Source organism: Macrotis lagotis, chromosome 2 (genome assembly GCF_037893015.1).
Source record: "Macrotis lagotis isolate mMagLag1 chromosome 2, bilby.v1.9.chrom.fasta, whole genome shotgun sequence".
Classification (NCBI taxonomy): Eukaryota; Metazoa; Chordata; class Mammalia; order Peramelemorphia; family Peramelidae; genus Macrotis; species Macrotis lagotis.
This window is the reverse complement of record NC_133659.1, coordinates 49,538,394-49,610,482: the sequence shown is the minus strand read 5'-3', so window position 1 is coordinate 49,610,482 and position 72,089 is coordinate 49,538,394. Positions and strand designations below refer to the sequence as shown.

Below are 72,089 nucleotides of genomic sequence, written 5' to 3'. Positions count from 1 at the left end.
TTCAGTGGAATCTTGGGTCCAAACCCTATCTATACCTTTTTGTGAAACAAACTGTAAGTACTAAATGGACTTGGCCATTGAAGAGGTCAGTCCATTAGTGTAATTTGGGAAACAAACAGGGTGAAAGTTCAAGTAATAGACCAAAACTTTTGCTGTAACTGCCCAGAAGTCATAATAAAACATGATTCTGCATAAAAAAGGAAAAACATTTATAGTCTATTAAATAAAATGAACATCAGTCTCCAAATACATAAGACCACAAAAAAAGTTTCCCTTCAATTGCTCATTTGAATGTATGTAATTTTAAAGACTCAAAGGCTGGCAAGAGAAGATTCTTCATCCACAGATAGCATCCTTCTAAAACAGAGGAATCTAGAAATTATAGGCAGTGATAGACATGTACTGGTACATCATGCTTCTTTTAATCATATTTAAAAATTGTGAATATAGCATGAGATATACAGAAGATATAAGTTCATCATATCAATTATGAAAATCTGGGTTCAGGTCTTGCCTCTATAACATACTAACAGTGGGACTGTGGGTTAGATATTTCAATTTTCTGTGCCCAAAGAAAAGCTCCAATTCTGTAACTTAGAAACAAGTTAATGATTTGCCTTGGTGGAAAGGGTTGACACATTGGGATTTTTGCCATCAAAAGACAAACACATGCTTGATTAGGCACACCATCTGAAAAAAAATTCATGATTTGCTTTTCATAATAAATAAGTAGAATCTGGCCAACCTTAAGCTTCTCTATATAAAGTCCATCCCCCAAATGTTTGTTAAATGACTCCTATGCTCTGGGATATATTATAGTCATCATTATTAAAAATGAATTTAGATTCAGGGGTAAGAAATTATGATGAAATTTCCTTTAAAAAATTCTCTCTCCTGGAATCAAAAGATCATCAAGGAGAAATATGAAAAGAAACTGCATTTTGCTTTACATATATTTTCAATTTGTTCACATTTTCACTTTCAAATACAACAGATGTCACCAAACAACATTTTTTTTTTTCTGGGAAGTTTAATTACTAAGAAATACATGAGCTATTTGAAAAGCCCCTTTACACTTGAGTGTTAGCTACAGGACATTTTCCCAATGGTACCAGCATGTTTATGTTCTAGTAGGTGTGAATAAGCTCACATGTTTATGTTTAGGTTCCAGGAGGTGTGAATAAGCCTTCTTGATTCTCCTTGCCAAGAGCCTTAGACACTAGTCTTAGAAACAATTGAAGCAGGCATTGAACTTCCTTTCTCTTATAAACAAGGTCTTTAGACTGCTCACCCACATTTACAACAAGAAAAAAAAAAATTATGTGTGGGTTTTTGTTTAGTTGAGTGTAAGCCTTCTTGTATGTGCTCCTGAAAGAGCATTTTATGAGTTGTTTAATGTTACCAGTTTACTAAATTTGGCAGCCCAACACAAGGACTTCCATTAGATAATTCTTTACCATGCCCATGTGATGAAAAGAACCCCTGTCCTTCAACTGGAAGAAAGGGAATGAAAAGAATAGTAAACCAATGATAGCTTTCAGCAAGGAAAATAGTTTAATAGCCTCTGATGTCTCTTGTCTTCCCCCCCCCCCCTTGAGACATTGCAGAAAGAAAAGGAATAAGAAATAGCTTAAATATGATATAGATTCTAATTATCCTGATGGAAGAGGCCATGGAGTCAAGAAATAGGTCACAAAGAATAATGTTAAGAAGGCATTTTTAACATGTGAGGAGGGAAAAGGCTTGGGCAAGCAGGACTTTGCTATGTTTGCAAACTTTATTAAAGCTTGATGTTTCTGAGGAAACTGAAATATTTATCTGGAGTCCAGACTAGAAAAGGGAGGAGCCTTTGTATGGGGGGAGGAGAGAAGAATAATAAAACCACAGACTCACAGCCAAATTTTGAAGAAGATCCTAAAAGCTGTTTGGGGAAAAGATTACTGAATGAATTACCAGTGGCTGTTTGTCACCTCTCCTAGCTCCCAGAGGAGAAAAGCAGGCCTGAATAGCTGCTATAATCTTTTTTTTCTTATCCCCTTCTTTCAGATCAAGCCAAGCAGAATAGAGTTAAAGGCTTAATTTCCATTGAAATCTTGGTTGTGAAAATAGACCTCCTGAATTCAGACTTTCCTAGCAGTCTTTTTTTTTCTTTTTTTTTATAGTAAGTAATCAGTGTTTAATTACTTGACTTTTATATGGTACAACCTTTGAGATCTCACTGTCTTGTTGAGGTTTCAAGGTATATTGTTTGGAATAGTCAACAGCCCAACAAAGGGAAAACTAAGGGAGAAATTTGAGAATGACTTTGAAAAAATAAATTTTAATGGTATTTTTTTGTTTCTATGTTACTCTACTTTGGAATATCCACACTGACTTGAATTGGACCTCCTCCCCACACTTACACAATGAATCTAGCACATCTGGCAATGTATTCAGTATTCTGTTGCTGTAGTTCTCTACATCTCAGCCAAGGGGAGAGCATGAATTTCTATCACATGATTGAAGTATTAGGTTTGTTCTATATCTATATGAGTATGTATTATAAAATATAGTTGATTTGTTCATTTCAGAGCAGACCAGTCATCAATACAGAAAGGAAATACAGTTTGATATTTATTCTACTTATAACCCCTGTCTATAACTGCATTGCTAACATGGTTGCCCAGATCTTTGAGGCCTTTAAAGGAAAGATTAAATTCAATTTGACATATTTATGAAACCCTTGTTACACTCAAAGAGACAAGCAATGTGGCATGGGGGATAGAAGGCAGAGTAAAGAAGATATGATTACAAATTCTGCCATTGATATATGTTCACTGTATGACCTTGGGCGTATTAATTAAATTTTCAGGGCCTCCAACAAATTTCTGTGCCTACAAATTGAAGACATTGTTGATTAGCATCTGAGGAAGAAGTTTCTATTGGAGGCATTCTCACCAAGAGGGGACTCACAAATCGAGATTCCACCTTCCACTACCTTGCCAGCACTCCAAAAGAAAAATTCTAGGCATTATGATAGTACTAGGGAATGAAAAGATGAATAATACATAATCTCTTCTCTGGCAGACATTTAATCTCATTCAGGAGATAAACCTGCTACAAAGATAGCTATTTGAATTAGAATATGACTGCTAAGAAGTTCAAGAAAAGAGTTGATAATGATCTTAGTAATTGTTAATTTGCAATGAGTTTGCCAAGTCTAAAAGATCTAAAGTCAGGAATACTCTTCTTCCTAGTTCAGTTCTAGCCTCAGAGACTTACTAGGATGTGACCCTGGGCAAGTCCCTTAACCCTGTTTGCCTCAGTTTCCTCATTTGTAAAGTGAACTGGAGAAAGTGACGGCAAAACACTCCAATATCTTTGCCAAGGAAACCCTAAATGGGGTCACAAAGAGTCAGACACAACTGAAAAATGATTGAACAAGAGTAACAAGACCACTAGAAGGTATAGGACAAGTGGGAGTGCAACAAGGAGAGAGTAATCAAATTGGGGAGAAAATTATAGAAAATGATACAGAAGGAATTGGTTGAAGGAACTAGTGATTTTCCAGTTTTTCTGATAAATGTGAGGGTTGTTTTCGTTACATATTTCCCAAGCATGCTGCCTGGACAAAATGCAAACTCTCTGAATGCAAGGATTCGACATGGTTGTTCTTCCTTTGCATCTTGCATATAGAAAAGTATGCGTTATAGGTAGTAATAACAATAGTCAGCATCTATATAATAATTTTTGATTTGCAAAGTACTTTGAATAGTTTAATCTCATTTTTATCTTAACTCTGGGAGGTAAGTGCTATAAACGCTATTTAATAAATGAAGAAATAAAGTTGAATATAAATAAAAAACTGGTCCAGAGTCACACAATTAATTAAGAAATAGGATTTGATCTTAGGTCATCATGATTATGGCACCTAAAATGATGGACTTAAGATTTTGGAAGATCTGAATTCGAATCCTGTTTCAGACACATGCAGCTTATATGATGACTCCAGTCAAGTCACTTAAACTCTGAGGCTCAATTTCTTAATATGTAAAACAGTAATAATAAAAAGTAACTACCTCACAGGGTGATGGTGATGATCAAATTATATCATATATTGGAAATGATATGCAAATCTTAAAACATGCTGGGTGAGTTATTCTTGTCAGTGACATTATGGTCATGTAATAAAGGGATTATTGGATAGAGAAATATGTTCTATAATTATTCTATTCTGAGCTGGTAATACATTTAACACTGAGCTCTATACCATGGCTCAAGGGTCTTCATCCACCTATAGCCTCCTAACCACCATTCCATTGTCCAAGTTTTGGAGATGATGAGGAGGAGGAGGAGGGGAGGAGGAGGATGATGATGATGATATTTGTCCTTCACTTTCCTTTTTAGTTTATTTTTTTTTTGCAAGGCAATGGGGTTAAGTGGCTTGCCCAAGGCCACACAGCTAGGTAATTAGTAAGTGTCTGAGGACAGATTTGAACTCAGGTACTCCTGACTCCAGGGCCAGTGCTCTATCCACTGTGCCACCTAGCCGCCCCCTGTCCTTCACTTTCAAAGACCATGATATCAGGGAAGTGCTACCTTGACAAGCACATAGATTGAATTTGAGTGAAGAAAGCTGTGCTAAGTCACCAGACTTACTTTCTCCTCCATCTGGATCCAGTAACCAGATATGAATCAGGACAACTGGAAATGACCCTGGATGTGAGGCAATCAAATCAGGGAGTCTAATTCACATATTAAATTTTCTCTCCTGTTAAATATAACCAACAAGTCAATGTGCCTCAGGACCACAAGAGAAATGGTACTTTCTATTTCCTCAGACAGTTAATTCTCTTTTGGTTTGTTCTAGCAAGTATTAGGAAGAACATTTCCCCCAATGACATTCCTACTTCTGACTCTCAGCAAATTGTACAAACACTTCTTTTTCCTTATCATTTGGGTTCAAATGAAAACTCTTTAAACAGTTATACTCTTCTTCCTGCCCCCAGCTCTTCACTTCCTATCTTCTCTCTTACGGAATAAATATGGTTAGGAATTGAACTTGTGGTTTCAAAAGATTATGAAATTCCAGGATAAGACACATGATCTGAGCATTAAAGGAAGCTTGATATTATAAGAAGTAGAGGTGAGAAGCGAATGAGAACATAACAGGGACAAGTCGCCCTGAGTGTATGCAAAGGCACCCAGGTAAAATATGGAAGGCTGAGTTTGGATAATAACTAATATTCCTATTTGGCTGGAATATAGAGTGTGTGGAGGGTCATAATGAATGGTAGGTTGGATCCAGAATGTGGAGAATCTTCAAAACAAGGACATGGAGATTGTAATTTTTACTGGGGCAGCTGAGGGTTTTTCAGCAGGTAAGTAGATTAGTCACATCCATGACCTAAGAATATATTTTATTTTGCTAGAAGGATTGAAGAGCTCTGAGTCTAGCACTAGTGAGACTAATTAAGAATCAGTTGTGATGTCCAAGGGGAAGAGACAATGAAACCTGAACTAGAGTATTGACAATGTGAGCAGAGAGAAGATGGTATAAAATTAGAATCACCAAGGACAGAAAGCTGATTGGCTCTGAAAGTCCAGGATAACTACAAAAGTTGTAAACTCCCTCTTCGACTCAATTGCATGAGTAGTCTATAAATGAGTATAATTATATACACATTAGCCATATTATGTTAAAATTCTTACTTTATGAGATTATTTAATGAAAATGCACAATATTTCTGAATTACTATTTTATCCAAAATTAACTGTGAGGTACCACCATGAAATTGATTTAAGAAAAACTATTTTTAAGCAACATCTGTCATCAAAAATTTAACATTAATGAGACTGACTACTTCTATGTAATACAACAAGGATCTATTTTTTGTCCTCAAGATAATCAGGAAAAAAATCTGTGGATATACATCCACTTTTTGTAGAGAGATGTGCATATTAGATTTTTGATAGACAAGTGTAGAATGAGAATTGGGATTTTTTCCCACCTGTTTCATTCATTGTTTGAGGGTAAGAAGACCAAGTTTGGAAAGAATTCAACTGGGGTTCATCCTTTCCATTGAAGAGAGGGCTACATCAGAGGTCTTCTATTTTGACTATTTATTCTTGTTAATCATGTGCAAAGCTCAATTGTTTCTCGGCTGCTGTTACTTGTGCTCTAATGCACTATGATCTGGGGGGAAATAATTCAGTAGTCCTATCTTGATTGTAGCAAAATCATTTGTTTTAATGGTATATTTAATTTGATTGGTAACTTAAGAATTGTGCATAGGCACAGCTAGGAAGCACAGTGGATAGAGTACTGGCCTTGGAGTCAGGAGTACCCGAGCTCAAATCCAGCCTCAGACACTTAGTAATTACCTAGCTGTGTGGCCTTGGGCAAGCCACTTAACCCCATTGCCTTGCAAAAACCAAAAAAAAAATTGTGCATAAAGAATAGACCTTGGAAAAATCTTTTCATGAATATTGCTCACATCAATGAGTGTCAAGTCTAAAAAAAAAATCTGGAAATTCAGTTCTTAAAGTTAGGAAGCCCTGGATTGGCCTCTGACACAGCCTGACTTTTTGTGAGCAAATCACAGAACTTCTCAATGCATAGGAAACTCAATAAGATCAAAAGTTGCAGAATAAGTGCTAATCTGCATTTGTAACTTCACTAGAAATATCCTCACACTAATACAATCATAGGTGTGAGCAGGAAAAAAATAACTGACTCATATATGGACTTTCTTTTTACTATAAAGACCCTCACCATTGAATATAATCCACAATACAGTTGTCAAATATGGAGCCTCTAGCATTCCTAAGTGAGGCAGGAACTAGATTAAAATGTAATTGGGAAAAAAATTTAAGTAAAGACAAGTACAATACAACGTAGCTAATATTACGTTTTAAAAATTCAATTTGTGAACTGGATCCAGTGATCTCTTATTCAAGTCTGACACCACCGATCTTATACCTTATATCCACACTTTAGTTCTATGGAGAAAAAAAAACAGAAAGACAGATGCAGAGATATATGGAAATAGACAGTCAGAGACCCACAATAGAGACACACAGAGAGAGAGAAGACAAATGGTGTTTAACCATTTAGGAGAAAAGTGGGAAAAGGCATACTATATAGTTTGCCATTTGCCCTAAACTTTTTTTTTCAATCAGATAAGATTTTTAAAGAGCTTATTAGGTTGTATACGATTTTGTGCTAATCATATGCACTTTTTTTCTTACTTTTTGCAAGGTGGTAGGATGCAGTGACCTGTCTGGGACCACGGGGCCAGGGAGTTGCTGGGTCTCTGGGGTAGTGATGTGGGCTTCTGTCCACTATGCACTTGGCTGCCCAACAGCACATTTTTGAAGAGGGACAGAGTGAAAGGAGAGAGAAAATAAAATAAATGGTAGTGGGGAGGAATAGATAGAGGGAATTACAATCAGCAACAGCAACTGTGGAAAAAATATGGAAGTAACTGCTTTGATGGATTTATGATAAAGAATGTTATTCACCCCAGGGACAAAACTGATGGTATCAGAACACAGAATGAAGCACATTTTTTTTTTCTCTTTCTTCCACTATATTTCTTGTGAGTTTTTTTAAATATATTTTTGTGGGGGAGGAAGGGGATTATGTTTACTCTTACGGCAAGACTATTTTATTAATGTGCTAATAAATTAAAATTTAAATTAAAATTTAAAAAATGTAAAAAAAGCAATAATACTATCTAGACAAAAGTATATGTGTCTCTGCCTTCAAAGAGATTGCACTCTAAGGAAGGAAAGATACAAATAAATGCAAGATATTTCAGGAAAAAAATAATCTGAACATATTAAATTCAGAGGGTTTTTTTCCCATTCTTTAGTTTGTTGGATGATATTAGGTGGGTATTCTTAAAATCGACTTTTGAAGATGAGTACATTTGTCCCTTAGGAATATAATTTAAATTTAGATGTTGAACTAGAGAAGTAGAAAAACAATCAGAATAATTTCAAGGAAGAAAATAATGGGGCATGAGCTATATAGAAATTCTGAAATTTGCCCCATTTTGTCTTTAATATGTCAGTACACTTTCTTTGATTTACTTGGCCTCAGGGAGTAGACCGAGTAGCATTGGGTGGAAATTTTAAAAGACAAATTTATACCTGATGAAGGAAAAACACTTGCTAATGAGAGTTCTGTGAAAGTAGGGTGAAGGTATTTGGTCCCCTTCATCCTTCATAATGATATATGATATTTCAGATGCAATAACTGAACCACTACCACTACCAACATCCCAAATGAAGATCTTCATGCAAAGGATGAATGAGCACTTGTCAGATTCTTTTCTACTTATGGTTTAAACTAAAGGACCTCTGAAGTCCCTTCCAACTTGGCGGCTATGTGATCCTATAGCTCAATTTTTCATTTAATGAATTGTTTTCCAGCTACTTTTTTGGGGGTAGGCATAGGAAAATCATGCAAAATACTTTGGGAGGGTGTGTTATAAACAGCCATAGAGAATTTCATTTTGAAATACCTTTGATTTCCCAGCCACAGTTTTAGTGTTTGCTTAACTTTAAAAGAGTCATTGGAATTCTTTGATATTCATTTCAGCAAAAATTTGAAACAGTATTGTTTAAAGTTCACTTCCATCAAATATGGCAATAGGTCCTTGGGTGAAACCTTTTTTTGTTCTAGCCCAGATGGAAAGACTGTGAAAATATTCTGTTATCTTACTGAATCTATTTTCAAAGAATGGATGAAACCAGGAAAGTAATGGTCAAAATAGTCTCTGTTTTGATTCAGTGTTTGATAGCTTCTATTTAAGCCATACTAGTCCATCTTTCTTCATTATACTGAAGAAAATGCCTTACTCTGCCCTCTACTTTTCAATTCACGAGGAAAGTCTTCTGGGCTACATGGCTAATCTGCTCCTGATGCCTGAGAGGTGTATAACTACTCAGGCAACCTTGATTTATGGTCTAAAAGCCAAAGTCATTAGTAAAATGCTCTTTGGCTAGTGGCGGCTGAAACAGTGATGTATGGAGGTAGGATTTTCACTCATTTAAAGTCATTTGGGTACATTTTTTACCTCCCTTTAAGTTACTTAAAAAATCTTTGCCCAGTGAATTAGATGCATCTGAAATCTCAAACACCATTACATTGTTTTCATTATTTCATATCTATCTATCTATCTAGCTAGCTAGCTAGCTATGCAAATATACACACATGCTTAGATACAGACATGTATATTCCCTTATATTTATGCATACACTACTACAAGTCCTCCTTGCTCCCCTATTAGAATGGAAGCTCAACATAGTAAGGACTGGTTGTTTTTATTAGAGCCTGACACTGTGCCTATCACTTAAGAAACATTTGTTGCTTGACAGAATCAAGCCAATAATAATTTATGTGCCAGACACTTTGCTATATATTGAAGATACAAAAAAAAAAAAGGAAAAGTCAATCAATCCTTAATCTCAAGGAATTCATAGACTTCTCCTTGAGGTGCCAAGAAGCAAACAATTATAAACAAATTATGTAGATAGGTAAGTAGATAAATGGTGTCTAGATACAAATGTTCATGTATCTTCATATATATATGAAAAATTAGAGATAATCTCAGTGGGAAGGTATTAACAAGAAGGGAAATTGGGAAAGGCTCTTAAGAGAAAGTAAGATTTTACTTGAAACTTAACAGTCCCTTTACCTCTTCTTCCCTTCTGACCTAGCAGGACTCTAGTGGCAAGATGACTCAGAAAATAACTCAAATCCTATGATGAATGCTTACTAGTTCTGTGTTGACTGTGGAAAACACACTGATCTTCTCAGTTTCAGTTTCATCAAATCTGATGTAATTCAGTAATCTTTAATGATTTCTCATTATGTGCAAAACATTGGAGCTGCAAAAAACAAAATGGAAACAATCCTTGCCATCAAAGAGCTTACATTCTATTAGGGGATCGCTATATTAATAGATAAAAATATAGGCAATAGTTAAAAGTGAAGCAGAGATAATATTTACCTGACTTCTCTCACATCATTGTAAGGAAAGGTTTTATAAATCTGAAGGTACTTTATAAATGTGATTTATTAATATTAAAAAAGAATTCATTCATAACTTAATTTAATTTTTATACAAGATAATAGAATTTAATTTAATCTTTATACAAGATAATAGAATTTAGGGTTAGAGGATCCTTATTGAGAGTTTCATATTTGGTTTTTGTTTATTTTTATTAACACAGTACCTGGCACCTATAGATAAGGACTGGAACTCTGACTTTAATCAGCATATAGGGAACTCCCATAAGAGTAAAATCTCTCATGCAAGCAGGTCAGTACTTGCTCTGAAATATAATTAGACAGTTGCTTAGGACAATGAGGTCAAGTGACTTGTCCATGATCACATAGCCAGAGGCAAGACTTGAACACAAGACTTCCTCACCTTGATACTGACTCTCTATTGGCTTTATTTATGTAAGCTATGCTACCTCAAGGTTGGCACATCATTAGCAACTAATATATGCATTTTCATTCATTTAGATGATCTTATAGAAATAGTTTTGCAATTAACATGAATTTTCTTTTTCAAAAAAATATACCTTGTGGTTTCTTATTGGTATTCTCTTTTTGTCTCTTTTTTTGGAAGAAATCAAAGTTGGGTAACTTACTTAGGGTCACCCAGATGGAAAGTCTTGTAAGCTAGAATGAATGTCGGTCCTCCTGACTCCAAGGTTACTACTCCATCCACTGTGCCACCTAGTTTCTCCACTATTGGTTTCCTTTTTAGGGAATGTAAAAACACTTGGTGTTGGTCTGCATTTTTCAGAGAAGGATATATTTTATTAGAAATAAGAAAGGAAGAGAGAGAGAGAGAAAGAGAGAGAGAGAGAGAGAGAGAGAGAGAGAGAGAGAGAGAGAGAGAGACATATCATTGGTTTGGGATGTTCTACCTGAATGACCAGAAATAAAAGTTACCTGTAGCTTTGAGCTGCCAGGAGTTAAATTATAAAAGGCTTCTGTTAAAGGATGATTTAATACTGTTAACAAGGAAAAAAGTCAGTAGGGCACATCCTTTGGAGAATAATATTCTTCATTTCTGAAATGTAGCTTTGGTTAAAATCACAAAAAGCAGACAGATAGGAAGGCCCCATCTGCTTTTAAGATTGATTCTGACCATTTGAACATTATATATATATATATATATGTATGTATATGTCATTTACCTCTGTAGTATACATATGCAAAGATTAGCTGTTTGGACTTTTGCTTTCTTTTTTATTTTTTATTCACTTTCATGCATTCCTTAAATGCATATCTACATCCTTTCCCCTACCCCATACCTCACATACTATACTGTATGAGGGAAATAACATATAAATGGATGCTGTCATATAGCAATCATTTAACTATTTGGTAGGTCTTCATTTGAATGTTTTCAGTGACAAAATATTATACAAGAATGTACAATATTATAATTTTCTCCATTTTATTTGACCTATTTCCCCAGTTTTTTCCCCTATCCTAAAGAAATCACCTTTATAAATAACTTTTTTTATTATTATTACAGTTCTTATGGCTCATTAGGTTTCTTAATTCTCACAAGGAGGTCTAACAAGTTAACTTTCTTGCAAGGATAATTTTCCACAGGTCTCGATTTTATCTAATTAACCTACCAAAACATTTTATTAAAGATGGAAATTTTATATTAGAAAAAGAAGTCTAATTTATTGTGCTTTACTTGAAATTAAATTTTGTGTTTTTGTAGCACAATTCTTGTTAGGTCAATATCAAAATAATTGTGATTTCAATTTTATATGATAATATATGCTATACATTCACAGTTTCTCAGTGCATTAAGCAACTAATTATAATACCCCATTCAGACCCTTAGCTTGCATCCATTAAGTACTTACAATGCACAATGGGGAAATTAAGGCATACATATACATACATATCAGAATATATATATATATATATATATAAACACATCATGAATACATATATATATATATTAAAATGAATATTAAAAGATTTTACCTGTAATTTGGAAATGTTTAATGAAATAAAATATATTGTTTTGAAAGAGATAATTTCTACTCTAAAGAAGTTACTTTCTCACAGAATAAACATTTAGATAGTGCTTTATAGTTTGCATATCATTTCATATATATGTTCTGCCTTGGTCACATCCATTTTTAATTTAGGTACAAAAACATAAACTTACACAACATTGAGCTTAATCCTAAAAGAATCAGTGGATGTCAGACTCATTGTGAATTCAAATTTCCTGTTGATGAAACAATATTTTTAACTTGGGATCTACATCAGAAATTGAATAGAATTAAAAAAGGCAAAGCTGAATTGTTCATACTATTAGCCAAAATGGAAGTGGAGTTCTTGGCTGGTATCTATATTAAGAGTTTTCCAACTGCTCCTCATAGCCTAGTCTAAAAATGTTCTTCTTCCCCTTTTGTGTGGAAAGCATAGAAATAGAGCAGGATACATTCAGGACCAAATGTTATGGTGGATGACCCCAAAAGAGGATGTCTGAAAAAATATATTGGCTAGATATGAAAGGGACGAAAATGAATTCACAAGACAAGACAAACTACATCCTTTGGCAATCCATTTCTGTCAAACCATATTATAATACGTCACAGCCCTAAGTGCCAAAGTTTCATAACTTATATTTAAGTGTATAAATCCATCTTTTTCAATATAATGAAGAAATTGATTAATTCTTCATCAAATAACTTTTTGGAACTATGACATTTTAAGCATTATTCTATTCCAAATCATTCCATATTTTTCCATAAACTTTTGTGTTTATAAAGTAATTAGATTTTCTTGAGGATCTCTAACTAGTGAGAGTGTCTTTATGCTTTTAGTGGTAAACAAACTTTTCATCTTATAAATATTTTTCAACATTAATGTACTATAAAATGTAGAAAAATATGTCATTCATTAATTTTACCACTGCACATCAAAGGAAATGCTATCACATAATTAGAAGAAACCTCAATCTATTCCAATCCACTCCTGAATATGATTTATTTTTTTATAAAATGCCTAACTTGCTAAAGACCTCAATTGACAATTAATCCATGACCTTGAAAAGCAGACAATTTGCTTCCAGACAACCCTAACCATACATTTCTATTTTTCCCTTTCTGTACTTTGTAGTCATTTTAACTTGCACTTCTTTTGGGGATCAAAAAGAACGCTTCTCTGTGTTACCAACTTTCGAGTATCATACTTACAATTTGATCTCACAGGTTCTTTGTCCATGGGTAGACTACCCATGTTTCAAGGTATTCTATGGGTTCATAGTCATAAAACTATAATTCATGATACCCCACCAGTGTATTCACCTTTAACAGTCAAGGAGGTTAATTTAATTAACTCATAGAAAAAGGCATTATTGAAAGAGCATGGCATAACAATTAAAAAAATACCTTCCCATTCCACAAGAAAAGGTAACAAGAAAGAAAAGGAAAACAATTGTGTTTTCTTATAAGTATTCATTTGGTCAATGGGAAGAGTGGACAAATACACAGAGTAGACTCTTATAGAACAGACAATTAGGGAATAGATACAATTAATATAATCCCAATATCTACTGTTATGGCCTTACTTGATGACCTTTCCACTTTTGTGAAAAGAGATCCTCACTGTTGATCCCTAGGGACAGTCTGTGCTAGTCAAATGATTCAGCTGAATTCCCTAGGTCTGCTTCTCTACTCAAATTAACTCTTCATATGATTTAGATGTGAAAATAATGTTTAATTATTTTGCTGTCTTATGGATCTCACAATTGGACTCTGTTACACTGAGTATGGCATTGGAGTCAAAGGTGGGGATGTAAAAATATTCTACTCTATCTCTGTTAGCAGGTCAGTATCAAAACAATTGTGATTTCAGTTTTATTTTAAAATAAAGGATATACATTCATTGTTTCTCAGTACATTAAACAAGAAATGATAATACCTCATTCAGACTCTTAGCTTGGATCCATTAAGTACCTACATCTTAGGTTTCTTAATCCTCACAAGGAGGACCTCTTGCCAAAGAGTCGACTGTCTCAATAGATTCCATCAAGAATGTCTCTCCCTCTGCAGAGCTGGCTAGTATTTTATATAGTCTGAATACTGAGACTGACCCAACAGATGTATAATTCTATAACGCCACCTAACTGATGCAGGTCTTTATTCATACCCACTATAGGAGAAATGAAGAATAAATGTATCTGCATCTTTTGTGTAAGACCTTAACATCTTATTATGTCTGTTACTTGATCCTCATAGTCTGAAATTTCATCAAATGGACTGGAGAAACTCAACTGATCAGAAGTTTTCTAGATAAGAATCAGAAGTACAATATTTGTCTTCTTAAATTTTCACCTTCCCTTCATGTTTTCTTATTCTTCCTTTACTCCTGGTCTTTTGTGAAAATGACCAGTTGTAGATAATCATATATCTTTCTTCATCTATTGGGACCCACCAGTATTTCCCTACTTACTCTCATTGAGTTACCCAGGTTAAGGAAACAAGGAGCCTAACAGAAGTAGATTTTGAAGAGGAATTAGAAAAGGGACTAAATGAAACAGAAACCAAAGGGAAAAAATTTATAAGCCAAAAGGATAGTGATTGAAGAATGAGGTGATGGGACAAGGAAATCTTGTAGATGCTCCTAAAAAATAAGAGAAAAAGAGAAGCTTTTATATATGTGAAGTTGCCAAATTTCTCAGAAAAGAAGGGGGGAGGATGTAATTTCTGGCAAAGCCAAGAGTTTCCTGTGGAAGTTGCCTCAGTGTTAACAGGACTTGCATAGACTAAACATTTTTTTTTTTTTGTAGCACAGCATTCCCTTTCTGTTAGGAGAAGGATTTTTTTCCAGCAATGTAAATCCAACCTATCTGTAAAAGAGATGACATACAAATTAAAATAATCTGAAGTCTGAGAGACTTCATAGTTATGATGTGTTTTTGAAAAACTTTAATTAAGGGTGATTTGAGTAGGGGGAGGGAAAAAAGTACTTAAACCAAATGAAAATTTATTTTAAAAACAATAAAATGTATACTTTACCAACCTATTGAGTTATGCCAAAAATTTTGGGTGATGAGTTGTATGTATGTATGTATTCAGTTAAAATCAGGGTACACCCATCACATGGGTCAAAACAGTAAAAGAATTTCCACAGATTCAGTCCCTTCTCATAAAATGTCCTGACATCTTATGAATCAAAAATATGGAAACTATTTAAATACACAGACACACACATGTTCTGTTGACATTGAAAAAATGTGGGTAGAATCCTTTCCTACTATTTCCCCTCACATTATTAATCTTATAAATTATTATTCAACTCTTTGCCTCAGTCTTTATTTTTTAAAAATAAACTTTACCCAATATTGTACTCCATAGTACTTCATTCCTTCAAAAAAATTTACTCTTGATGTCACTGGCTACCATAAGATTTGGGGAAACTAGACGACTCAATGGAGAGAATCCTGGACTTGTATTCAGGAAGACTTGAGCTTAAATCCAACCTTAGAACCCTATCAGTTATGTGACCATGGACAAATCACTTAACCCCTGTTTGCTTCTGAGGCACCAAGGGATCTTAGTGGATAAAGAATGATGCTTCAAGTTAGGAAGATCAAGATTTTAAGCCAACTTTAGAAATTTACTTTGTGCGGTTGGGCAAGTCACTGAACCTCTACTTATCTTAGACAATGGAGAAGGAATGGCAAACTGCCCACGTATCCTCGCTGAGAAAAGATCAGGGCCAACAAAGGAGTCAAACATAACCAAAAGACTCAACAAGGGCTTCTGTGTGCGCGGCCCCGGCTCGGCGCTGCGCGCACGTGTCGGGCCAAGGCTCGGGCGCCGGCGCCCCCGGCACGTGTCCGGCCCCGGCTCCCCCCGGCCCGGCCCGGCCCCGGAGCAGGCCTCCCCCCCGGCCCCGGCCCGGCCCCGGCCCGTGACACGAGGCCCGGCCCCGCGCGCCCTCGGCAGGCCAGGACGGGCCGGGGAGCCACCGCCGCCGCCCCGATGGCAGCGCCCGGGCCGGGCCCGAGGGCACCTTCCAGTGCCGCCTGTGCGGCCTGGCTCCCGCACAGCCACGAGGGCCAGAGGCCGCGGGCGCCCGCACCCCGCACTCCTGAGGAGTGCTTCACACTGAAGGACCCTTTCTCCTCGGACAAAGACAAATTCGTGATGCTTGGCTCGCGGTGTGGCCTCTGTGGCAAGCTGCTGTGCGTGGCCCGGAGTGCAGCTTATTCTACTCGAAAAGATTTCGCCTCCCCTGTGTTTGTGAGAATCTCCACGCTGTCCCTCAGGAGAGCAGGCAAGGTCTGGGGAGGAGACACTCGTGTCTAAAACTGCCCCCGGGAAGCCTGGCTCCAGGACCTAATTGAAAGGCTTTGGCCAGAACCGAGGCCCTGGCTGCTTTTTGCCGGGGTGACCCTATTCTTCCATTTTGGTCCTGTCAACGGAGGCCCTGAAGGAACCTGTCTCTGTGACTTCTGGAGGGGCTAGAACCTTTTGGATGGCAAGTGTCTCTTGTGGCTATGGTCACTGTTCCCAACCCCAGAAATCAGTGGATATTCTGACTTTAGTTGGCAAGCTAAGCCTGTGGTAGACTGATGGGCCCTAGACTCGGCCCAAGGGTGCTGCATGGCACCACTAAGTGAGGCCCTCTTGAGCTTAGGCTTCCATCTGCAGGGGCTGAGAGAAGAAGGATGAAGCAGTAGGTAAGAGGCCCCATCCTTTGGCCAAAGACCCACTCCCTCCTCTTCTAGCTTTCTCTACCAGCCATAGGCCCATGCTTCCTATCACTAGATTCTTTTCCCTTCATGCCCATGTTGAGGGATCTCCTTTGCCTTTCGGGCCTGGTTCGGTAGAAGCTCTCCAGGGTGGCTACCCCCTCATGACATCACTTTCTGTTGCTGCACTGTATGGTATTCCTGCTTTTGTTCATTTGGCTTTTTCAGACCCATTAGCAAACTAATTCAGGAGTGTGCTAGGGAGGGCATATGGACCAGGGATTCTCCACAATCACTGCATTCCATCTTCTCCTCCTTTACCAGGGTCAGACCCATTGACGGGCTTGTGAGGGTCAGTTAGACCTCTCACCCAGGGCAGGGCCTTGCCTTCATGGCTTGGATAATGTCAAAGGAGAGGTTTCTGCTGGGATGAGATCTAGCCTATTTTAAAATGGCAAATCATCATGTGGTTCTCCTAAGTGCCTTATGCCAGCTGCCGTTACAATCCAGCCTTGTCCAGTAGGTGGTAATTAACTCTAGGTATAGTAACAACATTAAAGAAATTTTAAAAGACTTGGGATCTTGGGTCAATGCAGTGTCCTGCCACAATTCCAAAGGACCAAGCTTGAAACATGCTCCCTCCTGACAGATTAGGGCTGGTATCTACATACACGATGAGACAGTTTTGGACCCGACCAATATAGGAATAAGTTTTACTTGACCATATATTTGTTACAAAGGTTTTGTTTTTCCTTCCCCCCCCCACCAAGGAAAGAGAGAAAATAAATGCCTGTTAATTGGGGGGGGGGGATTAATTAAAAAAATAAATGAATGACTTTTAAATTAAAAAAAAGACTCAACAAGAAAAAAAAAATAAAAATTTTGGTTTTTTTAAAGTACTTGGAAATTCTTTAGATCAATGGCTTTTCAGCTTTTCTGGACCATATCACCCAACAAAACTTGTCAAAGGCTTCACATAGAATTTTATATTTTATTTATAACTAAATTTGGAACCCTTATCACCAATGAGTTTTCCACATATAATGCTTTGGATGAAGAGATGATATTGTTTTGGAAGAAAAGAACTGCTCTTATTTGAAGGCATGTAAATGATCTCAAGCTATAATAGAGAAAATCAAGGAGGAAAGCATAATTTTTAAACCTTCTATTGCCAAGATCTCCCCCAAGATCAGGAAAATAAGAATTGGATATTTGCTGAGTTTTCCAGTTTTGTTGACTCTTTTCAGAATCATAGAATTATGAAATCATAGACTTGCAAAAGGGAGCAGGGAATCATCTTTTCCAACTCTCTTCTACCTCAGCCAGAAAGCTATTCTGAAAAATCTCTAATCACTTCTGATCAATTAACTTTAGATAGAAAATGTTACTTAATGGAAGAATATTCTCGTAGTGTTTGAGAACAAGGGCTGTCTCGTTTTTATATTTGTATTCTTTGTAATTAGCACAGTGTTTTGCACATCACAGGGGTTTAATAACTGCTTATTGGACAATCTTGATCTTAATTGAAGTTATTGTTTTACATGATGAACAGAAAAAGAGTCAAATGAAGAATCCTTCAGTATTTCTTGGGGATTGATGGCTTAATGTTACTATGAGGTAGTTTGAATTTGACAGTTTTCTTATTCCTCAAGTAGTTGAATTATTTGAAAGACAAAATATGTTTTATCTTTCCTTTGTTATTTCCCTGAAAATATATGGAAAAAATAAATTCTTTTTGTTTATCATGCTTAATGTTTATCATATACCTTTGGCAATGATGACCTTAGCTTTTCTGACATTATTCTTATAAATTTTACATCATGTCTTTTGAAGTCAAATTCAGAATACCAAGAGGAAAGGGAAAATAAAACAGAAGATATGTAGAAGAGAAGGGCCAAGCCAAATTTTTTTTTTTAAATAAGATTCAGGAGAATGGAAAAAAAATTCTGATCAACTAGGAATAAACCAAAAAAGAGAAAGAAGTTGAAGAAAAATGAGAAGCAGTTACTTGAGCAAACTCTTAGAATTCAAAAACACTTGCCTTAGTTCTACTTTCTTAATTTCTTAATACTCAAGATGTATCTCTATCTATATCAGTATAAGTATATCCTTAAATTTATTCTATGCTCTTATTAGAAGAATGAGTCTCATTGAAGAGAATTTTGAAAAGAATTATTCTATTTTGGGGGCGGCTAGGTGGTGCAATGGATAAAGCACCGGCCCTGGAGTCAGGAGTACCTGGGTTCAAATCCGGTCTCAGACACTTAATCATTACCTAGCTGCGTGGCCTTGGGCAAGCCACTTAACCCCATTTGCCTTGCAAAAACCTAAAAAAAAAATAAAAAAACAAAAAAATTATTCTATTTTGGATTTTGGGATACATAAGGAGGAAAAATCTGGTTGCAGTCTGCTGTACATTCTTTATTTTGGAAAGAAGACTTTGAAAAGTTCAGAAAATGAACAGACATGATCCAATAACCTGAAGTTTCATAGGGTAGGTCAAGGAAATGAAACATTCTCAAGTGATTCCAAAGTACACAAGAAGAAAAAGATTCTGTCTAAAGAGTCTAATGGAAATGCAGAGGAAATTCACTGACAAACTTTGATTTTAAAAAAGAATATATATATATATATATATATATATATATATATATATATAAAATGAGAAAAACAACATAGCTAAGGATGAATATTAAAACTTGGCAATATCATGTAAAAATAGATTGCAGAAGGTCTAATGTTAAACAGTCTAATCACTAAAACTGAGGAAAACATGATTAAAACTAAGATAATTTTTTAAAATTTATTTTCTATATAATGCTCAGAGAAGATGCATAAAAGGAAGTAAAGTTGCATTTAAACTTTTACTATTTGCCAAGAACTGTGAAAAATATTTTACAAGGAGGAAAGCATAATTTTGATTTAATTTGGCCCTCACAACATCTCTAGAAGATTACTGTTATCTCCATTTAACAGTTGAGGAAGCTGAGCAAACAAAGGTTGCTACTTGCCCAGGGTCTCAATATGTGTCTGAAGGCAGATTTGTGCTGAGGTTTTCCATATACCAGGCTCACACTATGGCACCTAGATGTTCTCTTTTCTCTTCCACGGATTATGATATTTGAGCAAGGGAGAAGAAAACAAAAATGGTTAAAAAGAAGTTAAAACAAATATATATAGCTGGAGACCTCTCATCAGCAATCTTTGAAAATTCATGGGAAACATTTGACATAAATGCTACTCATTCCATATATTTAATATAGTTATTCAGTTTTAGGGGATACACTGTTGGAAGAAAGGAGACTGGCAAGCTAAAATAGACATAAAAATGTCAAAACAGATGCAAATCATTGTAGTTTACTCAACACACATTTGAGAGCCTACCATATTCAAGGCACTGTCATAGGTACTGGTAATGCAAAAATCAACAAGATTAGAGGACCTGATTTCAAGAAATATCACAATATAACATGACTGAATACAAATACTTTTTTTAAAAATAAATTCATAATGGAAGGAAAGTCAAGTAAAGTACAAAGGAAAAGATCTGGCAAAATGCTTTGAAAGATGAGGCGAGAGATCATTTTCAGCTTGGTCAAAACAGAGTCAGAATTATCTTCATGAAATCTGGGTTTGGCCATACAGGGAAAATAGACTTTCGCCGTAAAGAAAAGGAGTAAATTGATGGCCATTGCAGGCCTGGGAATTGATCGAGATGATGACAAGGAGAGGAAAGATTGAAAATAGGGAAAATAGATCTATCCAGTTTAGTTTAATATCATTTATATAAGAATTCTGTGAAGGAACTTGTAATATTTAGTCTGAATAAAAGTAAAACGAGGTTAGGGGAGGAGAACATATAGGTTGCATTCAAGTTTTTCAAGGGTTCATAAGAGAGTTCCTCATAAGAGGAAGTAATTTGTATCTTCTAGTTGACTCTTCAGGGAAGAAATAAAGATAATATGTGGAAACTGATGAGATGAAAATTTTAATTAAATAAAAGGAAAATCTTACCAACAATTAGAGCTATCCAAAAATGGAATAGAAATCGTTATATTGTATAGAGAATTTATTTTATAATAATTAGGAGAACTAGTTGATTTTTTCTTTTTTGCATCTTTAAGTTTCTGTGATACTGGGCTTTGATTCTGAGATGGCCAGTGCAAATTTTCCATTATTATTCAATGATGGATTTGTCATTTGCTTCAAAGAACTCAATTTTTTTTCTTTTTATAAACAAGATTTGTTTCCATCATTTATTATATTTCATTTTGTAAATATCACCTATTTCTCCAATGATTCCCCATTGCCTCGGGGGGGCGGGGAGTTCCTCAGTCTTGATTTGATAAGCCTTCCACAGTCTGAATCCTACCTCCATTTCCAGCCCTATTTCTTGCCAATACTTATCAACAATCTCTATTGTAGTGAAGCTGTCCTGCTAACTACCCGCTCTTAAAAGATTTTATATCCTTGGTTTGTTACAAGCATTGCCCATTTGGGAAATATTTTTCCTCCTCTCTTCTACCTTGTAGAATCCCTAGCTTTCTTCAAGACACAGTTTGGGTGGTACTTCCTCTATAATGCATTTCCTAATCCTCCTTGCTCCAATCCTTAGCATGCTATCCATTGTAAAATTGAATTGTATTATCTTATATGAACTGATTTATATCTTTTATCCATCAGCAAAATACAAGATCTTTGATAGACTCCTTTCTTTTTTTTTTTGTTCCCAACAATTTACATGAGGCACTTCAGAGGCACATGCTGAAAAAATTCAAATTAATTTAAAAACATATAGATTTTGCGTACTTTGAAAACTTCCTGTGTGAGGCTGATCTGTCTCAAAAAAGCAGAATCTTTTTTGTTCTCCTGTATGAGTTCATGGGAAGAATAATTTCTGAATGTTTTGATTCTAAAGAAAAATAGGATAATTGATCTCAGAAATTTGAGCTTTCATTTAATAGAAATTATAAAACAAGTTAAGAAACCCATTTTGGAACTGAAAATTATATAACTACATGTGTATTTATATAAGTATGCTTGTATATGTATTAATATAAATATGTATATTCCTATTTATATACACAGATATATAAATATATGTGAACTCAGTTGTTGGAGTATCCATCCACAACAAAGAGAAAAAGAGAGAAGCACTAAAAATAATCAGAAAAGCATTTATTAAGGGCTTTCTATGTTCCAGATACTGTGGAATATGCTAGGAAACAGCTGATATAGGATATTCTAGGAAGATGATAGCATATAGGAGAAAGTCCCTCCTTTCAAGGAACTTAAATACCATAAGAGGGGATATGTTAATTAAAATATTGCTGCTCTATTTTGTTTACAAAACTAGTATTCTATTTAAAAAAATAGACTACATTTTATTTTAATGTAGGCAGCTGGTAGAGCACTGGGCTGGGTGACCTGAAATCAGGAAACCCTAAGATTCCAATCTGATTTCATACTTACTAGCTATGTGACCCTGGGCAAATCATTTAACAGTTAACTGCATTACTTTCCTCAAGTGTAAAATGAGAATTAGGGTGCCTATCTTAAATGTTGCTGTAAGGCTCAAATAAGATGTTGGTAAATCACTTCACAGTGATTAGAACCTATTAAGGCACAATATGGTTGTTTATTCCCTTTGTCTCCCCTTTGTTTTTTGGAGAGTTTTGTTTTGTTTTGTTTTGGTGAGAAAACATTAGCAACTGGGGAACTTTAAAAGGCTTTATTGTAGAAGGTGATACTTCAACTGAGTTTTAAACAAAACTCGGGGTGCTGGAAGAGTTATGGAGGTGAGAGCACACTCCAAGCATATGCTCAGTCGGAAGTAAAGTGAAGTGGCTTATAATGCTGAGGTTGCTGATAATAGATCTCTTTAAGGCCTATAATATGCTTTCTATACATTATCCAAGCAAAAGAGACAGAAACAGGATTGAGGTAGACCCTAAAACTTAAACATATGGGGTGAAAATCAGGTGATGAACTTTTCAACCCACTGGTATACAAACCATAGAATAGTGTGCATCCCATTAAAGAGATAAGACAATCTAGATTTCAAGAGTAAATAATTCCTAATCCTGCCAATGTATGTTCAATACAAAACCTTTGTTTTATTAACTTTACTGCAGTGTTTTTATGTCTTCTATATGTCTACATCATCCATGTGGGTCTTAGATACAATGCTTTTATAAAGGAGAGCCCCGTCTGTGAAATTAAATTGCTAGCACTGATTACCAATGAAAGCAAATATTGGTGTCTAATCCATGCCTTTTAATGATGATGGTATTTTCTACTTCTGCTTTCTCACTTGTGAAATCAAAGCAATCAGAGTAACTAAGAAGATAGCTATTTAAAACTGATGTTTTTTCATGTCCATAAAATAGTTTTCTTCTTTTGACATCTAAGAAAATGATTGTTAGAAGTATAGAAGGGGGGAAAAAATGTCTCTCATGTAGGACAATTGGCGGATTTATTTTCTTTCCATACATGTTTTTAAAACATCAGTAGCAGGGGCGGCTAGGTGGCGCAGTGGATAAGGCACCAGCCCTGGAGTCAGGAGTACCCGGGTTCAAATCCGGTCTCAGACACTTAATAACTACCTAGCTGTGTGGCTTTCGGCAAGCCATTTAACCCCGTTTGCCTTGCAAAAAAAAGAAAAAAACCTAAAAAAAAAACCATCAGTAGTAACCAAACATATAAATTGATCATAACTGTGTTCTAATGTTCACAGGAATGATGTAGTCTAATGAAAATATGAGGGCAAATTCTTTTTCATCAAAATAGAAAGTATTTGGGAAAATCTAGATGTGAAATACTTTGTCTACACCACATTGTTAAAATGGCAAAAAAGAATTGAGTCTTGGGAATATCTAAACATGAAACACGTTGTCTACACTTCTTTGTCAAAGCAACCAAATATATCTCGTGTCTTGGAAATATCTACATATGAAATATTTTGTCTGCACTGCTTTGTAAAAGTGGTAAAACAATCTCACGTCATACTTGTTTTTAAGGCTCTGAACTTATTCTTCCAACATTCATAGAAGGTTGTCAAATTGCATTTGAGTACATTTTCCCTTCAAGGTCTAAGGAGTATCCCTAAGTCATGGTGTGTTACCAAAGCTATCAACTCAAAGTTATATCTGATATGTTCCTTCCAATATTATTTCTAGATAACTTTCCCTCTGTCATTTAATCCATTGATAATCCCTTGATTCCACTGATAAATAACATCAATTATTTTTTATAAGGGACTATGTAATGAAAATCAATATCAAATATAAATAAATAATGACCTCTGAAATGAGGGACATCCTCTCCACTTCACCTACTCCTCAGTCTCCAAGAAAAGTAGGTGACACAAAAATTGTGCCACTATCATCATGTTCACTTTCAGATGTAGCATAGTCAGCAAATGAGTTGTTTATCTGCTTGTCCGCCTTGGTCTTAACCACTGGGCCTGAGTTGACTGAATATTTCCATGCTCACAGGGTTCCAGCCTGGTCCATTCTATTTCCTTTTTGTTTGTTTTTTGTTTTGTTCATATACCTAAGTGCAGTAAAGAAAAAAAATGAGACAGTAGGAACGTAAATGCTATCCCTTCAAGGCCACATGTTGTCCTGTGACTGTACCTCTCTCCTTGCTCCAGAAGCTTAAAAGAGGTTCTGCCTTTCTGGTAACCAAGGAGGAGAGATCAAGTTTCTCCACCAGAGATGGACATTTGTATACATTCTCAGTTTTAGCTTGGTAGTCAAATAAAAAACTTTCCCTCACTATGTAGTAAGTGGACAGGAAACAGTCACAGAATACATGTAAACTTTTGAATCTGGTGCAAGATTCCCCCTCGCCCCCATTAGCCATCAACTTGTATTTATCAAAACATGCTCATTAAACTGGAGCTATGGAGGCTGGAAGTGGGGAGCCCCAGCCCACAAGACATGCTTTCAAACTTAATCCTTGTTGGGCAGTTGCACCATCCTACTCAAAAGCTGGAAGGAAATTCTTAACAGTGGATTATAGTAAGAAGTTTGCTCCTTATTTATCCCACATAATTTCTTTTGAACATCATAGTTCTCATTAGCTAGTCAAATTGTATGGTAGATAGATGTAGAATCTGGAAGACCTATATTCAAATTCAAATACTTGCTGTGTAATCCTGGAAAAGTCATTGAACCTGTTTACTTTAATTTCCTCATCTATAAAATGGGGACATTGACGGGTCATATTTCTTAGAATTGTTGTGAGGATAAATTTAGACAATATTTTTAAATGTTTATCAAACTTTAAAATATCATATGAAGACTAGATATCGTATTCACATTAATACATAGATATAGTATTAACATTAAGATTAATAATCAAAAGAGCAAAAATTACTTAATCATTACAAAGCAGATTATTTTTATTTCATACAATATTTAAACATTGAATCAGGACTCTATTCCCTTAAGATCGAATTATATACTTGCAAGATTCAAGAAGCAGTTTTAGAGGAAATAAACATAATTCATGGGGCAAAAATAGTACAATATTCAATTAAAACAAATCAGTCATCATGGCTCACAGATGAGAGCCATTAACAAAGCTTTTAGTCTTAATTATTCTTTCTGTTACATCTTTTTGTGTCCTTTCTTCCTCAATTTCAGGATGGTAGGACAACTCCCTTGTTGCCCGAGTTTCTCAAATCAAATTGAAAGTAGATTATGATCTATGGAGCTCATGATTTCATTAAGTTTTGTTAATAATTTGAGGATGAGGGGCGGCTAGGTGGCGTAGTGGAAAAAGCACCAGCCCTGGAGTCAGGAATACCTGGGTTCAAATCTGGTCTCAGACACTTAATAATTACCTAGCTGTGTGGCCTTGAGCAAGCCACTTAACCCCATTTGCCTTGCAAAAACATAAAAAAATAATAATTTGGGAATGAGAGGTAATATTTTATATCATGATGAGTACAGTATTTAAAATGAGATTGAGCTCAATTCAGACTGGGGTATTAACTTGATATGTAACCACAAGTCACATAACCTCTTTCTCCCTTTCCCCAACTGTAAAATGAAGGTGAATACCTACATCAGAGGGTTATTGTGGGGAAAGTACTCTCATCCTCCAGTCAATAGAATGCAAATTTCATGAAAACTGTGACCATTTTCAATTTTGACTTTTTATTTTCATAGCCTAGACTAGTGGCTCATAAAAAAGTAAATTTTTAAATAAAAATGTACTGATTGAATTGAATATGTTAGCTACAGTGTTACATAGATTCTTGTCATTGTTATAATCAGGATGGGTAATGATGTTATTTAAACTCTATTATGAAAAACTATCACTTTTCCTACTACTAATAACATTTTTTTCTTGGATCCTGTCTCTTATAGAGGTATCTTTTTGTGAAGATATGCCCTCATTTAGTTCAGAAGAACATCTATTTTGTAATTTAAAATCTTAGAAAGCTACCTGGGACATTAAATGACTTGCTCAGGGTCATTTAGCCAATATATGTTAAAATTGTGACTTCAAACGAGATTCTCTTGATTTCAAGGCTACCTCTCTACCACTATGCCATGCCATGATAATATTAATAATAGTTCACATTTCTGCAAAAGTGTTCTCACAATTATCTTTTGAGTAACATATTCCTCCCATTTACAGATGAAAACATTAAGACTCACAGAGATTCTGCTACTTGCTCAGTCACGTGCGGATGTGCAAACTTATTACCATTCCATTTGTTATCATAGCCAGAATGCATGTTTGAAGTAATGAGACCAGATGTCACTATATTTTATTCTTTCTATTACAATCTGAGATATATACTAATAATAATCAGTAATAGCTAGCATTTATATTGCATGTTTTAATGTATCATGTATTATAAGATATCAACTCATTTATTCTCATAATAAGCTGGGAAGGTAGGTGCTATTCTTATTCCCATTTTTTCAGATAAGGAACTTATCAAGATAAGTAGAAATTAAGTGACTTCCCCAAAGTCACATAGTTTAGATGTGTCCGAGGTTGGTTATGATCTCAGATCTTCATGACACTAGCCCAACATTCTAGAACTGACACTAGATTAAGAAGACCTTTGTTCAAGTCCTTCCTACTGGCCCCAGCAGTTCAGTAAGACTGTAAAGTCAAAGTAAGTGGCCGAAGAAGATAAGTCACAGGAGTTTCTACATTAGGAATCATAGATCTGGACCAAAATGAGAAAAGAAATAAAATTTTTGCTTTATTATAAAATCCAACATGAGTGACAACTTGCAAAACAGTGGTCATTAGTCATTGGTGTCAATTGCTTTTTATTAGAGTATCTAAAGAATGAGATGCATATAAATGACAAAATAACCTCATTCCCAAGCCACAGTGCTAATAGCATTTAAGAAAAAAGTGAATGCTAAAAAGTTGTTGAGATCATGGACAGAAAGAAACATATTATGCAATCATCATACCTGGCCCATCATAGATATCAAATAAGCCCAAATTAACCTCATTATTAAACATTTAAGTTATAGATGCTCTTGCAATAAATAACATTTTAGGCCATGTTGTGCAGATGTGTTCCCTCTACTAACAATGATAGAGGAAGCTAGTGCTATAGTAAAGTTATGGAATTCAGTCATGAAGACCTGAGTTCAAATTGCACTTTAGTTAATTATTGCTGTTGTTGTTCCTGCTGTTGCTGCTTCTTCTAGTAATAATTGTACATATAAAGAATTTGTCCCTGTAGGGCAGCTAGGTGGTGCAGTGGATAGAGCACTGGCCCTGGCATCAGGAGTACCTGAGTTCAAATCCAGCCACAGACACTTAATAATTACCTAGCTGTGTGGCCTTGGGCAAGCCACTTAACCCCATTGCCTTGCAAATAACCTTAAAAAAAAGAATCTGTCCTTGCTAAATTCTTATCAAATATCTAATTTTATTCTCACAACCACTCTGAGAGATAGATGCTTTTATTTTCCCATTTTTATAGTTGAGGATAATGAGGCAAAAAGGAGTTGTGACTTGCCCAGGGTGACACAGATAGTGTCTGAGGCTACATTTTAACTCACATCTTCCTGACTCCAGTTCCAAAGTTCTATTCACTGTGCAATTTCACTTAACCTCTGATTGCCTCAGTTTCCTCAACTGTAAAATGAACGAGAAAAAAAAAATTGAAAAATGAGAAAAGCCAGCCATGGTGGTTATGTGAATTAAACAAGATAATATCTATAAAGCATTTTGCTAACCTTAATATGCATTATTAATAATATATGGAATTAATTAACTATCTAAATGTTTCTTTATTCAGATATTTTTCAGTCATTTTTAGTTCTTCATGATCTCATGTGGGTCTCTCTCTTGGCAAAAATACTGAAATGGTTTGCCACTTCCTTCTCCAGCTCATTTTATAGATGTTGAAAACTGAGGCAACCAGGCTTAAGTGATAGACCCAGAATCACACATCAAGTGTCTGAGGCCAGATTTGAATTCAGAAATATGATTCAGGATAATGATAGTTGCTATTTTTTTCAGATTACTTAGGATTACTAGTAAGGACAATATAATGGATTAATTTGTAAATTACTTTTCTCTTAACATACAATATCAGGTTTGACTTTGACCTTGCAAAATAGACTAAAATACCATTTTTGTTTTAATTTTGGCATAAAAAACAACCCAGATGTCTTTCTTCTCCCACTCCCCAATATAAGAATGTGATAGTAAGTGTACAGAAAGAATGATCTCTAATCTAAGACATTTTCCAGATACATTTGATTGTCCTCATGTACCTCTCTGTAACTATAACTACTGCACAAACTTAAACACTTATACTAACAAAATCATTATTTTCAAGGAAACAAAATAGTTCAAGGGAACTTACTGTGTGATGACAGTAGCACCCAAAAATAGAACACAGTTGGGAATTCTATTTAGTTTTCTTCCCAGAAAAAATACATTTCCAAAGTTTTTCAAAGAAGACAAAAAATGAAACCAACACCCCAGCCCCATCCCAGACTTTAGAGATTTTCATCTTCTGGCAAAGAAAAAAAAAGAGGATGCTACTCTTTGGGCTACAAGTTTAATTTTGAAATGATGAAATTAAGTTTCTGTTTTAGTGCACAGAGTTCACTTTGATTTGTTCATCTAATTAGACTCTATCTAAATGTGCTACCAAATTCAGCAAACCTGCTGAATTTAGTGACCTTCTCCATCTGTAAATTCCAGTTTTGAATTAAAACAAGGGAATTGAATAAGAGAATAGTATAGAATAGTCCTACTGAGGAATTCATACATATATAATATATATACATATATATATATATATATATATATAGTAACAAAAAAGCAGGTGAGTTTTTGAGAAACACTGTTAGTTGATATACTAGATAGAACACTCACCTGAAGTCAAGAAGACCTGAATTCAAATCAGATCTAAGACACTTATTAGCTATATGATGCTGGGCTAGTCACTAAGCCTCAGTCTAATTCCCTTTCCTCATCTATTAAAAAAAATAATAGCACCTTCCTAAGGGATAGTGGAGTTTAAATTTAAAATATAATTATACACACATATGTGTATTTTCAAGTATTGCAATCCTAAAGTACTGTATGAATGTTAACAATTAAGAAACAAAAATATTCTTTTTTAGGTTGTTTGCTTGTTTTTTTACTAGGCAAATGGGGTTAAGTGGCTTTCCCAAAGCCACATAGCTAGGTAATTATTAATTGTCTGAGACTGGATTTGAACTCAGGTACTCCTGACCCCAGGGCCAATGCTCTCTCCTCTGCACCACCTAGCTGCCCCAACAAAAATATTCTAAAAGAATTTAAAGTATATATCCGACAACCTCCCTCCCAATACTCAATTTAGTTGGAAATAATTGATTATATATTATTGTTATTATTATCAGGATGTTGCTTAGTTCACAAAGAGTTTGGGACATAAGGATATTATTCTTTCTCTTTCACGTGATCCAGAAAAAAATGAATACAAATTTTGATTACTTAGTTAAAATTATGAGGTAAAATTTTTCTATTAAGGTTCTCTTTAAAAGAGGAAGAAGGAAGAAAGGGAGGAAGCAATGGGTGAACTTAGAAAGGAGGGAGGGAGGGAGGGAAAGTCAGAGAGAAGGAAGAAGGAAATGAAGGAGAAAATGGCAAGGAAAGAAGCAAGAGGAAGGGAGAAAGCTAGAAAGGAAAAAAAAGGATATAGGGAATGATGAAGAAAGGAAGGAATTTTCCAAGGAGTTGAGAAATCAGTTAAGAACAAGATTAAATATTTCAAGATATTTTGTTTTTGTCCACTAAATTTAAGCAGAATAACATCTCTAGAAAGTCCTCTAACAATCATATAACAAACTGTTCTCCAACTGTCTTATTCAAACAATATGTTCCTGTAGACTGAAATTCTCCAAGACCACCACCTCCCATATGATTTCAGGATTTCAATTATTTTTATTGATTAAAACTGCAAGATTATTTTTTCTCCACTCCTGTATGTATTTCAATTTTTAAATGTTTGTTATGAATCCATTTAGAATTAAGTAATACCAATTTCTACATCAACCTAGACTCCTCTCCCTGACAGTATGTCAGTTATATAGATGTGATTGCTAAAGATCATATCAGAGCCCAAGTGCTATGCAGAGAAGACCAATTAGTATGCTTATTAATTAGGGTTCTGTTTACATTTCTATTAACAACTCTATTCCTTTATTTGTGTTAACTAAAGTCTCATGTCTTCATTAGAGTCATTAGTGCCTGTCAGTAAATTATAATGTTTTCAATTTCACAAGTACAGTAACTTTAAATTTCACATCTTGTATTTTTGGATTGTCTTCATTTCTACATACTGTCACTTTTAACCCAGGCATCACATCTTATCTAAGTGAACAAATTCATATCCAACAAGGAGAATGGCAATAATGAATGTGTTAATTGTCCTTCCCTGCTGCAGTTAACCCTGACTTTTCTTTGCCTTTTTTCTCCTCTTTCTCTAATACCATTGCTTAATAATAATAAAATTTTATGTTTCTTCCTCTGAGGTCCTATGATAATAAATCCCTACATTCATACAGCATTATTAACTTTTTCAAAGTGCTTTCAAATTTAACGTCTCATTGAGCTTTTAAATAAAAAAAAATCCTTAAAATGTCTCCTAATTAGTGCTTTTGTAAGCCTACACAATTCAATCCAAGGCTAAAAATGATTATAATGTATAAAATCTTAAATCTCCACGATCATAAAACTGTATGTTACACCATGCAGAAAAAGAAAAAAAATATTTTATCATGCTGGATATTGATAGATATTCTCAGCAATTTACAAAGAATTACAGAGCAAATTAGAATAGCATGCTGTACTTGACCTTTACAGAATGATATAATACATGTACATATAAAGGGAGTAACCAATCAACAAAGAGAAATAGCAGTTCTCTCTAGAAGAGAAAAATCAATTAAGCCGTTCATATTTGTCCCTTTTCCCCTGAAATCATCAAAGTCTGATTAGTTGAAATGTCTTTGTTTCTGGCTGTTCCATTGCCAGAGAGGACAGTACACTCTTATTGAAGATATGTGGCACCTAGTAGGGTTGTAATTAATGGGGTTTTTTTTTTTGACTGACATGATTTCACGTGAAACCCTGACCCTGACTCATCTATTCAGTTTCTTTGCTTCAAATTTCCCATTTTCTGAATGAAAGTCACAATATTTCCTTATCACGCTTTAAAAAAAAGCTCTGTGGCAAAAGGGATATGATATTGGGTCTGCTGCAGAAAGTCTTGGGTTCAAATTCTACCCAGATATCTCCTAAGCTTGCTGTGTACATAATAACAGGATGATTCATCTCTACAAGCCTCATCTTCTAATCTGTAAAATGAAAATAATAATACTTATTTTGCCAGGTTATTGTAAGCTCAGCTATAACATGAATAAAATGCTTTGGAAACTTCTAAATACCAACTGTGGGGCCTGTCTTGACCTTTCTTTGTACCCCAATTTAGTGTTCTTGGTACATAGTAAGTATTCAATGCAAGTTTGTTGATTGATCAATCACAGTGTATAGATATATTTTAGAAATCATTGAAAATGATCTAGGTGAAGAATTTTAATTAGAAGAAATATTGATTATAAAATATTGTGAAAGAATAACTTCACGTGAGGGGACTGGGAATGGGGAATGCTGCATATACAATAAGACTGAGTTTGATACTATGGGTCTAGTCTGGTTGAACTTTTTTGTATTTTTTCTTTTTTTAATTCTTTGTTATAGAGCTCAAAAATAGAGGGAGAGGGAGAAATATATTTGGAAATAAAAGTGATATTAAAAACCAAAAATGATATTTTAAAGAATAAACTACCTGCAAACTATTCCATTCAGCACTTGAAAATGATCCATAATTTTCTACTTTTCTATCGAACTATGACAAAGGATAGTATACTATACTTTATACAGGAATATATATGTGTATAGAAAGTATAAGCAATATATATATATATATATATATATATATATATATACTTTATACTATATATAGTACATATACTTTATATTTTATTTCAAAACTTACAAATAATTCTAAACATTACAATGAATATTTTGAAATCAAAACACTAAGAAATTTTTAACATTTATAAAATATTTTTTCTCTCCCCCAGAAAATATAAGATACTTGAAGGTTGGAATGGTTTCATTCTTGTCTTCATAATCCCCCAAACCTGTTCCCTAGTAGGGAGTTTAATAAATAGTTTCTGACTAATTAACGAATAGCTGGCTGATTCTTTTTGGTATAGCTTCCCAAACCCATATTATGTCCCTTGTCTAGAACCTTTAGGTCATTGATTTACGAGTGAAAGGGATCCTATAGTCTATTCTAACTTCATTATTTTATAGATGTGGAAATTAAGAACTGAGAGGTTGGGTGATTTGCTGATAGTCATAGTGATAATAATAAACAAAATTTGTTTTTTGAAGTCAGTTTGGTTATCCCTTTAACAATGCAATGCCAAGCTAATTGGCTCTATTAAATTTTTATTACTTAGACATAGAGATGCATTATTATTTTTTAACCAAACCTATTGCCTTCTTGGCACCAATTAAGTAGAATCTAGAGAGAAAAAAATTAAAAGTAGGTGTTCTAAAATTTGAAATTTTGATTATATTCACTTGACATTGGAATCAGAAAATGTTATACCTGAAAGTTACCAATGAAGTCCAACTGATATTAAATCTCCTTTACAAATATACCTGACAAGTGTCCATCCAGCCTTTGCTTGAAAACCCCAATAATTAACACTTAATGGAGAACTTTGTAATATTCAATCATTATTCCTATTTATAGATTCTAGACAGAACAAGCTTAATACCCTTTCAGGTGACAGATTTTGGAAATTTTATTGACCTTATCAAATACTACTTTTCTTCCACAGACAACAGTCCCATTCTCTCATCAAACTTTAAAGTGACAATACTTTTAAGTGACTGATATCATATTATATTGACATTAATGGGGATCAAAGTCCTATCGAAATATTTAAAATTTCCCTCAGAATAGACATTTTTGTTTCCATTCAGGTATAGGCAAGCTCATATCCTGCCATGCATTGAGTTTTGCAGTTTCTGCAAACAAAAAGACCGTGACAACACATCATCACCCCCTATTTGATATAAAGTCAAGTATATATTTAAATAGGTAATCATTCCACATTATTTTAAAGACTATAGGATAAAATCAAAAAATGTCTTGAGCTCTCTGATTAACTTATCTACTCAATAAAAATCACCTTAATCACTTAAGACGGATAATTAGAATTCCAAAAGGTAGCAGAATGCATCTACCATTCTGGTCACCACTGACCTTTACCACAAATTAACTGGAAAACCCTTGTCAGGTTCTTAATCTGTGGATTGATAAGTGGCAATGGTTATGATTAACATATAACATGTCATAATAGTAATAAAATAAGCACTATCTCCAAAGATTCCATTGAAAGGAAGAAGACTCATATTATAATGAGAGAGAAAAAATGCATGTCAGTGAAAGAACTGAGAATGGATAGAATTTCTTTCTTTCCCCAAAGATAAAACTCTCTGATTGGATTTGAAAGGTAGATGGGTGTTGGGATTTTTTTTGTGTTTTTTTTTTCTTCTCCTCTTACCCTTGGACGTGATCACTTTTTAAGGTAGACAGACTTGTCAGCACTTCTTTCATTTAAGGCTGAGGAGTTATTCTTCACTTGCAGCAGGGAGTGAGAAGGAGAATTGAATTTGCTGACGGCTGGGGTTCTTGGAGCCAGTGAATGCACACGTTTCAATAAAGAGGCATGCTGAGTATGGCATGCATGTGGGGGGTGGCTTACCAGTATCCTTTTTTGTTGGTATGTTTTCATAGCCATTACAGTAATGAGATTAGCAATGCATAGGCTGATCATGCTTTCTTTCTACATTACATTGCATACGACGGACAAATATGAAGTGAGCAGCCAGAAAAAAAGACATTTGGTAAGAAAGCCCAACATGAGGGTGGGGTATCTCCACACACACTGTGGGCAGGAAGGAAGAGCTTTGTGAAGGAGATGAATCCTGCTGGGGTCTTAGCAGTGGTGCCCTCCAGATGAAAAGAAACTTGCCTTTTGTGAAATTGGCTTCCAACTCCATCGTCTGCTCCATGCTTGTTAGATATGACATCTTGTAAATATACTCCACAAGGCATGTCGCTGAACTTCTAAATGAGAAAAATGAAGCCTTTCATAGCAAATGTATCAGGCCAGTAACCAGCTAACTCACAAGCAAAAATTGAACATATGTCCAGAAATGCAAAGTAGGGCTTCACAATGTGCCGTCAGTCTAGGTTATTCCTAATGCTGTTTGTGTTCCTGTAATTCAACCGTACACTGTGGTGGCTGAATGTAAAGCACTTCTGCTTCCCTTTCTTTCCATACATCCCTGTATTTACCATGCAAATGATACTTGAAGTTAATGAGCACTAGGAACTCATCTAATGGAACTCCAGAGTAGAGCAGAGAAATAGCCTTGGTCTACCCATTGAGCTATTAGAATGGTCACAGATTTGCATCACAGATGCTACATTAACCTTGCAAATGCATTGACTAATTCAGTAGAGCCTGGTGTGTTTATACTATATTCTATCAGTAGGTTCACAAGCTGTCTGCAATAAAACTCAAGTCATGGCATGGGACCATTAGGGGTGCAGCATATGTCTGCTATGTGTAACCAGCATGAGAGGTAGGAGTAAGATTTTTTTTTCATTAGTGGTTATAGTAGTTATTCTAAGAATTATGTTTTCCAGAGGGGTAGAGAGCTGACAGAGAGGAGAAAAACGAAGCTTTTATATGAGAGGTCCTGTCATTGTCAAATGGGAGATTAAAGGGAATTAGAAGGTGGACATTAGACTCACCAATTCATTATCATATAGGATTTTCTCTATAAGTGAAATCTGGACTCCATATTCAATTTTTTGTATTCCTCTGAAATTACACATAGAAAAAAAGAAATATACTCAATATTCTAAATCATAAAATTGGTTCAGAGATCGAAGTGAAGTGACCTCATGGGTAAAACTAGTCCAATTACCTTATTCTATATCTAAGGAAACTCAGAAAACTGAGATCAAATGACTTGTCCAAGATCATAGAGATAGTAAATAATCAAACTGAAGTTAGACTTCATGTATTGGCTTTAAATCCAGGACTCTTTGCATTATCACTCTTTCTTCCAGTCATATGAATAAAAGTTTTTAGTAACTGGAGGATGTCTCTATTACTACTTTTTTTGCACTGGAAATACAATCAGAAACAGATTTTTATCCAGAAAGCAAAGACATGAGGATATACCTAAATTTTGGTAAAAGAATCCTATGTTAGAAGGTGAACAAGAAAGCTGCTTCTCTTCTGTCCTTGGTCTGATGATTGCTCTTAAATTGTTGGAAAATAACTTCCAACCAGTCATGCTTGATGTCATTAATCATTCCTGCACAGTAAATGCAAACATAGCTAGCTTAATTTTTTTCAGACAAAAATGGTTCCACATTCCTTTCCTTAAATCTAGTAACATTGTAATGTTTAATATAGTTGCAATTTCTCTTTGGGAAAAAAAAAAAACCTAAGCTTTTATTATGCCAAATGAGCATGCATTAATGGTATTTCTCCCAATCTATAAGATCGAAGAGTATTCTCTGAAACAATAAATGCATAATTTTCAATGAAGTAAAATTAATGTGGCAACCAGTTAGTTTCTCCACTTTCAAGAATCTATGATCAGATTCTGATAATGTATTCTGGAGCTCTATTTATACTACTGTGATGACTGTTCCTGCTTCTTTGGTTTTCATGTATTTCTGCTACCTGATACATTTTTCTCTTAGTGGTTTTCATGGTGGCTGTGCTGAATAACTATTAGTTTTAGTCTTTTATAAAAGTTGCACATAGTCATTAAAATCTAATACTTAACAGCATTGCTTTCTGTTTTCAGAGAAGCAGGAACAATTTTAATGGTTTCAGTGAGCATTTGTGAGCATTCCCTGACAGAACCCAAATGTTAACAAAGTCGTCAGACTTTTTTCATAAAGGAACACTTCCTGCTATATTATAGAGATGCTATGGATTAATAATAAACATATCAAGCTCATTGTTTGGAAGGAAGTTCTCATATGAGGTGTCTGTGCCTTAGATATTTCCAACACCCTTCAGCTTCAAAGACCCCCCAAATGTAGTTTCTAAAATACCTAAATGTACAAAATTGAATTTGCCACATGGAACTTCTTCCACTCTCTCAACAAATTTCCTACTATTGCAGCAAACTAAAGGAAGTGTGATGAACATTGAAAACTGAAATGACATTCAAGCATTAACATGAATTTCTCCAGTAAAAGTCCTTTATCAGAAAACATTTTTGAATCTTTTTTAATGGATTTTGATCATTGGACTTCAATGGAATTAGTTTCCTTTGTCATATTATGTATTTTATATTGTAAATCTCAAAACATTGCTTTGAGTAGGGTATTGTAGGTTTCATTGACTAAGAAAAGAATTCACAAAACAAAAATAGTTGAGAGCTCCTGCTCTGCTCCGATATACTAAGTAATTTGCTACATGTCAATATAGAAGTAAGGGTGCTTGAACTGTCAACCACAAGCCTGTCAGTTTGGAGTCCTAACTTAATGCTTTTGACCAAAAATAAACAAAAAGGACTAAATGCATCCAGATCCAGGAGCAAATAGTTTTGCGGCAGGGAGTAGAATAAGAAGATTTGCAATTCTCAAAGGATTTTTCCCAAAATATCATTTGCATAATTTCAAATAAGGAAAGTAAGAGCAATATGAAAATTCAGGTTTATACTTGTGTGTTTTGTTTTCTAAGCTCTGGTCACTATCAGTATTAAATCTAAATAATGGAGAGCCCCACAATCCATCCCACACAGTTAGAATCCCTACCTACCAAAATGCACTTATCTCTTGGACAAGCTTTCTTTCCTTCAACTGATGAATTTAAATTTCTGATCCCATGTACATAAATAGAGAAAAAAGGTTTTTCTGTAACCAAGAAGAAAACTCCATAATAAAGAAGTCTTTCTATGAAGGAAAAATAATACATTCCAGAACAACACAGAACATCAACTAGTCTATTTTTTAAACTGTCTTTTTCAAAGGCATAAATGGTTCTATATTAAAAGGAGTAGGTAGACTTTTTTCATTTGTTTCTGTGGTTGGTTTAGGTTTGTTTTTATTTTGTTTTGTTTATGATTCCCCAGTTTAAGGACACAAGTACCTAATTGTTGCTAAAATATTTCTAGTTTTTAAATTTCAAAATTCTATAAATTAAAAACCTCTCTTTTTAAATAATTTTTATGCTTTTACATGTACAACCTTTTGACCCTGCTTAATTGTAATATTGCACCCATTATCTGAAACAGATTATTAAGGATCTCAGGTTTTCTTCAAAACACGGATCTCTTAAGAGTCTAAACTGTGGCTTAAGGAATTCTTGGAAGAATTCATTTAATTCACAACCGCTCACCAAAACAAGGGAACAAGGAGAGACAATCTCATTATCTGGCACGATCATCTCCCATAATCACATTGGCAGAGGTGGGCAGGATAGACACTAGAGAGCTTTGTGGACCTAACTATTTAGATGAGAAATGGATGACCCGTGTCAAGTTGACTTTGGTTTTAGGGGTTTTTTGTGAATTAGTCAGTAAAGCTAGCAAGAGACTGCCCATGATTGGCTCCTATGTCTCCCTCCACTCCACCATGTAACTGTTAGGATCAATTTAAATCAAATTACATGCATAAATCTAATTATCTGCTATTGTTTATAGAAGCAAGCCTTCTGGGACTGGAAAAACAGGAAAGCAAGGTGTAGAGCAAACCTTTGAAGAGTGTGGGTTAGTTCCTAATTCTACAGTTTACACATATATAAATAAACTTGGAAATAGCAATATTTTAACTGTTAGATATATAATTGTTTTCATATATTTCAAATTATTCAAATAAAATCATGATGACAAAGATTTGTTTTCATCACACTAGAATACCCTTGAATTCTCTCCCTTATTAAAAAACCTGGCTTTACCTGTTTTTTTTTTTTTTGGAAGTGCCCTAATAACATATCCTAAAGTAGGTGGGGAGTGTCCAGGGGAATATGGAAAAGGGAGTCACCTAATGTGACCTTTTACACTCTAGCAAGCAATGCTTCCATGTAGAAATTTGTCACATTTATCCTTTTGTATAGTCTAGACACAAATTATTTCTTTTCATGACCTCCAGAAATAGATTGTCAAACTTTTACCATGCCAAATCTAAAAAGGAAAAATGTTAGCAAACCTCCAGATTTTGAGGATATTTGGAAATATTTTTAATCGACAAATATGTTCCATTTTGTTAATGCTGATATCTGGGATCTTGTACAGTTGCAAAACACCATGCTTTTCTTCATTTTTATATCAAACTGAAAATTCAGCACTAATCCATCATGAGTTAAATCAGAATAAATGAAAGCAATTTGGATTTCATTCTTTTGATTGCAATGTTTAAAAAAAGATAATAATCTCTGTCTCCTCACCAACTCCCCCCACCCCCAATTATAATTTACATCTACAATCTGGTATTTTCTCACTCTTAGCTGAGGTTCTTTGTTGAATAAACAAAATCTCTATCATAATTGGAGCATATGCCTACTGTATTTTAACTTTATGTAGAAAGTGTTTTGTGTTCTTTTCATGTTGTATTTATATTCTATTCCATTGCTTTTTGTGTGTACACATGTCTCCCAAGCCTATTGCAGGCCATAAAGAATATTTGTCCATAACAATAGCCCCACAATGTTGAAGTCCCTGTCACCAGAGAGCAACGGGAAGTTCTTCAGCTGTCTCCTGAAGGCATAGGGAATGATATTAGATATCATGACATGGTTTAAACAGCTAAGTAAAATATGCAAGGGTTAACATTGGGATTAGAGCATTGAAAACCCTTTAGTATTGCACCAATGCCTGTCCTATGTCCTAAGATTTGTTTATCCTGGATCACCACTTGGTGTTTTCATGAATTTTACTGTAAATTATGCTGATTATGCTTCTCAAATGACTTTATTTGTGAAAAATTTCTAAGCTGTCTTCCCAGAGGGCTGCTGGATTTACCTATATAAATTACCATCCCTAAAAGTTATGCTAATTTACCCTTCCTGGAAATAATTCGCTACCTATGACCAACCAAGGTATCTAAAAATTAAAAAGAAGACTTCATTTGCATTTTCACTGCTCTTTGGGTTCAGGGCACAGATTACAAATTAATTTTTAAGGAAGATAGTGACAAAACTCCAAAAGAAGTAGCTCTCTTTCCTAACTTGATAGTCCTCAACATGACCTACCTACAATCTGATCTCATCTATGATGGTGGGATTTATTAGTTATTATTTCTTTCAGTATTTTTATGGATATTAACCAAGAAAAATAATATATAAAATGATGTATATATATATATATAAAACTTAAAAATTAATTTGCAATCTTTGCTCTGAACCCAAAGAGTAGTGAAGATGCAAATGAAATCTTCCTTTTAATTTTTAGATAACTTGGTTGTATATAAGTAGCAAATTATTTCCAGAAGTGTAAATTATCTATGTGTGAATATAAGTATATACATATATATATATATATATATAAATGTATGTATATATATATTTGAAGATAATTTGTATAGAGAGATATATATGCAGCTGGAGAGATTTTATATCTATCTCCATCTATCCATATGGATAGATTGCATGTGTGTGTATGTGTGAATAAATGTATATGTATACATTCATACACACATACACACACATATTTCCACCACTCTATAATGCTTCTAGCAAGGCTTTATCTTTATGACACTAATGATAATCCCTTGTGTAATTAACTGTAGAGTGGTTATGCATGCAGTATGTAGCCCATGACAAGCCTCATAGAAAATACATCAGTATTAGCCACAGGTGAATTCGTTTAGAAAGATTAATGACTGCACCTGAATTTTAATGTCTGAAAAGGGATGGAACACTGAATCCTTAATTAAAAAGTTGAATGACTGGTATGGTTTGTTTAACATCACAAATTTCAACGGGAGATTTTTATATTCAAATGAAGTATGCAAAAGGAAACTTTTCCTTAGAAAGCAAGCAAAGTCAGGGTGAAAAGCAGAGATGTTTTATGTGCTTTTACTTTATGTAAATCGATACATGGATCACTTGCTTTGATATGGATCAAACAGGGCATAATTATGGGCTCTCTTCTGTTTACAGGGAAAAGGAGGATTCTGAGAACACTGAGGAATGTCAGTTTCCCCGGCACCAAAAAAAAAAAAAGCCGGATTAGGGGAGCAGTAAAATTGACTGGTGATCTTATTCTTCCCTTAATGAGAAGCAGTTTCTTCTTCATTATTATTTTACAAAGTTTTTAATGAAGAGAAAGTAACCTTGAAAAACAACATGGCAATGCTGTTCCCAGTAGAGACTTAACTCAGTTGCCTTTTTTTCCCTTAACTGTTCCAGTGTGTTCATTAAAGTTAGTCGCAGACTGCTGATTTTCAATGACAATAAAATCTTTAAAAACAATAAATAAATCCAAAACCAAAATCAAATGAAAGGCTTGTGACTTTCAGATTACCCAGAGGTTTAAGTTCTAAAGGGAAAGGATGATTCCTCTTAGATTTTCAAACCCAAGTTGAGGAGGTTTCTTAATACTAGATGCTGTTGCCTGCAAAAGTCTTGAAGCACATTATCTCCCCTTAGACTCACAGCAATACTGTGAAGTAAGTGCTGTTATTATCCCTGTTTTACAGAGAAGAAAACTGAGGTGGAGTCAGGTAAAGTTGATAGTTATCTGGCATTTACCATTCTGATAACTCAATATCATCATTATAAAATTTGAATCAGATTTGAATCAGATGTCCTTTCTGAATCAGCATTTTTGAATTTAAAGACATTTTACATTAAATAAGTTTCTTTTCTTATTCTTCAGCTTACTCCCCTCTATATCAGTCGCACAGTTGCCTCTTGTCACCTGAACCTTTAGTAAAACTTATCCTATCAGAGCCAGGCAGTTCAGAAGTCCTGTTCTGATATAACTGAACTTTATTTTCTGTTCAGAAAATTTCTATTACATATATCTGGGATGTAGACGCCAAAATTGCTGTTTTATTATTATTATTTCCATCATCATCATCATCATCATCATCATCATCATCATTATCTAGCAGCATAGCATACTGGGTAGAATTCACATCTCAAAGCCTGCCTCTTGAAAATCCTGCCTCTAATAACTGTCAGCTATGTGACCCTGGACAAATCATTTTACTTCAAAATGTTAAAAATAATATTTGTCCTTTGTTCTTGTAAAAGATTGTGACATCAGGGAGGTGATGCCATGACATGACAAGCACTTGAATTGGAGTGTGGGGGGCTGTGCTAAGTCACCGGACTCACTTTCTCCTCCAGAGTCATCTGGGTCCAGTGGCCAGATATGGATCAGGATGATTGGACATGGTCCCAGATGTGAGGCAATCAAAGTAAAGTGACTTGCTCAAGGTCACACAGTTCTTAAGGGATAAGTCTCTGAGGCTGAATTCAAACTTCCACCTTCCTGACTCCAATGTCAGTACTCTACTCACTATGTCATCTAGATAAATGAAAGACCCTCAAAGTTGTAAAGAAGCTAGAGGGCATTTCTTTGCCTGGGAATTCTTTAGATTAATAAAATTCCTGATTCTATAAATTGATCCCTAGCACTAGTACTATGAGAAGCACTGTGGTACCATGGATAGAGGATTCAAGGCAGAGCTCAAAGCTCTTCTCTGACATATACTTAATGCATCATATATAAATATACATATGTATATACATATATATGTCTAACCCATACATATACTTACCTAATACATTCATATATGTATATATAACACATAATACCTAATACATACACATATACACTTAATATATATATATCTATGCATACATGCATGCATATAGATGATTTGTATGCATACATAAGTGTGTGTATGCATACATGCACATAGAGCTATCATCTAGCTATATATATATAGCCTAGCTGCTAAATTGTTAGAAGGAATTTCCTAACGAGGAATGTCCAATATCAATGAAATCCCTCTTGCTATTATTCTTCTTTTTCTTCTGGTTTGATGTATACCTAGAAGTCCTAGTGCCATGGCTTTGCCTTTCTTCCACATGGATCTTTGTCCATTTCTCTATCTCCTCTCCAGAAATGGAAATCGAGCTTGGGAATCTCACTTAAAAGAGAGAGGATTGGAGCTCTTCGGAAAGCTCCCAGGTGGTTTTCCTGAAGCCGAACCTCCCTGAACGCTTCTCACTTCTATGGCAAAGTCGATTTCTGCTGCTCCTTGGCCTCTCATATTGCTTCTGTATCACTTTTTTCTTTTCCCTGCCAAGGGAAAGCGGGGTTTTTATTCTTGACCACTTTCCAAAGAAACGCACTCTTAATGAAATGTCATTTAGGAGTATTTGTAACTTCCTGTAAAAGCTTTGTGTGTGTGTGTGTGTGTGTGTGTGTGTGTGTGTGTGTGTGTGTGTGTGTCTAAGAGAGAAAGAAAAAAAAAACAGCCTCTTAAAAACCTTCTTCCCAATCCTGAGAGCACTGGAGGACCAGACAGCGCCTGCGGTTCTCCCAGATGTATCAGATGTTTTTAATAAGGATCTGACAAAGCATGTGTGTGCTCAATGAATCAAGTATCTCATAGATACAGTGGGAAACAAGCTTCTCACTGCTTATGGCTATTAGTGACAATTACCTGGGCTCTGGGGTGGCGCAAGCTATTGACGAGTGGACTGTAAATATTTTTCAGCTAGTTTTCTGAACAGTAAACATTGACATCTCAGCAGAATGCCAACATCCAAATGCAAAGAGAAGCTAATGCTCTGGCAAGCCTCCTCTGCCTGCCCAATTCTGCTGATCCATTAAGAGAAGTCCATCAGGAACAGGTTTGAGTGGACTTAAGCAACAGGATTGTTAAAGCTAGGGGAAATCATTTACAAAGGTGTCCATTAAATCTGTCAGACAAGTGTTCCTGGATAGAAATAGGGCAAAGTCTGGATCTGCTCAGAATGATCTCCACTCTGGGTCAGTTAATAATGGCTTTTGTCACCCCGGTAGGGTGGTCTCTAAAAGTCCAACACAATCCTTCATTTCCAAGCATGCTCTACCAGTTATTCAAACTTAAACACATTTTTCAGTACTAAAAAAAAGATAATCATAAAAGATGTCAAATGTGAATCAGTAACCTATATCTCAGGGAAAAAAAAGAGTACTTTTTTAGAGGCTGAAACTTCTTGTGCTTCCATTGCCTCCCACATCAATGAAAAAAGGAAGCAGTTAAAGAATATATAACAAGTGCTTTAGAAATAATTTCTTTAAAAATTTACTAGATGAAAATTTAAAAATTACCCTTTTGATATTTTGTATCTATCATTCAGTAATGGGCAAGAGGATAATTATTTATAAGTTGATTCATCTTTTTATTACACATTGTTATGGAAATATTCATATATATAAATAATCGATTAATCAAAAAATTAATTAAAAATAAAATAATTTTTTAAAAAATAAAAGGTGATCATTTATAAATAATTTTTTGTTAATTCTTGAGGAATACTCTAGGAATATAATGTGCAATGGTGGTTCTAATAAAAAAATAATATTATAGATTATTTATATCAAGAAATCTAAAACTTCTTTGAAAGTTATTTTTCTTAATGAAGTCTATATATTTATGCACATATATGAATACATATATATTTACATCTAGGCATACTAGGTATACATTATTTAGTTCTAAAAAGGCAAAAATACTCTGCTCACATCTCCAATTATATTAGCCTGTATATGTGGAAGTATGACAAACGTTGAATTCATACAGATAATTAGAATATATTTCCATACACAGTGGACAATATTATTATTATTATTATTTGGGCAGAAACAAAGCTAAGTATTATATTTTGACATGCTATCATAAGATTAAATAGAGGCACAGAGAAAATAAAAAGATAGATAAATGAATAGAGACATATATAGATGCTTATATATGCTTGTAAATGTGAATAGATAGGTGATGGATGGATGGATATGTAGATAGGTTTATATTTTCATTTGTATGAGCAAATATAGATTTTTAATCTACCTATAGATACAGATGTTTGATGAATATATATGTAAATTCTTTTGAATATATTTTGATCTGTTCTTAGGACTTGTATTCAGGGAATATTCTGAAATATATTCAGAATAAATAGTCTGAAATATATAAATATGTAATTACTGTGACCTACTATTGAATACATAAATACATATGTACATACTATGAAATATGATGCTATAAGAAACATAAATAAAAACAATTAGAGCCCTGAATTCAGATTCCAGCTCCAACATTTGCTCATTCTGTATATATGAGTCACTTTCTTCCTTTCTCGGGAACTCAATTTCCCCATCTGTAAAATGGTGGTGATATTTTCAGGAATATCTCATAATTGGTTGAAGGGGAAATGCTTTGCAATAACTAAAGCAACACGGTCATATAAGTAGCTACTGCCTAGAGAAACAGCTAGACCTCTGACAACAGGCAAGGGCAACATATTTCATTGTAGTACATAACAATGGACATTTTTTAAAGATAAAAAATGTATTCAACACTCAATCACAAAGAAAATTATTTTTATTCATCAAATATTCAAAATGTACTAAGCTTAATTTAACTATATCTTAGAAACATATTTTTAAAAATTAGGCATGGAGTACCATTTTTATTTTATTTTTAATAGATAAAACCAATATATCATATATAAATGTCTATGGCTCAGATATATATCAAATGTGCTACCCTGGGCAAGTGACTTAACATTTCAGTGTCCTAAGCAACTTTCTAAGATTTGATTTCTAAGAAAGAATCAGAAATCTATCTGTACTGGAATTATTTCCACATATACCAGTGAAATTATAGGTTTGGTAAAAATAAACAAATAACAGAATAAATAAATAAATGAAGAAGGAAAGAAAGAGGGAAGGGAGGAAAGAAGGAGGAAAGAAAGAAAGGAAGGAGGAAAGAAAGAAAGAAAGAAAGAAAGAAAGAAAGAAAGAAAGAAAGAAAGAAAGAAAGAAAGAAAGAAAGAGAGGAAGAAAGAAAGAAAGAAAGAAAGAAAGAAAGAAAGAAAGAAAGAAAGAAAGAAAGAAAGAAAGAAAGAAAGAAAGGAGAGAAAAAGGAAGAAAAGAGAAAGAAGGGAAGGAAAGAAGGGATTTAGGAAGAAAGGAGGGAGGAGGGAAAGAATAAATAAATATCTAGGCCTTTTTAAAGCATTTTTCATTCATTAATCATAATGGTCTCAAAAATTTGAGAAATTAATTTTCATAAGAACCTATGCATAAAGAATACATCTTCACACACACCACACACACACCACACACCACACACACACACACACACACACACACACACACACACACTCTTCTTTTTCTTCCCTATTTATAGGACATTTTCCCCCTCAAAACTGAATGAAAAAATTACTTACAGGCTATTGGCTTCTAAGGAAGTTCTGTTACCTCTCTGAAATTCAGTCTCCTTCTCTGGAAAACTGAGTCACTCAAATTGAACTATCTACATGTACATAGACAGACAGACAGACACACGCACGTACACACACACACACACACACACACACGCACACAGAGCTAGTGTGAGGAAAGCACACCTTATTCTCTAAAGCACTATGGAAGTATCGACTGTTGGTAATAGTCAGCTATATGACAAATTACCTACACTTATTTAGGTCACTAGATTATGGAATTAGGCAACAGCAAAGAGATATCTTTCAGCATCTAATCTCTTCTGTGAATTATTTAAAGCTATGTTTTTCTGACATCTGATTTTACCGAGTGTGTGTGTGTGTGTGTGTGTGTGTGTGTGTGTGTGTTTGTATGTTTGTGTGTTCCTAGGAAGAAATAGCAATCTCCTCCTTTAGTCCATTTCCTCTGTTTTTCACTCTATGCTTTAATTTCTCAGGGATCAGGAATTTACGTTTTAAATGCCAATAATGAAAGTATTCTTGATTTTGGTATTATTCTCCCTCCCTGTACCCTTCCAGGGGGAAATCATTATCTGTGAAGTGAAATACTCATTGAGAGGTCTGAGAACTTAGACCATGACCATTTTTGACATTTAAAAAGCCACAAGGAAATCATTTGCAAAGAAATCATTGAAAAGTGACAGCCTGGAGATCTTAAAAAATGCTATACTCAATTACCAATGCATTTGTAATTGTCACAAACGTTTTCGTTCAGGGTATTCTCTTTAAGGCCAATTTTTTATGAAAATTAGAGACCCAAATGAAAAGAGGAGGAATTTAGTTAGAACAGTAGAAATCTATAGGGGGAAAAAAGAAACCTATAAAGTGGAAAGTTAGACGCTGCTCTAAATTCAGGGTCAAGTGTGAAGCCTGTCTGTACCAATAATTAGCTATTATTTAGTTGTTTGCAATAGTGGTGACCTCATTTGAGGTTTTCTTGGCAAAGATGCTGCAGTGATTTGCCATTTCCTTCTCTAGTTCATTTTACAGATGAGGAAACTATGGCAAGCAGGGGGTAAGTGACTTGGCCAGAGTCACAAAGCTAGTGTGTCCAAAGCTGTATTTGAATTCAGGTTTTTTTCCTGACTCCAGATCCAGCCCTCTATCACTAGCTTCCCCTGGATACATTAAAGTAATCCAATTTTCTGTTTAATCTTTGAACCTTTGGCCATAAGTTTCCTTAGAGTCTCACCAGTAAAATGGTGGTAAGGTTTGCAGGGCTTTCAAACCAAATTGTAGAGAAAGTATTTTTTGGCTTTCTTTGTATTCCAATGCTTTAGCATAGAAAGTGTCCCATAAATGTTTGTTGACTGAATGAAAGATTGATTTTGTCCTGCCCTAGAGGAGCTAAGGAACAAATAAGGAAAAAAAAATAAATTGAACTGTCTGTCAGTCTGCCCAAGAATATTTGGCAATCATGTTGGGAAGACAATGTTGGCGTATTTGACCACAGGGTGGAAGGAACCTCAAAAGTCATTTAATGTCACTCTCTCAGATAGTACAAAAGTGATAAACTGAGTCACACTGATTACAAATGAAATGGAGGCAGAGAGAAGTCTAGGCTGAAATACTTAGCAGAGACTTTATGGAGAAAGTTTGCACTTGAAACTAAAAAAAATTAAGTAAAGCACTCTATTGCACCCCATTACACCCCATATTCTTGGCAAACATATTTCCCCAGGCCATTCTTTGTAGAAGGTAAGCTTCTTGAAGGTGGGAAATATGTAAGCTATTTCACGTTTGGATCTTTCAGTGCCTCAAGCAGAGTAGGATCTTTGAATGGTTGGTGAATTTAAATGAATTTAATCTAATTTATTGATAATTTGGCCTGAGGCAAGGACAGCTATTTTAAAATACATATTCATGCATTCATTCAAAAGAAAGGGGTTGGATGTTGCAATTTCTTTCTAAGAAGTTGAAACAAGTAAATCAAGAAGCATTTGGGTGCCCGCTTTAAGAAAGCAAAAACTGAATGTACAAAATGGTTAAAACTGGGAATACCAAGATTCTTCACTTTATAAAAGGCATTCATCACAGGGTTCCTTTAAATAGCAAGTCCCCTGGTGCATTTGAAATATAGTTCAATTTGCAAAAGTTCAATTTATGCACAACTTCTCTGGAGCACCTCTCTCCATGATTAAATAGATACATAGCCTTGCACTGAGTTTTATTCACTATAATTTAGATACTTTTTTTGTTTGTTTGCTGTAAGCTTAACAGCATTCAACAAAAGTACCCCAACTACCTTCCTAAAGTAATAGAAAGCTGATTTTTCTAAGAATAAACAACATCACTAGTATAATGGAATACTAGATTTGAAGTCAGGAAAACCAAAATTCAAATCCTGAAACTGAGGGAAAGTCACACCTTAGCTTAACCTCAGTTGTATCACTTACAATATGGGAAGAGTAATAATACGTGCCTCCCAGGGCTGCTGTGTTGATCCAATGAGATATGTAAAGTCATTTGCAAAGCTAAAAAGACCTTCTAGGGATGCTATGATCGTTGATGCTGCTGTTGTTGCTAACAATAATAATAATAATAATAATAATAGACTTCTTGGATATCTTTCTTTGACTAGACTAGAAAGAACCTCAGAAATAATTTAATATCACTCTCTCACAGGTTCAGTTTTTTGTGTCACAGTCCCCTATGGCAGTCTGATGGAGAGTTACAGTTTCTCACAATGATTTTTTTCACAATTGATATTTTATTTTAATTTTCCAATTAAACATTATGAACGTTTTTCAACATTCATCCACATGCACATACATATTTAGAAGTTAAGGGTGTTTTAAAATATATGAAATAAATGCAAGAGACTGCAAAGGAAACCAATTATATTGAAATATTATTTACAAAAAATAGACTATATATATATAAAATATCTGTATGTATTTGTGTGAATATATATATCTGCATATATGTATATATTCAATTATAAGTACTGTTGCATCTATATACATTTTTAGAGAGAGAGAGAGATGCACATATACATTATTTATTTATACATGTGTGTGTTCATGGACCCCCGAGTAAGAATACCTAAGCTCAGTTGTTTGTATACAACGCTTCTGAAACTTACATAGTAAAGCCTTATGGAAAAACAAATTATCCTCATCCATTTTTCAGATGAAGCTAGAATTGTTAAGATAATCTCATTCTCTGTAACATCCATTCACAGATTCCATCTTTTTTTTTTTTCAAATAAAAGCATATGAAAAAGTGTCAACTTATTCCATCCTTTGGGACGCTTTGTCCCACGTTCTAGTTTCACTACATATGGTCTCTTCTACGTGGTGCCAACTTGGTATTTTAATGGGGGTTTGGGGGGGAAAAGGGGATGCATTTAAAAGGAAGCCATATTTTATAGAGGAGCCTTTCATTCTTCTTTGTTCTCTTCTTTTAAAAATCTGGCTTTAAAGCATTTAAAAAGTTCCTTGACCAGAGGAGAAGGTATGAATATTCATGGACTTTATGAATCCCAGAGCCAAGGGGACTGGATGGTTTTTCCATTTGTCAATTACTGGTTTAGGATTATCCAGCCGAAGAGTTGAACTGATTAACAACGTTCCTTTTGTTTGCCTGGTGTTTCGGTGAAACAGGCCAGTGACAACTGTATTATTTCTTGCCTCTTCAGCTGTCCACACTTGTGCGATCAGCTTAACATCCTGTCAGGTTTCATCATGTATCCTCTTTATTATCACATTGTGAGAATTTGTATAGTTGTAAATCAGAATGGCTTTTTTATTTTATTTTTTTTTTAGTTCAGGTTCCCATTGCGATGAAGATACCATGGTTACTCTTGTCAATCAACCATGGATAATCGAGTCCATCATAGGAGATCACAGGTATGCTTGGTATCTGGCTGGAAAAATTAAAGTTTTAGAAGTGAATGCCTCAGAGGCAGCTGTGACAGTGGCAAGGTTGATAAGTTTGGGAAAGCTTAAGAAGTCAGACTATTCCTATTATTTACATGTTTCCACATTTTTTTTGAGCATTCTTCTTCTCCATCTTCTCAATTTATCCAAAAAAATGGGGATTTATTCTTTGATACCGAATGGTGTTTAAAATAAGAAGAAAAGCATCCATCACTCAAAAAATCTCTCATTCTGAGACTCTCTCAATTCTTAGTACTTTTGGAGAAGTTAGTCACACAGAGGAAGCCTCTGGTCTCTTCTCCGTGTTTACTTTCATTAGTATGCAATGATACATTTTAATGGGATGGTGTGAGCCCAGGGAAGGCCTAACAGGGCCTTTCTTGAGGATGCTTTCCACTTTAAATGCTGAAGTAGCTATTTCCTTTTCAAAAGAACAATGAACCTGCTCATCCAGTGTTTAGCAGCTTGGATTTAGATCCAGACTTCTCCCTTTGCACTGCTATGCATTGAATCCCCTTTTATCCTCCCCCCCCCTTTCTTTCCCTGTTTCTTTGTTGTTTCACTCTCTATCTATGACTCCAGTAATCTATTTAGGCTGGTGTATGTATAAACATGTCAGCTGTTATAAACATGCCTGTGCTTTGTTCTCTTCTGTGATCAACAGCCAGCTCCCACTTGCAAGAATTCAGAGTCAGTTTGAAATTATTTTCTTTTTTCTTTCTTTAAATTTCTGGACCCGACCTGTAATTTTCTTGGTACGGGAAACTCTGGGTGAAGTAATTCCTTCGACCAATGTCAATCAATTCTCTGCTCTGATGCTAATGGTTTTAAAGAGTTGCTGAAAAGTGGTGTCCAATTGAAAGAGAAACAGGAGCCATTAAACCATACCTAAGGATCCCTGTGGGTTGCATATTGACTTCATTTTTAAATGTTATATTGTCTATAGTTCATTGTATTTTTTAAAACTTGTATTAGGAAGTATTTAACAGTTACATATTAATCTGGTTTGGGTTGTATTCAGGATGTTGTGGGCCTATGGCAGTGGTGTGTTTGACATTTTTGTTCTAAAGTACTCCTAGGTGAGAGGATTTACCCATAGTTATAGAGCCAATTTCTGTCAGAGTTGTAACTTGAAACCAGATTCTCCCGACTTCTAGAATTCGAATTCTCTATTTATTGTACCATGAATAAAAAGCCTGTCAAGGGGATACTAGAAATATTTGCTAAATAGCTATATTTTGTTATTGAAATTAATAGCTAATTTTTGCGCATATGCATGGCAATCTCTAGAATTTGCTTTTTTTTCCCCCAATTGAATCTGAAATAGTGACTAAAAGTCTAGTGACACTAGGAATGAAAAGGGGTGAGAAGCTTTGAAATAAATCACACTGCCTCTCATTATTTATTTTTAACTTTTACTTGATGTTTTGAGTTGCTTCTAGACACATTCCAAGCCCCTGAATTTTATTTCTGGGTCTCTAGGTATCCTGCAGTACTAAGGATAACACTCTTTTTTTTTATAGAATCATTATAAATGATCATAGCTCTTTTCTTTGAAAGAAACCTAGGGGCTTCCCAAAAACTTCTTTATTTAGTTGGTGTTAGAGGAAGGGGTGATTTAGTGGGTGTTCGAAGAAGGGGATAATATGCTCGAGATCCTGCTATGCCACCTGTTCCCATCCAGAAAGAATCTCAGAAAGCATCCTTCCAGGTCTTGAGGGAATAGAAGACTCAGTCTTCCAAACCATGATTGAAATGCTTAGTCAAACAGCAGGCTCTGATCTAATCTGCCTTGCAAAATTCTCTGCAGGGTGGTTAGGGAAGCTGGGGAACAGATCCTAGAAATGACTGCTCACCAGCCGCATAAGTTGAAATCTCTACCAGATCAAATTCTTGGATTTTATGCAAGAAATTCCCTAGATTGCCCATTAAAAATCCACCATTTCTATTTACCCACACCTTTCAATTAAGTATATATTGTGATGAATTGGCTATTTTTGAACTCAATCTCAGAGAATCTGACAAATAGGAAAAAAAAATGGAAGGCGGAAGAGAGAGAGAAGAAAATGTTGGAATGGAATATGTCCTCAAAGTCTTAGTGTAGTTTTATGCTTTGATACATTACAACTGAATTAATACTTTGGATTGAGATTCTGTATGTTTAAAAAATATCTGGTATTTGACTTTCCAAAATAAACTTCCTAGGCATAGTTTAGAGTCAGAGAGCCCTGTTCAAAACAAGGTTCTGCTGATTACTATCTGAGTCACTTTCTTGGGAGAGTACTCTAATCTTCCTAATGTTTCCTCCTATATAAATGAGGGAATTAAACTAAATGATGGTTCTACTCCCTTCATTCATATATATATATATATATATATATATGAATACACGCATACAAAGAGATCCTTCCTTTGTTCATTCAGTAGCCATGGAAGGCAGGATATGCTTTGGTTAAATGGTCAGAGAACTCACAGTTCTCTTTTGAGTTAGTTGAGTTTGAATCCTGCCTCTTATCTCTCGCCAGCTATCTGAACCCGACATTCCCATGTCTCCAGAATGCAGCAAATACTCATAGCAAAAATCTTGCAGAACCGAAGGAAAGAACAAGTGAGATCATAAATTTGAAACATTTTCCAAATCAGAAAACCCTACATAGATATCAATTATTAAAAATTATTTATTCAGTGCAAAGCACTCTAACATGTGTGGGTGGTGAAGAGAGCTGGAACAAAGATATAAAGCTATTTAAGACATATTCATAAAGTGAATCATTGTGGACTTGGTATAAGATGTATTATCATCATTCTCATAATCATCAACATTCCCATTGTTTTTTTTAAGATTTGCAAAACACTTGATATAAAAAAAATGATACAGGTGCCATTCTTATCACTATTCTGAGGCTAAAAAAAGACTTTCCCAGGATCCCACAGGTACGAAAGCATGTTTCCCTGTATCCAAAGGTGATACAATAAATACTAACTACAGAGCAGAACAGATCAAATCCATGTCACACCACAATTATGTCACATAATGGCACGTGAACAAAGTATTCAGGGTATTCTTTTATTTCAGAGCCTGGGAATATGACCTGCTGACTTATCTTTGGTTAAATAAGAGAATTTGAGTTTCCTAACATTTTTATAGATATAAACAGCCAAGTACAGTTTGCAATGCAGTCCAAAGTTTAAAGAGTCAAATGCCCCTTCTCTTGAGCAGATCCTTTCCTTTGGCACAGACTTCTATATGTAACACATCAGGTTTGGGCTGTGCTCACCCTGCTGCCGAATTTCTTCTCTCAGATCCAGACATCTGATTTTGCTCAGAATGTGAGCGCAGGGCTGTCTAGGAGTCTGAGAATTCTGTTTGTAAAGCACTGCACAGTGTCAGGGTCTTTGTTCAAGACTCTGAGCTCCCCATTGCCAATTGCAAATTCTGTTTTTCTAGTTTCCAAATGCCGAGTGGCTCTGTGTGATATACATGGGTGATGGAGGTGGGAAAGAGTTCTTCAGGTATTTATACTTTTTTTAAGTAGGTGTTTTAAGTAGGTTTTAAAGAAGATGTTTTAAAGTTCTGGAGACTTAAGGTAATACTCTAGCTTATGCATGCACCTTTCCTCTGATGAGAGATCTATTTTTATTTGCATATTTATCAAATATACTTTCTAGGTAGACACAGTTATATACAATAATAACCCTGCATCTGATTTCCAATTTACTCTTTGTAGCTGCCACATCCTTACACAGAAAACCTACATGAAACAGAGTATGTGTTCATTGTAGATTAAAAAATAGAGGGAATCAAAAATAAAAGTAGGTAAATGAACATAGAAGAGAGGAAAGGGGGTGGGAAGCTGCCATTAAGATTCCTTGCTTAAATTTGGATTGCTGCTGCTGCTTTTCTCTCTCTCTCTCTCTCTCTCTCTCTCTCTCTCTCTCTCTCTCTCTCTCTCTCTCTCTCTCTTTCTCTCTCTCTCTTTCTCTCTCTCTCTCTCTTCCTCCTCCTCCTCTGCTCTCCTGTCCCACTTTTTATATCAGCAGGCAGAGTTCCAGATTCCTGCACTGTAAGCTTGTGATCTCAATATCTGATTTTTAATTGATGTCTTTTGAACAAATTTACATCGTGGTCATTTCCTAATATTGTCTCTCTTTTCAGTTCTCCCTTTTAATAAAAGAAAAACAATCAAGCAAAATTAACCACATCCTGGAGCAAATAAAAGATTGCTACATAAGCAGGGATTTTTAACCATATGTATAAGTTTGTGTTTTTGTGTGTGTGTGTGTGTGTGTGTGTGTGTGTGTGTGTGTGTGTGTCTTATGAACTTCTATGGCAGTTTGGTGAAGCCTGTGGACCTCTTCTCAGCATAATGTTTTCAAATATATAAAATACAACTCATGCTTTTACAAAGAAACCAATTATATCAATATATTATTATATAAATAAATATTAAAGATATTAATTTTATATGTAATATTTTAATATTTTTCCAGTCAAATTCAATTACTCCAATGAGAGCATCCCATCTCTTTCTCTCCCTTCTTCCTTCTCTCTCTATTCTTTTCTCCCTCCCTCCTTCTCTCTGTCCCTTTTCTTCTTCTTCTTCTTCTTCTTCTTCTTCTTCTTCTTCTTCTTCTTCTTCTTCCCTCCCTCCATTTCTCTCTCTCTCTCTCTCTCTCTCCTCTCTCTCCTCTCTCTCTCTCTCTCTCTCTCTCCTCTCCTCCTCCTTCTCTCTCTCTCTCTCCCCCTACGTTTCCCCTCTCTTTTTGGACCAAGATTGGTCATTATTACCAAGCTGGATCTAACTAACTTGGATATTTGTTTTCATTATGTGCTACTTTTTAGAGTTCCCCCAGTTCTGCTTTCCTCATTCTACAGTAATTCATACAATTCAATACAAAATTTCCTGCATATCCCTGAATTCCCCATAAACTGCATTTATTACAGTTCAATAAAACAATAGAATAATATGATCCATTATTCATGTACCATAGATTATTCAGTCATCCCCCAATCAATTGTCACTTACTTTGCTATTTTTTACTTCCATTAAGTTCTACTATGATGATTTTATTACACAGAGGAACAATCAGCAAACATTTATTAAGCACCTACTGTGAACCAGACCCTGTCCAAAACTTACAGCATAGAACAATAAAGAAAGCAACAATTTGTTCTCTCTAAGAGATCCTATTCTAATAGGAAAGACAAAAAAATCAAAGTGTAAATATGAATATCTGAAAAATAAATACAAAGTAGATAAATATAGATAAATAAAAAATCATTTAATATAATACTGGGAAAGAAGACAAAACCTTGCTAATACTGGTCATTAATTCCACAGCCTAACTTGGTGAAAGAAAGAAAGAAAACCAGTTTCCATTTCCCCTAGGGCTAATTCTCCCTTCAGAGGGACCTGGTTTCAGTAAACTCTAGTCATAATAATCATTATGCTTATAATGTCATAAATCTAATCAAATGTCATATGCAACAAATTTTGTTGTCTCCCAATCCCTCCCCATTCAAATAGTCATTCACCATAAAAATGACTTTCTTCTCAGAAGATTCAAGGTTTCTTTCTCTATACATACACATTTATATTATATATATATATATATATATAATATATGTAACTGTATATGCATATAGAAATACATATATATTATGATATTTTACTTTTCATAAAAAGAGGCAATTATCAGTTGTCAAATTCCTCAGAAATATTAACTTCATTTTAATTTTATTTCTAAAGTATGCTACATCAGCTAGAAAAACAGCATTCCAAGAGACAAGAGTTAATAAGAATGCAGTCAAATATATAAAACTAAACAGATTACCATAGTACCTGTGGTGCACGGTACAATACATAGAAGTAAAGCCAAATGTAACAATTTTGAAAAATTTATCCAAGGAAGGTGTTCAGTGGTTTACGGCTAAAGAAGGACAAATGCCCCCCAAGAGTCCAAGGCTGATGGTGCTGTGTAACCCCAACTGAAACTGGATTCTATGCTGCTTCTGTAAGTTGCCTCTATCCATGGGAAGTCCTTTTACCTAAAAGAAACATCCCCCCCTAAAAAAAACCCTCTTTACAGAGATCAAAACATAAATTGCCATTTCTTATAAAGGGAAAAAAAAAAAGCTTATGAACCACTTTTCAAATAAAACCAGCAATAAAGCAAATGGTACCACATAGAACCAGAATAACTCATCTCACAAAATGAATTCTTAGTTTATGTAATGACAGGAAGTATAGTACTCACTAGATTTGCAAATCAATGGACCTGAGTTTGAATCCTGTCTCATTTAGAGCCTTGGATCAGTTGCTTAATCAATTTCTTCAAGACTTGGGTTTTGTCTTCTAAAATATGTCTGAGCAGTATTAAATGACTTCTAAAATGTCAATTTGAAATCTGTAATCCTATATTCTATGATGCAATGATCCTACACTCCTAATCTTCAGTCTTTAATTAGTTAACACGAATATCTATTTTAATTCTCATTTCTGATAAACCCAGTGACTAATATTGTCTCCCTTTTAAAATGTCATTGTACTTACTTTCATATTAAACTCCCTAAAAGCATGGATTTTTATTTTTTCCTTTGTCTTGGTCTCCCCAGTACCAAGCATAGTCCCTTGCACATAGTAGATTCTTAATTAGTTTATCAAATTGAATTTAATTATGCTACAATGAATTAGTCCATACATGAGTAATAGGAAACTTTACTTTTATAGAACACTGCTTCCTAAATACAAAAACATCAGGTTTCCCTTAACTTGAGGTTTTCCAGCAAAAGTTAGATGACCATATATTGGGTTGATAAAAGAAGGTAGCCCTTTCACAAATGTCCCTTCCATCTCTGAGATTCTGTGATTCTGGAAATTCCAAAGACCACAGATACTGAGCCTAGTGATGGGTGAATTGAACATAAGAGATAGTAAAATATTCATCCTTCTGGGCCACCTGAAATTTGATAAACATCCAGTCAAGCCTCAGAAAACCCCAAGTTCCAGGACCTTTCACTATATGGGAACCAGATTTTCTTCCTTTCCTTTAAAAAAAAAAAGGAAACTTATCACAAAGTACTGATTTTGTAGGATCATTGACTTGAAAGGGGTCTTTGTGATATCAGGTCCTTGTCATCAGAGCCCATGATAGAGTTTCAGCATACTATTCATGTAGGGTATGTACATTTTGTAATATATTGGAGAGAAGAAAGAGATGCTTTGACATTTCAGTCTTTAGTATGACTGACTATTTCCCACCATTCTTTGGTCTTTGCAATTTTGTGATTCTTTTCTCAGTGGCTCCGGGCTTTGGCGGCCCCTTGGCCTTTCAGACCTAAAGCACTTCATCTGTCTTAATGGTGAGCACTGAGTTTAACTACTCTTAATATCCATGGCCTCTCTGCTGCTCCTCCAATCCCAGCCACCACCCCCAACCCATTGAAAATGGACTTTCTCTTTAAAAACAATTGGATGTTTTACAGGGCTCCTGGTTGGCGGGCTGCTGTTTAAATTTGAGTTAGCAATGAAGTTTAAAAGCCAGCCAGTCGTCAATCATTGCAGCCCTTGTCTGAAAAAAGATTTCTATTTAAAATGTTATTTAAGAAACAAATATAAGGCTTTTAAAGGTTTTATTAATTGCTCGTGTTCCCTATTCTTTTGAATTTACTCACTTTCAAACAATAATATTGTATATTCTCCTCTGATCAACTCACATTTAGAATATTTGTGTTCAGTTCTGAGAATCGCATTTTAGGATAAACATTGATGAATTGAAAAAAAAGAAGCAAAGGATGATTTCAGTTTAGGGACCTCAAACCCATGCCATCTGAGTTTCATTTGAATGAGTCAGTGAGATTTAGCCAATTAATCAAAAAAACATATGGATGAGGAAGAGAAGACATCTCTAGTAGAAGTAATAATAATATTAATAATAAAAAAGCATTCATTTAATATTTTAAGGTTTGCAAGTCATTTTACAAACATTGACTCATTTTCTCCTTACAACAACCTTGTGAGGTAAGCGCTATAATTATGACCATTTTACATATGAAGAAACTGAGACAGGCAGAGATTGCACTGGGTCACACTACAAGAGTTTGAGTTCTTTGTGACTTCAGCTCAAGTCTTCTATCTACTTCACCATCTAACTACCTCTACTTGCACACATCTGAAGATTGACACATGGGGGAAAAAATAGCTACTTGGGCTAAGAACAAGGATTTTTAACCTGTGGACTGTGATTTTTTTTTTAAATCAACATTTTCATTTCAAATAGAACTGGTTTCCTTTGTAATTTTTTAGGGTTTAATTTTATGCCTTTAAATTGTGATTCTGAGAAAAAGTTTATAGACTTCAATGGACTGTCAACAAGGATGCTGAGATGTTCAAAAAAATAACTACGATCCTTTGATCCAGGAATGAGTGGTATATAGGAGGTTCTTAATAGTTGTTTATTGACTGACTGACCTACTAGAGGATAAAAGCAGGAACAAATTCTACAATGTGGAAGCTAACTCTATCAATTAGATGATACCTTGTTTATAACTAGAATTTTAGAAATTTGATGGTAAGGTTAAGGAAATTATATATTATCATCTAGCTTATAAAGGTCCGAGTTCGAGCTGAACCCAGGTCATATTAGCTTCAAATCTTCGTGTCTCCTCCCCTTCATTATTAACCTGTCCTAAATCATCTCATTTAAAAAAAGTATTGTCTTTTGTCTACATACCACAGTCATCTCTCGATATGTTCCCTCTTCCACTGAACCTTTTGTTGTAAGAAAGAAAAATGGACCCTGAAACCCTGTTAGACAGAATATGTAGCATTCCTCACCCATAGTGCCCCACTTATCTAGCAAGAGGAAATATTTTTCCCTTCTGTTTTTCTGATTATTTTAATGATTCAGAGTTGTGAATGCCTGTCAAATATTATTTCATTTGTGTTATATGCATATCTCCTGGTTCTGCTTTTTTTCTGATTTGCCTCAATTCATATCAGTTTTCTTAATATTTCTCTGAATTTGTCACATTAGTTTTCCTTATGGCACAGCAGCATTTTGTTATATTTATAAACCACAACAGTCTGTTCTAACATGATCCTTGGACACTTTCTTTTTTTGGTCCAGTCTTTTTCTGAAAAAAAAAATATTGCTTCATATTTCTGAAAAGACAATTTCATAGATTTCATTGGATTAGGGAAGGTGGGGAGGAAACTTCTACTTTTCTATTTATACATTAGTATTTCCAGTAAATAAAAATTGTGGACAAATTTATAAAAAAGTAATGTAAGCAAACACTGCCTATATAATATGCTATATATTTGTATATACAAATACATTATATATTTGTATATACAAATTTTTACTTCATTAAGAGGGAAATTTATTTTCCCCTGTTTACAGGATCACAGAAGGTCTTTTTTCTCAATATAAAATTGCCCAAAACAGAAGATTGGGCTAAGGAATCAGGCTTTTTTCAGAGGGATGTGTTGATGGAAGGCAGGACTTGGTGGTTTTCCATCAGTGTTGGGCTCGATTGAAGTCAGACAGTTACTCAGGTCTCATTATGTGTGGTTTGGTGGGCTAAGAATAGAAGTGTTCAAAGCTTAGCCATCAATGTCTTAAAAGCCACTCCTGGGATAGACAGCAGCTTCTTTCTTAAGCCACTTAATTTTTTTGTCTTGAAATGAATATTTTATTATTCCTCAGAGCACTTGACATGGTCTTTATGGTTTTAAGCTGTACAACAACCTCCCTACGTACTGATATTAAATTGTGTCTTCAAAACCCATCGAGAGAAGGTGCTGGAACTAAATGCTCTCATACATTGCCAAAGTAATTAACTGTAGTGGACAGATTTAATGCTGTGATGGTTTATTTTAACCAAGGATAGAGGAAGGTGGGCTGGGGGCAGGGCAACTAAGGAGCAAGACCTGAAAAGAGAGATGTCTTTTTTATGTTTGTTTGTTGGATTTTTAACTTAAATAAAACACAATGTTACTCCCATATCAATAACAGCAACTTCATTTTTCATTGGGAAGGTTCATGGCCAAAGCTGTTGATTTGGTCTTGTTCAGGTATGCATGGATTTTTATGACTTTCAATCCATCTAAAACTCACACCAGGGACTTCATAAATGAGACATATTCATAATTTTCTATCACTGAATGCAAGATGACCAATTATTTCTTTATTGAAATTTTTTGCCACTTTTACTAGAATAGCTGTTCATAGGTTTATAGACCTTTCCTTTTTCATCAGTCACTCAAATTAGATTTATGAAGTCAAAGATTTCTGTCTCGCGGCCTCTCAGAGAAACAGTCTGCTTCAAATTTTCAGTGCTTCAATCAATATAATCATTTCCAGGAATGCATCAAGCTCTGGTCATTAAGATTTTGATGTTTTAATAATTCTGCATTGTTGCATTGTCTATGAGCAATTGGAAGGTTAGGTTTGTGAAGCATGGAATATATGATAGAATTTTAAGATCCCTCTTTAGATTAACTGGGAACATAGATTCTAAAATTGAGATTTTATTTCTTGGCAAATAATGTGGATCTTAGATGTTACCAAAACTGAGAACACATGCTGATGTGGTAGGAAGAAGAGTAGAATTGGAGAACGTAGTTTCTGAGCATTGCTCTAACCTATATGACTAACACCAAGATAAATAATAGCTTGGGCTTATTTGTAAAATGAGGAAATAACGTCTGTAATATTTAGCCTCTGAAAGTTACTACATGTGTGAACTTGAGCACTGAACTTGAAATACATTCCAGACAACCAGTTGCTTCCTATTCATCTATTAATATATGCCCAGGTTGTGTTCATTAGTGGTACTGGGAATTCGCACAGAAGCAAAGAATTTATTGGGCATGTGGGTGGCTCAGTGGATAGAGCACCAGATCTGATGTCAGGAGACCTTGAATTCAAATCCACCTTCAGACATTTACTAACTGTGTGATCCTGAGCTAGTCATTCAATCTGCTTTTCTCAGTTTCTCTTCTGTAAAATGAGGTAGAGAACAAAATGGCAAATCACTGCAATATCCTTGCCAAGAAAATCCCAAATTGGGATTTCTCACAGAGTTGGACATGACTGAAACACTTCAACAACAAAGAATTTTTTAAATATTTACTACATACCAGTCATTGTACTAACTCCTATAAAGACAAATGTAAAAGACAATCCTTTCTCCCAGGAAGCCTAAAGGAGTAGACAGTATTCCCTCAGAGTTTAAAGGAGAAAAAAATGCAAACAATTATATATTAACAGGATATGTTGAGGTTAAATTTGGGATAATCAACAGAGTGAAGGCTTTTGCATTAAAGAGGATCAAAAAAGCCTTTTTTTGAAGAAGGTAAAATTACATTAAAGGTTAGCCAATAATTTCAAAAGGTAAAGGAAGCCAATAATTCCAGAAGGGCGTGATGGGGGGGGGGGAGTTCATTCAAAGAATAGTGGACAGTCAGTGAAGGATCCAAGTTTGTGAGATGAATTGTCCTTGACAGCAGTAGCAAGGAAACCAATATTCCTTAATCCCAGAATACATGGTTAGAAGAATGGAAAGTGTGGAAAAGGGGTAGAAGAAGATAGGAATGATGAAAGAGGATCAGAATATAAAGAACTTTAAAAGCTAAAGAAAATATTTTATATTTTATACTAGCTGTAATAGGGAGCCACTGGAGTTCATTGAATAAGAGGGTGATAGGTCAAACTTGTGATTTAGGAAAATCCCTTGATTGCTGAGGGAAGATGGAGAAATTCTCATACATTGTCATAGCAGGTCTATGCAATAATCATGGTGTGAGAGATCAGGGATCAGACTGGGGTATTTGCAGTACCAGAGAAGAGAAGCGGGCATATAGGAGAGATGTTGCTTAGGTAGAATTAACAAGATTGGCAACTGATTGTATATAAAAGGCAAGAGAGAAGGAGGGCATTGAGGATGACACCAAGGTTCCTTATGTTAACAATAAGCTCACTATTCAGCTCACGGGGCTGTGAGGAGAACCAATGAGTCAAGAGTCAATCATCCAAAAAACCATCAACACCATGTGAACAGAAGATGAGTTCAAAAGGAGAAACAAACAAGTAGGGATGTGTGTTTACATAGAAATATATTTTAAAAAACCACATATTTTATTCAGTGATGATTCACAATCTTTTCTGTGGTTCTTTTTCTGTTCTTTGTGTAGAAAAATGTTCACATTTGTTGATTGTTACCAAGTTCATGATAAATGGTTTTTTCAATTAAAAGAAGAATATAATTAGAAAATGTAAGCAAACCATTTTGTGAATGAGACAAGTCAAATCATCCACTCAAAGTTCCCTGAAAAAAAAAATAAACAATTGCCCATGGCACAGTGATTGCTTGTGCAGCCTTGTTTTTTTGAACTTGACAATGAGGGGGGAGAGAGGTACAGAGACAGAGAGACAGAGACATAACAGAGAGACAGAAATAGAGACAGAGAGGCAGAAACAGATAGAAAGATAAAAACGGGGAAGGAGGGAGAAAGGGAGAGAGGGGACAAAGAACAGGGGGATGGAGGAAGGAAGGGAGGAAGGAAGGAAGGAAGGAAGGAAGGAAGGAAGGAAGGAAGGAAGGAAGGAAGGAAGGAAGGAAGTAATGATGGGAAAGAGGAAAGAATAAAGGAAGGAAGAAAGAAAGAAAAAAAGGAGAGAGGGAGGGACGGAGGGAGAGGGAAGGAGGTAAGGAAAGAAGGTCCTGACAAAGAACCAATGGACTAAATCCAAAAAATGAAACATTTTTTAGACATAGCTAAAATCATAATTATTTTGGCTTCACTGAACAAGGATTTTATTTTTCTTTCTTTTTGCACAAGCAGGATGTAGGAAAAAATAAAAAAAAAATTCATGATGATAATTATTTATTTTAAATAGGTGGATTATTTTTTAAAAAATCAAAAGATGGGTTTTAATTTTTAACAAGTCAATATCAATGCTATCCATTGCATTTGATCAGATTTATTTTGTGTGCCTATGTGTATGTGAGCGTGGCTTAATGTTGCCCACACTCGTTAAACAGTTAAGTGTGCTGCATTGTTCTTTTGAGTCTATCTTCTTCACAGTGAACACTTCATGCAGATTTTTGTAGGTCTTCCTTTTTATTTACTAGTTTTTGTTATGCCAGGCAAGAAAAGTAATCGCATTGGGTGGCTAGGTGGCCCCCTAGATAGAGCACTGGCCCTGGAGTCAAGAGGACCTGAGTTCAAATCCAACCTCAGACACTTAAAAATTACATAGCTATGTGGTCTTGGGCAAGCCACTTAACCCCATTGCCTTGCAAAAACTAAAACAAAACGAAAAAGTAATGGCATCTCAGGCATGTGAGAGAGGCATGTAGAAACACAAAAAGAGCAGTGAATGGCAATTGCAGAGAAGTCAAGTTAGCCTACCTCTCAGGAGGAAAAACAAACAATGAAGCAAAAACAAAATCATTTTTTTTTAATTTCAAAGTGAAATGTATCACCTTGGTGCCCTCTTATTAGAAGTATCCAATAAAAGACTAGCCAGTGGTATCAAATTCAAATAGAGACTGATCTCTGTGAGTCACAAATTGGTTTAGAAAATCATAAGTTAACATAATCCATGCTGTAGAATATTTGTATTTATTTTGTTGAACATTTCCCAGTTATACCTTAATCTGGTAAAACTGCACTCAGGAGGAGTTTAATACCTCTGGGTGAGAAAACTATCTGTCAGGGATTTTGGAGTGGAGATTTCTGTTCTGGAATAGGTTAGAATCCATTGCTTCTGAAGTCCTTTTCATTTTTGAGATTCTGTGGAAGGATCCTATGCAATCACAGTGTTGTGAGATCATATCATTCTAGGTGGCTGTGTAATCCCCTCCTTTCTGCATTATATAGAGAAGGAAACTAAGAGCCAAAGAGATTAAGGGATCTTTTTTGCTATCAAAAAGGTAATCAGCATTTGAATTCAGGCTCCCTGATTCCAAACCCAGTCCTCTTTCCATTCTGCTAATCCAACATCCTCATTTTCCAAAGAGAAAACTAAAGTCCAGAAAAGTATAGAAAATTGACCAAAGTCATATACTAACATTCAACAGAGGTTATTTGACTTAAAATCCAATGGTCTTACTATTATCTTTCCTACTAGTCCGGAAAACAGTCAAGGAGAAAGCCAGACGTAAGCAGAGTCTGAGGGATTGGACTAGACCTGGAGATGGAGAGAGGGTCTCCCACCATCAGAATTATTGCTCAGCATTTTTTTATTCCCTTTCTTGCACAAATGAATTTCAAAGTAATGCACTAATATGCATTAGATTGACCACGTTTGTATGAATGTATTCATAACACCAGCAGTGTTCTGGCTGAGTGAATTTTAATGAAATTTAATACCCAAGGCAAGAATGATCTTAACACATTAAAGAAATCCAAAATAGGGAACCAAAAAAAATGGAGTAGGGAAGTAAACAAGAACTTTGGAGATGGAATAGTAGACCACAAACAAAGAAAGGGACCCAGTAACCCACAGGGGAAGTATTGGAAAAGTAAGCATTTATTAGATACCAACTATGTGTTAAGAACATTACAAATATCATGTCACTTGATCATATAAATTACATACAATTTACATGGAGTCAAGAATCAGAATCCTTTATAATAACATAGCATTTTACTGTTTCAAAGCCCTTTCACATGCATATTCTCATTTTATTTTTACAACAGCCTTGGAGAAGATGGGACAGAAGTTATCCCTAATTCATAATTAAAAAATGGTTGAATCATATTTTAAACTATCAAATCATGAAAATTAATGAAATCATAAAGAATAAATTTTCATAGGACTATCGATTCAGAACTGGATGGAAACATGGAATTTAGTTATTATAATCTTTGCATTTTCTAGAAACTCCTAAGTGGTATAGTATATAAGGTGTCTTATCTGGAGTAAGGAAAGACCTGAGTTCAAATCTAGCCTCAGATATGTGGTAGCTACATAACCCCAAGCAAATCATTTACTCTATCTCAATTTCCCCATCTACAAAATGGAGGGGGGGGGTAACATATATATATATATATATATATATATATATATATATATATATATATGCATTTTTTTCAAAAAAGACAAGCAAATGAATTTCTTTTGAGTGAGGGGGTACTATGCTAAGTCCTCAGTCTTACTTTTTCCCTTGAAGTCAACTGAGTCCAGTAATCAATCAGCTATGAATCAGTACAACTGGAGATGACCCTGGATGGGAGACAATCAGGGTTAAGTAATTTGCCCAAAGTCACACAGTTCATTAGTGTCTGAGGTCAAATTTGAATTCATATCCTACTGACTCCAAGATTAGTGCTCTATCCATTGAATCACCTAGCTGCCCATATTATTATTTCTATTTTGTGTGTATGTGTGTGCATATATGTATATATATGTATATATATATACACATATATATATATAAAGAAAATAAGTCCCAAAGAGGAAAAGTGACTTGTCCAGAGTCATAGACTAATAGGTGGATAGCAAAGAATTTGAATCTATGTTTCCTAACTCCAAATTTATCACTTGTTCTATTCTATCATGTGACCTACAATTTCTTCTGTTTCTTGGAAAATAGAGTGATTTATTGCATATGCTAAATAGATTTGTCCACACTCCTGATCATAGATCCAGGGAATCATTGCATTTCCCCTGCTTAGAAGATACTAAAGTTCTCCTTTTCATCCTTCCTTTTTCTGAGTTTATATTATTCAAAAGGAAAAAAAAGCTCAATTTAAAAAATTTTTAAGTTTAGAAATTAAAGGTTTTCAGAGCACCAATGTACTTATAAATGAATGCAAGCGGGTCTCAATGAGTAGAAAAAACTCAATACACAATTTTTAATATGAACAAGTCAGTAAATAAGAATATTCTCTACATTTTCATATATTTCATTCCTTTATGCCTTTTTTAAACTAAATATAGAATGTGGTGTTTCCCTTTCACAAACAGAAACAAATTTGAAATACTATAATATAGTATTTTAAAGGGTCCCTTTTCTGTGTCAAAATTGTGAATAGAATATATTTTCTTGTATAGCTTCAATAGGTGTATAGCATGGGAAAAAACAAAAGATGAAAACTGGAAGTGAGGGGGGAGATGGAGCAAAGTCAAATCCCTTGGCTTGGAAGTTGACAGTGGAAAACAACAATGTGTTTTATGTAAAATAGTATGACTTACAGTAGAAGAGCAGAGAAACCCATCAGACTGTAACATTTCCGAATTAGTGTTTATGAACAGTACAACAGTGAGATCTCAGCTTCACAAAGTCTGTCTCAGTCCATTTCCTTTTCATCAGGACTTTTTTCCTCCGTTCTATCCACTAAACAATACATTGAGAAGAGGAGACATATAATCAGTAAAGTTTTCAGGATTCATTTTGAGAGTGAAAAAGCCAGGGAAATCCTCTGGTGTTTTACATTGATAGAATCATTCTCTACTGATGAACTTAGCTTAAACCAGAGGTTTTTTAAACTCTGTTGTCATAGAGTGATTCCTTCAGCCTGGGCTCCTGGGATGATAGTAGTCTCCACAGTAACAGTGAAGTTATAAAATGAGAGGTTGTTTTTGGTGGGGGGAGCATAATGAGTTCAATTTAAATTGTCTGTGGGATAGCCTGTACAAGATGTCTAATGCTAAGTTGAAGATGTGAGAATAGTGGATTTAATTGCTAGACCACTCTTAAGTTTTTTGGAACACAAGTCAATTAATCATTCCACTATTTATTAGGCATTTACAATATGCTCCTCACCTGTGGTTCCAAGAAGCTGCAGCATCCTCAGAGACCACACCCCAGTAAAAGCAAAATGTCTCAGCAGACAGCCTAAACCAGGGTGACTGATGGGCTACAAACATGCTGGCGAGGGCTAGAGATATTTGTCCCAAGCTTGTAAAGACTTCCCTTAGTGGAAATGGAGAATGGGAAAAGTCTGTTCCCATAGCGTGGAAGGCAGCTAAAGCAGATGATGTGGAGTGCTTAGACCTTGGTTAGACATCAAAGCTTCCAAGGTCATTTAGTACATCCTGAGTCATTGCCACCCATCTTGACTTTTGTCTTGCCACTTGACTTTGATGATTCTGGAAGAGGGAGTAAGGTTAATGATTTTGTATAGTTCTGCCTCTCTAATATCCAATCACACAGTAGTCAAGACATCATCTATGATGTCATTGATCCTCTTTGAAAACAGAATGGCAACAGTGTTCCAGGTAGCCTTTGTCCTAGATCCTGGAGATTTGAGTGCAAAGAATGAAACAATCTGATCCACAATGCATTTGAAATTTAAATGTGGTGTCAGTCGATCAATCAATTAGCACTTATTGGCCATTTACTATGGACTAGGCAGGGGTATCTAGGTGGCACAGTGGATAGAACTTGAGTCAGGAAGACTCATCTTCAATATGACCTCAGACATGTACTAGTGTGTGACCCTAGATAAGTCACTTAATCCTGTTTGCTTCAGTTTCCTTATCTGTAAATGGCAAACTCTTCCAGTATCTTTGCCAAGAAAACCCCAAATAGAGTCACAAAGAGTAAGACAATCCTGAAAATGATTGTGGGTAGTGGAAGATGGAAAGTTGTAAGAGAGGAAGACCAAGGAAGTCAGTGTCACTGAATGCCATAGTACAGAGAAGCAAGATAGGTTTATGAAATCTGAAAAACATAAAAAGGGTCCACTTTACACAAAAGGGATTCCAGAGGGGATTTTATATTCTATCCCAGAAGTGATAGGAGCCCCTGAAGACTATTAGGGAAGTCATACAGTTCAAAGTGCAATTTAGGGAAATCACTTTAATAGCTGATAAGAGAATGGACTGAGGTGGGGAGAGACTTGAAACAGAGAAACTACCCACAAGGCTTTTGCAATAGTCCAGATATGGGATAATGAGAGCAGCATCAGGGTGTTTGTGGTGTCTAAGGAGAAAAAGGGGTATATGAAAGGTTAGAATTGACAAGTAATTGGATATGGTTGCTGAGGGAGTGAGGAATCAAGGATGATACTCAGGTTTCAGCCTGCTACTGGGATGATAGTAGTCTCCACAGTAACAGTGAAGTTATAAAATGAGAGGTTGTTTTTGGTGGGGGGAGAATAATGAGTTCAATTTAAATTGTCTATGGGATAGCCTGTACAAGATGTCTAATGATAAGTTGAAGATGTGAGAATAGTGGTCAAGAGAGGGAACTGGACACATTTGAAGATGATGTTTAAAACCATGATAGACTAATGAAAAATATGGAACAAAAAGCAAAGAGGACCTTGGACAGAGCCCTGGGAGAGACAACACCTCCATCCCTCCCCATACAGTCTCACAGGAGTAATCTTTATTTTAACTTTCAAATATCTAATGATAAAATGCATCTAAAAATAAATGTATTATTGATGACCTTTTAAAAACCACTGTCATTTTCTATTTACTTCCTGCCTCATAGAATTGTAGTAAAATACAATTGCAAAAAACAGGCCAACTGTAGAATATATGATTGTATGAATCATCCCACACCCATATCCCACCACCTCTCTAACAAAAGTCATAGAAGATTGCTTCACTTCTAGTCCTTTGAAGTCACAATAGGTTACTGCATTAGTCAATCCAGTGTTCCACAACACTATTTTCCTTCATACCATTATGGTCATTGTGCATTGCATTTTTAAAGCACTATTTTATCTCTGTTATAGAAAAAATAATAACAAAACAGATGTTGGCATAGGACATTATATTATCGCTTATCATTTGCTTTTTAAAGATATAATAACATCCATTATGGGAAAATGAAGAGGGGAAAAGTTCAGATTATGAGAGGCTGAACTTTTTCAATATATTAAGCATTTCTTGAACTGCTAGTCTTTATATCCAGATTTACTTTTCAAGAGAAATCTTCTCTTACCCTATTTCTTTTCTATTTATTTTATGGCATAATAAATCCTCCCAAGATTTTGAAATCTCCTTTCAGGGGGACTTTCCATAATTATGGCTGCAAGCTGTTATCTCAGGTGACGGGAAGGCTTTCACATTTTGTTTAGTACAAATCAATTGAAATAATCATAGCAATAATTCTACTAAACTTACCCTGAGCCTAAGTATGTCAAATAAATATGCATAGGATAGAATTAACATACAATTAAATATTCACATACCACCTTCATTATTAAGATTCAGTATAATTATTTTGTGAAGCATATTATACAGTTATCCAAAATGGGTTATATATACCACAAATATTAGGTTACCACCATTACCCCAAATATGAATAGCATGTATTGAGATAGCATCAAATAATGAAGCATTTGTAGTAAATATCCATGTTTCAGTTAACAAAATTGCAAACTTTACTGCAGTAAGCAAATGTGTGAATGCTTTAAATGGTTCTGCAAAATAAAATAGACACTATTTTTCCTCCCCTTAGAAGAAGGGGGGAAAGCAACGATTATGAACAAAGAATTGGTTGTGATTAAGATAACACTGAAGATGTGAGCCCTGGCAACTGGTCCTTCTGGGAGGGCTTACAGTCACTGTTGAATTGATAGTCTGGGTGCCCTCCACTCATATCCTTTGGTTAGGAAAAATTCCTTCTGATTTTTCTAAAGCCTTAGAATTAGCAGGTCGAAAGTAGAAGGGTAGTAACAGGGAAGTCAGTATAGGGTTCAGGGAAGGGATCAACTGCTTTTCTTTTCTAGTCAATAGAAATTGACCTTGGTTTAGGTCTAGCCTCTTAAGTCGGGAGTGTGCAAGACCTTACCAACCTTGACCCAGGTCAGAGAGAGGTGCCATTCCCATGCCTTTTCCTAGGATATGCTCCTGTCTGTAACTGGTCAGGAATGACTAAATCTACAGGGGGACTTGATATAAACTACCAGTCTCAGGAAATGGCTGCCATGGAAAGTATGTTGATGAGAAGTCACAATCAAACAATCAATCAACAATTAATCATGTGTAGGAGCTTTGGGTTATTAAATAACTGTGGGACTTTGGATAAGTCATTCAGTATCTCTGTGCATCAGGTTCCTCATTTCTAAAATAAAGCAAAATGGACAACATCTAATAGATTCCCTTCCAGTTCCAAATTTATAATCCTATGAATGAAGTTCACCATTCTTTGTGTCACCAAACTTCACCTTTAGCCCTATTGGCTAGTCTCTGATTGCCTCCTATACCTCTTCTTGTTACCCTTCCCATATACAGATACACGTTCTCTCTCTCTCTCTCTCTCTCTCTCTCTCTCTCTCTCTCTCTCTCTCTCTCTCTCCCTCTCTCTCTCCAAATCTGTCTTGTGTCTTGTCCTCTTGTCTGTCTCCTTCTGCATCTCTCCCTCTCTGCCCCTCTATTTTTCTGTTTTTGTCTCTCTCTCTCTCTCTGCATATCTGTCTCTCTGACTCTATATTTCTGTTTCTCTGTCTCTCAGTCTTTGTCTTTCTGTCTGTCTCTGTCTGTGTCTCTGTTTCACTCTGTCTCTTTCTGTTTCTGTCTCTGTCTCTCTCCTCATGTTTGTCTCTCTGTATCTCCCCTTTTATTACAAAATTTGGTGGAAATAGAAAGCAATGTCTTTCACAAGTAGTTTAAACAAAGCTTAAAAGTCTAAGTCAGATTGGAGAACCAGAAAGATTTTGCTTTGCTTTACATTAACAGTGTAAGATTTGTAAACATTAAAAGTGCTTTTGGTCTCACTTCTGGTAACAGATTCAGGAGACAGCAAATGACCAATCACTTAAGTGGTCACTCCATTTGTATGCATATATTCATCATCTATTTAGGAAGTGGTACTTGCAAGCTCCCAATGATTCGCTTTTTTTTTAATGAAAAATTCCCTGCTTTTAGAGTGTATACATTCTATTACATGGGATGGAGTTCAGATAATCTATCATTTGGGCTTTTTGATGGAAATGTCAATATTAATTAAATTATAAAATAACCGATTTAGAACAGAAAGGAGTTTTGAGGACTATGAATAAGTTTTCCTTTGTGATTCAATGAATTTGGGATTCTTTTTTTAGGGTTTGCAAGACAAATGGGGTTAAGTGGCTTGCCCAAGGCCACACAGCTGAGTAATTAAGTGTCTGAGGTTAGATTTGAACTCAGGTACTCCTGATTCCAGGGCCAGTGCTCTATCCACTGCACCACCTAGGTGCCCCCATGATTTGGGATTTCTTGATGGATATCTGACCATACAAATGACAACCTATTCACACTTTTTATCTTGTGACTCTTTTTTTGTCTTTTCCTTTGAATGTTCCAGAAGAGGTTCACTTAACAAACTAGAGACCTCCAGGTCAGTTAATCAACAAATATTTACTTAGTTGTACTAAATACTGGTGAAACAAAGGAAAACCAAAAGCAATTATTGCCCTCAAGAAGCTTTCATTCTAATGATAGAGAATCCTCACATCTTTAGATATAATTAAGATAAAGTAGATACCAGGTACCCTCAGAGGGACAAGAGCTAAATTACTGCTAGGATTATGGGAAAAGAACAATACCCTACCAAGGGAAACTTTAGCAACCCTCTGAGACTGAGAGAGCATTAGAAGTCAGGGAATGGCAAGAGCAAAGACCTGGCAATAGGAAAATGGAAACTGGAGTGGTAAAGTACCAGTTAGGGAATAGTGTGAGATATCATAATTTTGGAAGCAGAAATATTTTTGTGTGTCTTACTCCTACAAGCCTCTGACCTAAAACAAAAGTCCCCAAATGAAGGAAGTGACTACTGAAAACTTAGAATTTCACAGGACCATTGAAGTTCCTATCAGAGCTAATTTGCAAGGCTCCAGCCATGTACTCTCTTTGTGTTTTCTAATTTTCTGGTTAATATGCATTTTACAAGAAGCCTAGTTCCCAGTCTGGGTGTGTAGTAGAATTTCTTTTTAAAAGGATCAACATTGTTTTCTTTTTTCACTTAAAATACATTGGAACTCATTTTAAGGGAGAAAAAAGGATTGAAAAAAGTTTAAAAGGCCAAGTTGCCTGTACTTAGATAAATTGTAAAACATGTACATTAACTTCTTTTTAAAATTGATGAGTGTTTTTCTTTCTTCACCTTCTTTTTTTCCCTTTTTATGGTGGCACACTGGATAGAGTACAGGGTCTAGATTCAGGGAAAACATGAATTCAACTATGTCCTCAGGCACTTAATAAACTGTGTGACCTTAAGTAAGTCACTAAACCAATCTGTTTGACTTAGTTTCCTACTTTTCCATAATTTTTATGAGGATCAGATGGTATAATTAGTAAAATGTCTATAAATAAATATAGTAGAATAGAGTAAGAACTATATAAATGTTAATTATTGTCGCTAATTATTAGCAAGA

At 35.1% G+C, this 72,089-nt stretch overlaps 1 long non-coding RNA gene across 1 annotated transcript; it reads right to left on the bottom strand.

Moving 5' to 3' along the window:
* Positions 1–24,057: 24,057 nt before the first annotated feature.
* LOC141510991 (uncharacterized) lies at positions 24,058–66,862 on the bottom strand. Its single transcript, XR_012475225.1, has 3 exons — positions 66,542–66,862; positions 65,971–66,112; positions 24,058–24,302 (listed from the first exon to the last, which is right to left on the bottom strand). It is a non-coding gene; the product is annotated as an uncharacterized LOC141510991 (long non-coding RNA).
* Between the last annotated feature and the right edge of the window lie 5,227 nt (positions 66,863–72,089).